Here is a 72,089-nt window from a genome sequence, read left to right on the forward strand (position 1 = left end):
TGAAGAGAGTTTGCAGTTTTATAAAGTAATTTTCTAAAAAAATTGATTTTCTGGATTTCTTAGCTCAATTTAAAAAAATATATCCGATCTCAAAAACCATTTAAGTAATCATAACATAAGTGTGAATAATTTACAGATTCGTCAGTATATGCAGTGATCAATATTATTGAAGATTTAACTGTCATTGCTTTCCAATATGTAAGATTTTAATTTAATCTCCAATTAAATATTTTCAGAGGTCTTAATTTTCTTTACATCTAGCAATTAAAAAACAGTATTACGCGAACTTTTGAAATGTTTAATTGCTTGTTTATTGTTGTGCATTATCTTAATTCAGTATTATAATAGAAAGTGTAATATGTATTCAATTTAGTTATTGAAGAAAAATGTACCAAAAAAACCTATTTTTTTAGAAATTTGTTGATATGAAGTTAAAAGTTGGCATCCCTGGTAAGAATTCAAGAATAATAGCTCTCTCATTCAGGGTACAAACACAGACACAACTCGCTCAATTTTTCTGTTTCTTCCCTGTGCTTTGTTATCCCCCTTCACCTAGCACTTTTACGCACGCAGAAGCACACGCTGCTGCACAGTGCAAATGTGCTGAGTTTGCCCATCACTACTCTAAGATAAACGACTACCTCGCCCGCCTTTCTCGCTTCTTCACTGCGAGAAACTTAAAACTTTCTCCCACTAAATCCACGGCGACCCTTTTTACAACCTGGACAAAGGAGGTCAAGCTGCCACTTCAGGTGCACGTCGACGACACACCAATACCGACGGTTAATAACCCCAGAATTCTGGGAGTCACCTTTGACAGCTTGCTCTCCTTCTCAGCGCACACAACCGCTATTGCAACGAAAGTACAGAATCGCAACAAGGTCCTCAAGTCGCTTGCCGGCAGCACTTGGGGCAAAGACAAAGAAATGTTGCTGTCGACTTTCAAAGCAATAGGCCGACCGGTTCTCAACTACGCCGCGCCTGTCTGGTCGCCTGGAACCAGTGATACGCAGTGGACGAAGCTACAGACCTGCCAGAATACTGCCATTAGGACCGCGACACGATGTCTCCTGATGTCCCCAATTCAACACCTACACGATGAGGCTAACATGCTCCCGGTTAAGGAGCACAACAAAATGCTCGGCAAGCAGTTTCTGCTAGGGTGTCACCGCAGGCCTCACCCATGCAGACACCTGCTCGAGCCCGAGCCACCTCCTAGGCACATCAGGAGACACTTCCTCAACTACGTGGACGAGATCCTGAACAAAACAGACAGACCATTCCAGGATCAGACAGTATACAGACAGACCATTAACGACATCCATCGGGAGACCCTTACCACCTTCCTAAGCTCCCGACCCCCGAATGCCGTTATCGGAGTCCAACCGCCACCCATCGCAGATGAAGAGCTCCAGCTTCCCCGAGAGTCCCGCCTAATCCTGGCGCAATTACGTTCTGGATACTGTAGCAGGTTAAACTCCTACCTATCCAGAATCGACCCCGACATACTAAACATATGTCCAGCATGTGAAGGCACCCCGCACGACACTAACCACCTTTTCACATGCACCCCTCTCCCTCTGGACCCAACCCGTCGAAACAGCCAGTTTCCTGGGCCTACCGTTAGATGAGCTAGACGAAGACGACCGGTAATTTACATAACACTGACAGGGCAAAGATACTGCTACAACAACAACAACACCCCCATAGGTCTTAGGATGGCCTCACCCGTTGCATCTAATCGAGTTAGAGTTGATTCTTTTTTGAGAATCGAATCCAGGGTTAGGCTCCAGTTCAATTTTTGAATAATCTTGCTACATAGTTTGTTCAGTGATAATGTTGTTATTGTAAGAATAAAAACATTCCCGAAACAGTAGATTCCGATAACGTAAAACCAACAGTCGTGAGAACGACGCTTACATAATAGAGTGGTGGCGTTCAGGGCTAATTTTCTGGGGCGACAGCCTTCAGACGGGAAAAACCCGCGTCATTCGGGTATGTAGAACCGACTGCCATGGGAATGACGTGACGACAAACGACGGTTGGGGTTCACAACGCTAACTAGGCCAGCGGCTGCTCATGGTCCGTAAACCCGGTTGCCGTGGGAATGATAGACATTTGATCTCGACATGTTATAATCGGGTGGAGACCAAAAAGGCGTGCCTTCCTCATGGCCATCTGGGTTTCATCGCTGTTGAAAGTAAACGATGCACTGTTTTTAACAGATAAGACGCTAACTGGAGGATACAAAATGTAATGAATTTTGTTTTTCTCGGCTGTGTGTAAAAGTTAAATGAAAATATATGTAAGTATATTAATAAATCGATAAATAACCTCTTTTGATTCGGTTAAAATGCGTTCACATATACAACAATTAGCAATACATCCACAAAATTAATCGACCGGTTCACATATGGCAGATTGCCTGCAAAATTGACAATCAGCTGTTTTGAAAGGTTTTTCTTCATAGAAATTGCTTTGGTTGAATATTTTGGAGTTTTTGCGCGATTGGCTGCTGGTAATACGTCTACTGAGGATCAAAAAATGATGGCAGCAATGTACACACATGCGAAATTCCATATAACATTTTATAATAAATAATAAAGGCCAAAGCGTCAATGGTCACACGCTTTTTTCTATAATATAACTGCATAATTAATAATATCTAACAAAAGTTTTATTAGAATTATGCCTACAAACCTCTTTTCATAGCCAGCATCCATTTAATTTAGTTTTTACTGTGGGAGAGAAGTTTTGTATGGGAAATTGGGAAAATTACGGACTGGGAGTTAAGCACGAAAAAGTAGATTATCTACTTATGTATATGTGAACGTATTATTAAATTATATTGATTAATATCGGTATTAGATGAAAATTTGCAAATTAACCAAAAAGGTGTTTTCACGCTCGAAAGCAGGCCCAAGTGTATCTTGTGTACCCTACACCGGCAAACCACATAGAGCAGCCAACTGATACTTACGATATATACTCATTGATAATGGATATGAATCTACATTATTTAAAGGAAAACAATAGAAATTTAACCTACCTTGTGACAAAAATTGGTCAATTATTTGAATAATTTTCTTCAATATTTTAATCACACACTACAAATACAACACGTTTTCGCTCCGACGACTATGTTGGTTTAACCCGTGTAGAAGCATTTGTTAGAACGAGATGACTGTCTCGGGTATTTGTTTGTTTTTATTTTTATATACTATTCAATAACGCAGCCGAAATAATCCTTTTGGAAAATTTGTCTGTAATTTTTTTATGTTGTCTTCTTGGCCACTTTGCAGTATACTTTAAACAAGTAAAAAGCAACCTTTAGTATTAGAATTCTCACTACTACAAGTAATACTCGCGCCAACCAATGATTGAACCAGAATCGCATAAAAAACCTAACTGAAATTACCAGCAAACACCGACGTCAACTGCGACAGCGGCGTCACGAAAAACGGAGACGGCCTTTGCAAGAATGACGGCGGCGGTAGAATTCGAAGTTAGTGCACTTTTTCACAACACATTATACCTTTAATTATGCATAATTTCGTTGGCATTGCATTTGAGCCGCTCGAAAAGTGTAACTTATTGTAGATGTTGTGATGTTTGCAAGTGTTTTTCGCATGCAAACATCTAAAATTTCACCACAAAGTCTTTATTTTCGCGGAGCAATGAGACGAGACGACGTCGATAGGAAAGTTTGGCCAGAGCTGCCAGTATTTAACAAACGATTGCGAATTGTACATTTTTTTTAATATCGATTTTAAGTTTTGATGAGAATCGATTAGATTCTATTAGTTCTCGGTAAATTGTCAATTCCGCTACCAGAACGTCATTTATATGTGGCCACTTAACAGCTGTGTTCCAATAAGTAAATAGTCGGCATTTGGATAAAAATTTTCCACGCAAATACTATAATAATTTGGGTTCGATTTGTGGCCCCTTCTGTTCCTCTTGTATTTCGTTATTAGTTTGGCAGCACAACCTTTTGTAATTGATATCACTGAAAGGTAAAAGTATACATAAACATGAAGATATATGAGGTACGAATGAAGTTTTTTTTGCAGACTATTACTAACAGCTATTTTCAATTCAAATTCCTGAAAATGTGTATCACTTACAGTTCTTTCATCTTCTATTAATGTTATCTTCAATGCTGTCACGTTCAAAATATCAAATGGATTACCACATATAATTTTATGTTATTGGTACCAAAAGAGTTTTCTACCAGTGCTGCCAATACCAATAAAAATTATGAGGATCGTTCCTGATCGCGACATTGAGCTGAATAACCCAAGAAAACACGCTAAATAAACCTTCTACAGGCTTTCGCAAAATGAAGTCAGGAATTACAACATTAACAACATTAAATGAAAATCCAAGGAAATTTGTTTCATAATATTTAATCTTAAGATATTGATTTCGCAAAATTGTATTTATTATTAATTTATTTTTCTTTTGCTTCTGATTTAAGTGTTGCAGGTTTTTCTTACATCGATGACCACTCATGTTCTAAGTGGATTTTTATCAAACTTGAAAACTTCACACAAATTCAAAGTTTGCATAAAATGTTTCACTGATTCGTAAAAATTAATTCACAAACCAGTTCTGCTGAAAAAAAAATTTTGTTCTTGGTAATAAAGCAAATGTAGGTATATCTGTGTGCGGCCGCCGTAGCTGAACGGGCCCATTCGGAATTCAGAGAGAACGTAGGTGCGAACCTTGGTGAAACACCCAAATTCAGAAAAAGCATTTTCTAATAGCGACCGCCCCATGGCAGGCAACGGCAAAACTCTGAGTGTATTTCTGCCATAAAAAAGCTCCTAATAAAAAAAATATCTGCCGTTCGAAATCTGCTTCAAACAGTAGGATCCTTAATTTGTGGAACAACATCAAGACGCACGCCAAAAATAGAAGGAGGAGTTTGGCCAGACACCCAAAAGGGGTGTACGCGCCAATTATATATAGGTATATACATTTAATATTTTTTACTGCTTGGAATCGAAATGTAATTGATCAAGCTACATTTACACAAACGCGAAAAATGACGAAACTTTTATCATATTCATGAAAGATATGTTCAATTTCGATTGTGCATCAGACGTTAATAAGTCAACAACACTAAGAGGCACCATCATCGATTTGCCTTTTTCAAGACACAAGACACAAAACGCACCACTTTAGCAAAACAGATTAACTTACAAATTTCATTACTGTCGCTGTCAAAAACTATGTCGACAAATTTTGTGTCAACACATGTCGATTTAATAACAATGTTGCATTAGCCGGCATTTGTTTTATATAGTTTTTACTTTGACGGTTCTCCTTACATTCGTAAAAATAATAATCGATAACACAGGGTTGTATGTAAAATGGTATGGTGATAATCTAGGATTATTTTATAATCTCATATCTCGGAAGAAAAATTTTGTATGGGTAATCTCGCTTTTTAATTACGGATTATGAGTTAAGCACGAAAAATTTATGTGAACGTATTATTAATCAATTTATGGAGCAGATAACGCAAATCTGGTTTTATTCGTAATTATTGGTATAGGTATTATTATGTAAATGGTAATTATTATATATGACTATTTAAAATGAATGTATTTGTTGGTGTCTCCAGGAACGTAAGATTTTTTTTTAATTCTTTGAAATAAACCTAATTTGTATATGTATCGCTTATTTTCTTGAAAATCGATAATCGAAGCAAATAAATCAACCCTGTTGACTAGGAATGTAAAGGAAAAGAAAATAAAAAAGTGATGTGATAAAACGAAATTTTCATTAGCACTATCAAGAAAATTTACAAAGGAGGAACTTTAAAAAATGTAAAGAAGAGAAAAATATTTTTAAAATGGAAGATCTAATACAATTTTTTGGTTGCAGATAAAGAAACTAGCGTGGGAGAATTTTTAAGTTTGTTCGAAAACCTCGATACAGGGTTTTTAACACCCATATTAACTACAATTTCCAAGGAGAGTACTCGTCACGCAGGGTGTGCTGTGCAGTTAATTTAGCAAGTAATCGTGCACGTCGGCCGTATATCAATAATTGTGTTTGAATTACTTAATAAAACAAAGCTGTCTAGTATTAACATAAATGGACGGCAATAAAGACGAAGCGCACCGCTGTATTGACATAGCTGTGCAATCATTTTCGGAAGGTAAAATCGAGAAAGCCGAGAAGTTTTTACTAAAAGCCGAAAAATTGTTTCCCACACAACGCGCTAAAGGTGAGAGAGTAACAGTTGAAAATCATGCAATCGTCGAACTCTATTATATTATATTATCTGAAAAATAATACATCAATTCCATATAAATTTTTATTATTTAACTATGAATAGAGTTACTGGCTAAAGTGAAGTCTGGCACAACCACTGGTGCAGGGAAAACCAGCAATAGTGCTAGTCTCAATCACTCAGCGTCTGGGGAAAATGCAGATAATGATGGGCCACGTAAGCGTAAAAACTCTGACTCGCGTCATGCGGAACCTGAGTATTCAAAGGATCAACTAGATGCAGTGCGTAAAGTTAAAAGGTACCTATTTTGATTTGTTGTTCTGGTTGACTCAAAACGACCGTTTTTCTTTTTTTTAGTTGCCGCAATTACTACGAGATTTTAAGTGTTTCTAAAGAAGCCACAGATTCTGAAATTAAAAAATCCTATAAAAAACTGGCATTGCTTTTGCATCCTGACAAAAATAAAGCACCCGGGGCTTCAGATGCGTTCAAAGCTGTTGGAAATGCTGCGGCGGTACTCACGGACGCTGAAAAACGTAAACAATATGATCTATATGGTATAAATGAGACGCACTCCAGTGGTCACGGTGTGCGCCGAGACACTTATGAATATGCATATGCACGCGGTTTTCAGGCCGAAGTTAGTCCTGAAGATCTTTTCAATATGTTCTTTGGTGGCGGTTTTGCTCAACAGAATGTGTACATGCGTCAACAACGACGTCGGCAACAACATCGAGATGATGGCGAAGTAAGTGTGAATTTTGAGTTCGAACAAGTTAACTTTATTTATGTGTTTATCGCTATATTATCAGCATCAATCGAATTCCTCGGCGTTGATCAATTTTTTGCCTATATTGCTATTGATTGGCCTATCGATGATATCCTCGTTCTTCATATCAGATCCAATTTACAGTTTAACGCCATCACAGTGAGTGCATCTGTTTATATTTAAAAAAGAAGGAAATGGTAAATACTTTAATTTTAATGCTCTTTTCAAAGTAAATATGCTGTAAAGCGCGAAACTAATCGTTTGAAAGTACCGTACTACGTAAAGAATAATTTCCATGCCGAGTATCAAGGTTCAGTTGGGCGTTTGGAAGAATCCGTGGAGGAGGACTTCATAGATCACCTTAAGTATTCTTGCAGTCGTGAGCGCAACTACCGTAAGTAACTTAATTTTGATCTTCATGAAATATGTTAATACTTTTTTTCTAGGCGATTCTATGTTGGCAAAAGCTCGCTCCTTTGGCGATCGCGAACTTTTCCGAAAGGCGCAAAATATAAATATGCCTTCGTGCGACAACTTACAAAATTATTTAAATACGTAGTTGGTTTTAAGCACGTAAATTTATTTGTTGTCTTCGTTATTGTTTCTATTTCTATTTACATCATAATTTTAAACGCTTTGTAGAAAAACACAAAAACAATTGAAATACGTGCGTTGCTGCATAATCAGGGTTAGTGACAAGTATACCAATCCACGAGTATAACGATATACAGGCAGGCAACTTCTGAGTAATTCTGATTGAAATTTTCTAGCAATTGCATTGAGACCCGCTCGGTGAATTGCAGGTCCTGCCCGAATACAACAACATGCAAACATTTTAAAAATGCGCGTACAAGTTAACGTCACGGTATTTTTTGGATTCTTATAAATATTTAGCACGTACGTATTTTAATAAATTTGAATCAACATATACTACATACATATATAGTATAACAAAAGTATAAAGTCGCTACTATGATATATTTAACTTGGCAGGTCAGATTGTGTTGGCAATAAATGCAATAGTAAAATATAATTTGTCGGTTTTATTGTTTACCAAGAATTGTTAGACATGATTTTAAAGAGAAGTATAAAATAATTTTGTCCTCTGAGATTCGGTTCTTCGTTACCGGAACGACCTATGGGTCGTTGGGTCCCGAGAGTTCCAGGGCACTTGGCATTGCTTCAAGCCCTTTCTGCAGAAGCTGTCTGGAGGACGAGTTGGAATCATCTCAGCTGCCCTGCTCTCGCCGGCCTGAGGTTTATACATCTGATCACTCACTTTTTCGCTACACCAGCGGATATGGCGGGTTTAAATATCACACGCCTGCTGAAATTAATCAGCAGCTTGAAGCGGTTAACACAAACGTAAATCGCCACTCGTTGGTCCTTATCCTCTGATCCAAATCCTGGATTTTTCCTCTGTATGGTATCACAACCGACAAATTTTAAAATTTTGTTCAAGTGGGCCCTTCAAAAGGGCAGTCTTTTAATCTTATCTAGGAATTACTGGGAACGAAATGGAAGATGAATTGGCCAGAAAAGGGGCAGCTTCTATATTTGTAAGCCCATAGCAGTGTCGTGGCCTAGAAAAGGGTAACTTCTATCTCTTTCAGGTAGTAGAGGAAGTCAAAGAACCGATTTAAAGGTTGCATGGAACTGGAACAACCCAGATTTCAATCCGGTCAAGGATTACAACTTCAGCGATTTTGCTAAAAAAGTACGGACATTGTTTTATGCTATTAGTATTCAGTTGAGAAACTGGTGACGACCATAATAGTTCGTTAATAATTGTAAACATACCCTTGTATGTAATTTGCATCAGAATAAACTGGGAACAACATTAAGGAATTTTTTAATTTGGCGTATTCAATTTAATTTATTTTTACAAAACATGGATTAAAGCTACCGAAAATTCCAATTTTATAAAGCGACTCATGTAGCGATTACCATAGATTTAATTGGCAATAATTGCTTCCAGCGCGGCAACTACATCGCCGCTTTGTTCCCGAAGCACTTTCTCTGCCTGAGTGCGCGTAATTAACATTTCATTCATCTAAAAAGAAAAAAATTAAATACTTTATAAATACAACACGTTTACTTACAATCAGTTCAATATCCTCTTTTTTAACATTCACCTTCTGCAGCTCTATCTCTTTAGCTACCTTGCGTTCATCTTCTTTGCTGCGCTTGTTGCCAATTTGCTCCACCGCCTATTTAAAAGATTTGAATATAATTTACATCTGGAAAAAAACACGTATTTACTTATGTTCACTTACGCTGGATATGTGCGCTGCAGAGATTTCTTTTTCCTCCGCATAATCCGTCACACGTTCCAGGTCGGCTGCACCGCCATCGTGTCGTGTTAGTTTTTTTTGCTTTTTATCTTGAACATCCTCTTCGGTGCCATTAATTTCATTTTCTGACATTTTCGTTATTAATTTTATTGAGTTAATATAAATATATAATCTTACAATAAAATGTGCGAATGGTTCGAGGAGATCACAGCTGGAAAGGGAAAGGTAAAACAGTGATGAGCATTAACATTATAATTTGTACCTAATTGAAAAAAGGTACCTAATTTCCGGCAAACATACCTCAAAACCAAGGTGAATAGAGTTCTTGGTGGCGCTATTAAAAGAACAGTTACTTTATTTTTGCGATTTTGACAAGTCTGACGTCATCTCAGTTTACAAAACAAACGAATAAAACAAACAAAAGTAGGAAAAATTACATGTTTCAGGGAATGGCTTGGTAATATTGTGATTTGTGAGATTTAAACTAATCAAACTAATGAAAACAAAGTGCCGTGTGTTAAATTGTGAAAGCACAAATCAATATAAATCCTCCAAATTCAGTTTTTTTGCGTTTCAATGCGGAAGACGTCGGGGCAAGAAAGTATGTGCTTGGTTGTTTCCATTGCTTTCGCCTATGATACAACGGTACGGTTAGTGTTAAAAAAATTCGTAGCAGTATGTATCAGCAAGTACCGGGAATGTTTAATTTAAACGAACCGCGCACGTGGGAAAAGGTCCATATTTTTTCTTATGTTGGTAGGACAGTTTGACCCACATCTGTCACTTTTTAGCGCCATCAGATCATGAGTGTCTGCCTGGCCGGTTGGAAATGTGGGCAAACAATTCTTGGATTTTGTATTCACCTGATATGGCCCCGTGCGACTTCTTTTTGCTTCCCAAGTTGAGATTTGCTTCATGGAAGGAGATTTCAGTCGATAGAGGAGATCAAAGAGAACGCGATGGGGGGCTTGGTTAAACGTTGGCTCATGTGTGTTGCTTCAGACGGGTCGATAAAATAAACTGAGACGGACGATAAAATAAACTTGCCTGAATTTTAACTCTGTTTTGTTTTATTTTTTTTTTTTCTGGCCATAGGGTCGATCAATATAGACGGAGCGGACCCAATTATTGCTTTGTAATTCTTTCTCGTCTTCCAATACATGTAACAGTAACACTATTTAGTAACCCGCATCTTGTGGCGGGTTCTATCTCGCATTGATACATTGAACTCTGTGAAAGCAATTGTAGAACGATTTAGTCTGCAATATGCACCCACCACCAACCCGACTATTTACTTGGGTTAGAGGGGGAACTTACAGCCCAACTAAAAAGGATAAAGCGCACGTTGCCCATATATACAACTTCTGTTAACTGTGTCTTAATATCAGCCAAATTTCAGTTTTGGCCCGTTTGCTCATGTTGATACTTTGCTATTTATTTATTTAGTTTTTACGGTCTTAAAACCAAATTTACACATTTATATACTTATATGCTAAGTAGTACAGTAAAAATATTCCTACACATACATGGGGACAATAAAACAAATTATAGTTTACAGTTATCAAGTTTTTACAGCATAATTTTTAGTTGAACATAGTTAATGTAATACATATTCCCACTGCTTGGAAAGGGAGGGTCTAGTTTCTATCTATAGGGAATTACGTTGCTTCATCAAATAATGACACTATATTTTTGTAGTTTTAAATATTTAATTTTTATTTAGTTCTCTACTGTAGGATACCACGTTGCTTCGTATACGCTATAAAACGGAATGAAAGAAAAATAACCGAATATCTTCAAATTCAATAGATAGGTTTCATATATAAAAAGATCAGAACAAAAGATGAAGTATTATAGTTTCTTCTCTTTTTAATCATTGTATTTTTGCTTCAGTTCGTTAACCCCACAGTGTTGCTTATTAATGTAGTTTAAGGGGGTATTCTAGTCTAGAAATTTGAAAAAATCGAAAATTTTTTTTTCAAAATTCGATAGTTTAGGTATTCAAAAATATCTCCCTAAAAGGATTTTGCAAAATTCGAATTATTTTCGAAATTACAACTATTTTAGTGACGCGACAGCTAGACTGGTTTGAGCGGACGGCGAAATTCAAACGCGTGTTTCTCGAAACTACTTCGTTCGATACGGTCGGCACGATATCTCAAGTTCTAATCAACCGATTTGCTTGAAATTTGTCATGAATATTCCTTAAATATATCTCTATCGTATGAAGCTTGAAAAACTGGAAATTTCAATTTTTTAATATGTGTAAACAATTCGAGAAAGCTTAAAAATAAGAGAAAAATCGACCTCAATTTTTTGAGTAGCCGCCATTTTATGGAAACATTTTTTTCCCCGTTTTTTCTGGTTCATACGATAATGACATTCATATTAATTAAGAATTTGTATTTTTTTTTTAGATGACCACAAGGGTAGAAATCGTGACGACGGGGACACTGCCTTTTTTCCCCCCCCTTCCACTTCAAGGACGCATAACTCCATGAAAATTCATTTTTTTTTTTCAAATTTATTTTGTGTGCTCCTAATATATGAATAATAATAATGTTAACAGAATTTTTTATTTGAGTTGGTAGCTTGTTAAAACATTTTAATCCTTTATATAACATATTTTTCTTATCAACTACTGTTCTAAACAGTGATAGTCTAAAACTATTATATACATATATTACTTTCCATGAGTATATATGAACGGGTTTCGTTTATGTATCTAAGATTATCGCTCAGATAATATGGTAACTTTCCCTGCTTTAAATTAAAAACGAACTTCACAGCGTGATAAAATATTTCCTGTCTCCCCTCCAGCCAATTCGAGTCTCTGATCAGTTCTTGTACGGGTGTATCGCATAGCTCTGTTTTGCATTTTTTGGAGCTCTCAACTTGTGTGTCGCTAACCATGAAAAAAATTAAATATATAAAATGCAGCTCAACTATTGATCTATAAACCAATCTTGTAAACCTCTTCCCTATGTACTTACATGATCTTTCCACGAGCCCGATTTTTTTCGCAATCTTATTAACTATATATTCAACGTGCTCTTCAAATTTTAACTACTATCTAATTTCTAATATTAATTTATAGTATTATTCACCTTCTTTACTGGAAGTTTTCCATTCCATAGGTACTGTTCTTGTTTTACTACTACAGCGTAAAATTTACCCATATATTCCACTGAATCCTTAATTACAGCTTCTGATAACAAGTTGCTTCCACCCAATTTTCTCTTTGATTTCCTAACAATATGGACGATATCAACTGTGCTTATTTCTTCAAATTTAAACGTAGCCTGCTTTATCAATTCATAATCAACATTTTCTATGTTAATATTTAAGCCAATAATACTATCCACAAATAATTATTTCTATATATTATTTCTATATATTTTCCCGTTGATAAGCACATCTTTGATGTTTTCTTTGATATCTGTGTTATTAACAACATTTTTTAAATATTTCCACATTAAGCGACTATCATATCTATGTGTTTCAACCTTGTGTTCCATATACTGAACCATTTTACTAACCATTTTCTTTTATCTTTTCTTTATTTCGTTGCATTCTACCCAATCTCCTGTCATGATGGCTTTTTGATAAAACGTAAACTTTTTTTATTAGTTTTGACTAATTCTCTGTCATACCATTTATTCCTCATTTTAATGTAAATTTATTTTTTAGTAGTTAACTGTTTCATTATGGACATCAGACAACTGCTAATCTGTACTTACATAACATCAGTGGTAAAACTATGCAGTTCAGCAAAGTTGCACTGTCTCAGGACATTTAAAAGGTTTTCAGGGGCTGTATCCCTCCCAGGTAGTTAACTCTGATAATCTAGCAATTGGGCTTTGTTTTTTATATTACATTGCTTGTGGGAAAATCTTCTTTGACTATAATGTAAAAAATAATTTGTGTTCGATTTCAATTATCGCATTGAATGTCTCCTTATTGTTTTTCGACCTAAAAATTAGGAAGCTATTTTGAATTTGAATTTCATTTATTAGCTCAGCTTCTTTATATTCAGCATTCATATGCGTTACCAGTATTTTTGGTTAAAGCTGATTTAATTTTTTCTTTCTGTATTTAATACAATATTTAATTTTCAAGATGGCATCAAATAAATTGGACCGCTGTATTCGCGCATATAAAGGCGCGGCAAAATGAAAATTTAGTTGTCAAACAATGCAATGACAGCTAATAATAAGGCATTGATGCCAAGAAATTCGGTAAGACAGATAACAGAAATTAGCAGTCTTCATTTGACATTTATTTTTTAACAGAAGGGGTTGGTATGGGGATGTGCCCAAGGCGAATTTATTACAGGTGACAGCAAACACATATAAGTAAAACCCTACATGTATTTGTTGTTGCGTTTGGTGCAAGCATCATGTCAAAATCAGCAAGCAAATGTAAACATACGAATGTAAACATACCAATACATACAAACAAAGCATATCATTTTGACGTAAGCCATACCTACGGCGAAAAATTCAGCTGGGTGAATGCTGTCACCTCATTAAATCCACCTGGTATGTGCCCCATTGTATTTTATACCGAATTATTTCGCCCTGTACCGTACCGCGTCTGTTTGCGCAGGCCTTTGAATGTTGAAAACATCGATATTTTTACCGATGTATCGCTACCACAACTAATTGTACTTGGAAGAATCGTTTCATAACTATTTATAGGCGCTCGTGTTCTGCAAAAGACATAGGAAAAGTGTTAAAATAATTCTTTAATTGTGTTCAATTTGTGGAAAACCTGATAAATAAAATGTTAGTACTATTATGTATTAAAAATGTAATTAAAAGTTTGCGTAATATTGCGAGATATTTTCTCTAAGTTTTGGTTAATAATCCGTCGTTTAAAGATGGCTGACATTGCTCGACGATTGTGGCGGCAACCGAAAATTGTAATATTTTATGTTATAATAGGCATTTAAATAGCGAAATTTTCAAAATCATTTTGTTTGAAGGGGGGAAAAAGGAGATAACGTGAAGAAATAGATTTGTCTAAATAAATAAAGCTGCAAACTTTGTTGTGTTGGCTCTGGCGTCATGGTGTGTGTATGCCAATTGCGTTTCCGACGCTCCCGGCGAGTAGCATCGATTAGTTGTCTGCACGTTAGACGCCACACAAAAGTAATCGGTGTATAATTAAATATGGGTATTCGCACCAACTTCACTACCTTGGCAATTTGTTAAAGGGCATTTTGTCAATGGCTTCTTCGCGTCCGTTGTAGCAATGCATTTGACTAGCGTGAGGTGTAAAACGTACCATAATGAAAGAATTGCCGAATACAAACAATAAAAAGCAGATGTTCTTGTCGTCAAAGCAAATATCATATTTCGTTGTGTATAAACAGGTTTTTGTTGGTTGTGAAATATATTATGAAATGTGCTTATAGAAGCGAAAGAGGATTTTAGTAGAATTTTTGGCTTCGAGATCAAGAAACACATTTCTGTGCTTTCCGGCATGGCGTACTGCACGTATGCGACGCCTTCCACTAAAATACTCAATATATTTTGCTGGCGGTCAAAACATTGCCGCAACGGTCCGAACTGACCTATGTGTTTCGGGGCACTTCGGATTATCTTTGCGAATTACATTTTGGTGTCTGCGTCGTTTACATGAGCAACGCATTGTTTGCAATTTTTGAAGTTTACAGTCCACGGCCAACAACGGCATTGAAAAGTGCTAAACCAAATCAAGTTGGTTGGACAGGAGCAACTTATTGAACAGCTTCGCTCGTCTCCCTATTACCTTAAATTAAGAGTTGCTCGGACAAAAGTTGGCCTGTGTGAAAGCGGGCGGCTTTAGTATAATGCTGCATGGGCAATTTTAGGCAAAGTATATTATTTATTTAATGGAGCTTGATGCAATTGTTAGAGAGAGGTTCATGAACAACCCTTAAAAAAAATAATAGTTTTCCAATTATTTGCTTTCAAAGTGCTTTCGGGAACTGCACTATAGTTTGGCACATTATAATATACAGTGAGTCAAAAAAGAATTGGCACACTCGAAAAATCAAAGTGTTTTAACTTTTCTTCTAATGAAAGTAAAAAAAATAGAAAACGGTATTTTCTAAATGAATTTATTTATTACGTATCTGACGAAAAAAAAAATTAATATCGACATAGGTTTACAAGCTCAACCTTGAAAGGTAAAATAAGACACAAATTCACATCAAAAAAGTATTGGCACCTTTTTTATGCAAGCTTATGCTTTTAGCCGCCGCCATAGCCGAATGGGTTGGTGCGTGATTACTATTCGGAATTCACAGAGAGAACGTTCGTTCGAATCTCGGTGAAACCAAAATTAATAAAAAACATACATACATACAAAAATACACAATAGCGGTCCGAGTGTATTTCTGCCATGAAAAAGCTCCTTATAAGAATATTGGAAGAAAAAAAAGTTTGAAAATATTGGTAATTTATAAACTATTGGCGATAAACATAGAAATCGGTGGGAAAAAGTCTACATACAGCTTTGGCAACTCTTAAACGAGGGAAAACCCGTTAGTTTTTTTGATTTGCTTTATCTGTCAAACATTATATATAGTATATATTATATATATAATTGGCGCATACACCCTTTTTGGGTGTTTGGCCGAGCTCCTCCTCCTATTTGTGGTGTGTGTCTTGATGTTGTTCCACAAATAGAGGGACCTACAGTTTCAAGCCGACTCCGAAGGGCAGATATTTTTATGAGGAGCTTTTTAATGGCAGAAATACACTCGGAGGTTTGCCATTGCCTGCCGAGGGGCGACCGTTATTAGAAAAATGTTTTTCTTAATTTTGGTGTTTCACCGAGATTCGAACTTACTTATCTGTCAAACAATACAATTATTAAAATTCAGAAAGCGATTTGTGAAACACGTTTTAACTTTGAAAATGGCAAATAGAAAAGAAATTCAGCAATCAGCTCGAAATTTGGTGGTTAATCTTCGAAAGGAAAACAAATCTTACGGGGAAATCGCTGAAATAGTAAAATTAAGTCGCTCTGCATCGCAAACTATTGTAAAAACTATAAAAAAACCAACATTATCGAAGTCAAGCCAAGATCTGGAAGGCTGAAGAGGCTTTCAAGACGCGATGTCAGAAGTGCCCTTAAAGAAGTCCACAAAGATCCAATAACAAGTGACTCAAAACTAGCCAAATACCTTGCAAGATGTTCGAATACTACTGTTTCATCAAGAACAGTAATAAACGTTTTCCATGATAGCGGCGAAAGTAGAACAGCACGCAAAAAGCCATTTATTTGAGCCAAGAATGTTGTTGTTGTAACAGCATAAACATTCCCCATACTTACATACGGGGAATGCTGCTGAAGTGACAGTCCTTGGCCGGATATAAATCCGGGTTGTTTCGGTAACGTAGAACCGACTGTCGTGGAAACGGTCAGCCAAGAATCATCAACTTCGCCTGGATTTTGCTAAGGCACATTTACAGAAAGGAATGGATTTTTGGAAGAAAGTTATATTTACTGATGAAAGTAAATATAATATTTTCGGGAATGACGGCCGAAACAAGGTATGACGAAAACCGAATACTGCACTTGATCCCAAAAATATTATACCTACTGTGAAACATGGTCGGGGTGGGGTAGTGTTATGGTGTGGGGAGCTATGGCGGCATCTGGAGTTGGTCGATTGGTGTTTGTTGAAGGCGTTTTGGACAGATATCAGTATAAGACAATATTGGAACAAAATCTGAAGCCATATGTGGAAAGCTTGGGCCTGGGAAACCAATGGATTTTCCAACAAGACAACGACCCCAAACATACTGCGCATATTGGTCGAGACTTATCATGCACCAAGACAGCTTAAAACACTTCCCCAGTCACCAGACTTCAATCCAATTGAGCATATTTGGGACGTTTTGGAAAAATCTGCTCGCAAATATGATATCAGAAGTCGTGAAACACTGAAAACTGCTCCAACTCGGGCATGGTCGGAAATTGCGCCCAGTATTACGTAGAATTTGGTGATGTTTATGCCACGTCATCTTCAGGCGGTTGTTGGAGCGCAGGGTGATCCTACAAAATATTAAAAATATATTGTTTTCTTCTATTTATTTAAAAGAAATCAACTATTGTATTCTCTCTACATTCAGTGTAGACTTTTTTCTCATGAATTTTTATTGGTTTTGTTATTTTTGTTATTGTTATGCGCTTGAATTAGCTTTTTGTTTCGTAAATAAACTTTGTTTTTGGTCCTTTAAATATTAATGCAAACGCTTTATTAATTTACCTTACGAATATCTTAGAAATACAAAAAAGGGTATGTAGAGTTTTTTCCTTAACTGTATCTGGCGGTAAAAATCGAATTAACTTTATTTGGTTTTTTCGGTAATGATTTTTGTGTTTTTTGCATAATAATAATTTTTTTGTAATTTGTTTAACTCTCTTATTTAATAAGAATCTTATTTAAAACATCTTAATATATAAAGAAAATTTTCGCCTGAGACGCTTAAAAAACATATTAATGTAGATATTGGAAAATGTTCGCAAAATAGTCAAATATGTATATACATAAACATAATGAAAATTAAATTTGGATTAAAAATCGATTGACAATCTGACATCTAGACATAGATGCCACACCCCTACCTTTCCGCCCACCACCCCTAAACCAGTGGGTAATTAAACATTACCCGAAAAAATTGACCAATTATTACAACTAGCTGGGGAGTAAGTTACTTTGATTAAAGGTAAATAAATTTGTATATCTCAATTAATTGTAAAAAATTCACCTGTCTGGGCATATCTTCTATTCAATCCCACACAATTTTCTATAAATATTACTTACGTTCCCTTATAAGTTCTTGATATTTTAAACTTGAACTTCAAGCGGCGCTCCGTTACCCGGTGCTTAGGCGCTTTCGTTGGATTTACAAAGCAAAATATATATAAAACTGAAGTAACGAAGCAATGAGCTCGATGTGAATTCTTTTAATGATTTTCCATGCACTGAGAGTTTTAATAAAATTTAATTTATGTTGTGTTTTTTAAGCTAATTTTAAACCTAAACAAAAATGGCCACAGATGCACAAACCAATAACGAAGATTACTCCCAAGAATACGGGGATGACGAAAACAGCCAAGAATATGATGATGAACAACAAGGAGATTATGATGATCAAGATGAAAATGATGACTACAATGACCAAAGCCAAGACCCATCAGGTGGAGGTGGTAATTCGTCTGGTAGTCCTAAGTACATACGTTTACGGGGTCTGCCTTGGTCAGCGACACATCAAGAAATTTTAGATTTTCTAAGGAATGTAAATGTGGTTAATGGTTCTAAGGGTATTCACCTCATTACCAGTCGTTGGGATGGTAAGAATACCGGCGAAGCATATGTTGAAGTACTGGGACAAGACGATGTAGAAGAAGCGCGCAAATTAAACAAAGGTTCTATGGGACATCGCTACATTGAAGGTAAGCTTGTATAGATAACTATATTTTTACTAGTACTAACTTTAGTTTATTCTAAAGTATTCACCGCCAATCCAAAAGAAGCCAAAGAAGCCATGCGAAAAACTGGTAGCCATGGCGTATCATATGTTGTGAAATTGCGTGGGCTGCCATATGCAGTTACCGAGCAGCAAGTTGAAGAATTCTTTAGTGGTGAGTACACTTTTTTTTCGTTGGAATGGATAATGCAATAGATAGAGGTTTTTATTTGATATTTCTTATATGTTTTATAAATACAAAATCAACATACCATATATTTTTCGGAAGAAAACCTACTGGGATGTTTATACAACAAAGTTGGTCTGTTAGTACAAGTGTTAATTTATTACTGGAAACAGCTGTTATGCAGCAATTCTTTTTAGTAACTCATATTTACGTATGCATACATACATATATATATATTCATTTGGTCTATTGCTATCTTGTAGTGTTGCAAGAAAAAATATCTGGTTGAGCTATAAGTCACATTTGGTAAACAATTTTGACTAAAGTAATGACAATTTAATGTAATTTATTTAGAATCGAATTTTTTTATATGGGCAGAAAGTATTTTTGTTCGTTCTCCTTAATTTGAAAAGAAAAAAAATGCAAGTTTGGTGCATCCATTACTCTTACCAATTGAATTTTTTTTACAACAGCAACAACGACGCAGTGTTACAACATTTTCATCTATAATGATGATTTTTTTTAAATAAAGTTTTTCATAGAAAAAAAAAAACAAAAATTGTAAACTATGAATTTGAAAGAATTCTTAACATTTGGTTGTTATCGTCATGGGCAGGGTTGGAAATCAAACCGGATCGGGAGGGAATACTTTTTGTTATGGACAAAAGGGGTCGTGCGACTGGGGAAGCTTTTGTTCAGTTCGAAAGCCAGGATGACACTGAACAAGCCTTGGGACGTAATCGGGAAAAGATTGGGCACAGGTGGGTTGTCATTCTATAATTTCTTTGTTTCTTAAATAATAAAATACGCTCTTCTTTATTAAATAATACACTAAATATATACAACTTTGCATTTTGTTTATGGGTGTTTTTCTACATTTTAAGTGAAAAATAATTATTTAAAGAAATTCTTTCATAATTTTTATTAGAACCGTACCGCATAGTTTGAAATAAGCTATGGAGTGTTTTCGATTAAAGTTTATTTGCTCTTCACTTAATTCTTTCTTTTTGAATAACTTAACATTTTCATCGTATCATTGAAAGCTGTATGATGAGAAGTCTTCTGCTTGTAAACTTTAGCAATATACTAGATGTAGTAATATACATATATGTTCAAGAACTGACGTTCCAATAAAATATGGAAATTTTTGTGGAATTTTGTTCAAACAAGCATTATTATTATTATCATACAGCAGTAAATAGTGAAAGTGTTATATATTTTTTTTCGTTAATTAAGGGGTTACACCACTGTACACGCGTAAAATAAACACGATTTTTAAAGAATTTTCTTGTATAGAAGGAAAGGGAAAACAATCACTCTGATTTGGGAAGTTATTACTTATATACTAAAATACAAAACTACAAAGTTTGATCGAAAAATTAAAAGAAATGGCGGGATTGGAGACATTTTTGTAATGTGGTTTCTCTTGAAGGAGCTCCGCGGCACGCAGCACAGAGGGTGCAAATTTTAATCTGGAACAAAGAAACATTTTTTTTCTTAATCTAGATAAGAATAGCTAGAGAAACGCGTAGGGGATTTAAAAAATATTTATTTTTGTGGAATTAGCAAGCATTTGAAGGAAAAAACTCTATTTTGGACTTAAAAAACGGCACTTAAATAATTATAACAATCGTTTAAATTAATCTATCGAAAATCCCCTACGCTCTTCTCATAAGAAGGTTATTATACAGACGTAGTGAAAAACCTGATTAAAAATATTTAAAATTGTTTGAATTATGCTGCGTGCCAATTTCAGAAAACGTGTTTTGAGAAAAACGCGTTTAAAGTTTGGAAATTTGGAGAAGTCGTTAGGTAACAGTCACTAACGCTTGGTTAAAAGCTTAAAATATTTATGAAATAAACTTCGGTAACGTATAAAACTTTTTGTTCTGTATTTTAAAAGGTTCAAAGAATTTTTTAAGCTTATAAAAAAAAAAATCAATTTTTGAAATTTCTACAGTGGTGTTACCCCTTAAAGTCTATAAACGAAAAATCTAAATTCGATCAATTATATGTATTAGGTTTTCTGCAATAAATTCTCTATACCAATTATGATTTTCTGTATTTTTAAAACATGTTTTTTTCCTTGTTTAAAATTTCAGCAATTTTTTTTTAACTATATCTACTTTAATTAATGTGAACGCTTTTTTTCCCACATTCATTCACATAAAATAATAATGAAAGAAAATGCTTCAAACGTTCAGAATATTATTATTATCATTCATTTAAAAAAGAAGTATTTTTTTATAAATATTTTATAATGAATTTTTAATGTTTAGATATGTATAACTAAAACAGGCAGGACAGCACAGCAAATTATGGTCAAATTAGCATCTTATAACTTATATTTAACTCTGTACAAAAAAAATATTTTAACCAAAAATAAACTAGTTTGGGCTCCGGTTGTGGGTGGGTTCTTGCTGGGTTCTTAACCGAATGCACATAAAAACGAGCTTTAAACATATACCAAAGTCTATTCAGCAAATATTTTTCAAATTTTTATGCAGCTGCTGAAAATTCATTGTATTAAAAATACTAAAATCTGACTATATTTAGGCGCTCAACATACATTTTCTACATTCAAGTAAAGCGTTTTTCAGTAAGAGCGCTTCAACTTTTTTTTTTAATAAAACACAAACGGTTTGACTTTTTTAACTAATTTTTTTTTATTATCGAGTTTGAATATATACATTTAAGTATGAAATTCGATTTCTTTTGCATGACCACCGCGTGCACGTTTTGCGAAGTCCAATCGTTGAACCCAATTTTCGACCACTCTTTTGCATAAATCGGCCGAAATTCCAGCAATTTCGCTTTCAATATTGGCTCTGAGCTCACAAATCGTCGCCGGCTTGTTACTGTAGACCAATGACTTCACATAACCCCAAAGAAAATAGTCTAGAGGCGTCAAATCATACGAGCGCGGCGGCCATTCGACCGGTCCATTTCTGGAAATAATGCGCTGATCGAACTTACTCTTCAACAAATCAATTGTAGCGTGTGCTGTGTGGCTTGTGGCCCCGTCCTGTTGAAACCACATGTCGTCTAAGTCCATACCATTCAATTGCGGCCAAAAATAATCGTTTATCATGTCGCGGTATCGATTTCCATTCACAGTAACGTGGCGATCGTTCTCGTCAACGAAAAAATATGGGCCAATTACGCCGCCGGCATGTAAACCGCACCAAACAGTGATTTTTTCGGGATGCAACGGTGCCTCATGAATCACGTGTGGATTGCTTTCTGCCCAGTAACGCATATTTTGCTTGTTGACAAAGCCATTGAGCCAAAAGTGAGCTTCATCACTGAAGATGATTTTTTGGAAAAAATCTGGATCAAGTAGCAGCAACAGAACGATTATTTTCATAAAAAATTTGCACGATTTGCAATCGTTGCTCAAGTGTGTAGCGTTCCATGATGAAATATATACTAATGGAGTTTAGAAATGACAAGCGAAAAATAAAAGATATTGCGTCGTTCGCCCTCCCTATCGGAAAAAAGTTGAAGCGCACCTATTGAAAAACGCCTTATAATTTCTTTCATAAAAATAGAACAATTTTGTTTTGTGATCAGTGGAAAATAAATTCAAATGGAGACGTTGCTTGAACTTTTCAAGTTGCTCGCGTTTTCGTTTTCTCTTTTATCGCTTTTTTATCGCACTTTTCCTTTCGTACTTCAGGTACATTGAGATCTTCCGTAGCTCGCTGGCTGAACTGAAGCGTGCTGCCAAGGGTAATGGGCGCACTGGTCCATATGATTTAAAAGATCGTGGCGGCAATCGCGGCAATGATTACGGTGGCGGTCGAAATATGCGTGGAGGTAACGGTGAGTATTTCTTCGATTAAGGCAGTTTTAAAATTTTATGTTTCTATTCTTCTGCAGATTGGGGCAACAATGGCGGTCCGTTCGGTATTGGGGCCAACAACACCCTGGGCTTCAATAACCTCCCCAGTTTCACTAATTCTGGTAATTTCGGCAATAACTTTGGGCCGAATGGCAGTGGTGGAGGCAGTGGTGCTGGTGGCTTCGGAAACGGCGGTAATGGTGGTGGCGGCTTTGGTGGTTTCGGTAATAGCGGTAACTTCGGTAATGGCAATGGCAACAACGCCAACTTTGGTAACGGTAACGGCAATGGCGGTTTCGGTGGAAATAACCGTTTCAACAATAGTGGAGGCAATTTTGGCAACGATTTTGGTGATTTTGGAAATTTTGGCAACAACCGAAACTTCAGCAATGGCGGAAATTTCGGCAATGATTTTCCTGGCGGTAATAATCGCAATGGCGGTGGCGTCGGTGGTGGTCCAAACAATGGTGGTAGCGGCGGTGGAAACTTTGGTAATTTCGGCAACTTTGGTAACTTCGGTAATAATGGCAGTGGCGCCGGCGGCGGTGCTGGTGGTGGCAATAGCAATATGAGTGGTGGCTTCAATGGTGGGAACGCTATGGGCAGTGGTAACGGTAACGGGGGCAATTTCGGTCCCATTGGTGGCGGTCGGAATGACAGCGAGTACTTCACCATACACATGCGAGGGCTGCCATATCAGTCCTATGAAAATGATGTTTTCAAGGTGAGATGAAATGGTGGCTGCACTTTTTAACGACGTTTTAATTGAATGCATCTGTTTAATTTTCACGTAACCCATTTTCTCTTACTAAAGCCACATTTTGTACTTTACAGTTCTTCGATCCAATTCGCCCAGCCAATGTACGTGTTAATTTCAACAAGAAAGGTTTGCACAGCGGCACTGCTGATGTTTTCTTTGAGACATACGAAGATGCACAACTCGCAATGAAACGACATCGCGACCAAATGGGTTCACGTTATATTGAGCTCTTCTTCGATGGCAAGACCAAAGTCGGAAATATACAGGCTGGCGGCGGAGGTGGCAACTACAATCGCCGCATTTAAAGCAACATCGCGAAACGAAGTTAACTTCTTTACATTTTATAAAATGTAATCAGGAGTAAATGTGACTCAGCTCGAAAGGAAATTGAGAAAATGTTGCAATAACTTACAAAAAATTTAATAAAAACAAGTATTCCAAGCAATGTCATCAATTTAGTTTGATCGTCGTGTCTACCGCAATCATACTACCGTAATGGCCCCAAATCTTGACATAGTTACTCCACTAACAGTTTAATTTGAAATTGGAAAAACACGGAACTATCTGCTCACTAATTTAAATAAAATATGCCGTTAAGTTATATTTTATAACTTAATATAACAGATAAAACGTAATAATCTTTATAATGCATGCTCATACATACATACATACATACATATGTACATCAATATTTTTAACTTCAAGACGCACATGACCTAGTCTTAATGGGGTGCATACACCTTTTCTTTACTTTTTGATTTATTTTTATTATAAGTTGGTATTTAAATATATAAGTAAATGCCAATTTATTTTCTTATAGTTTTCTTTATGTAAAACTGGTGTCCTAAAATTGTTAATATTTAACAAAATTCCATTTACTTATGCACTGTGGTAAAAATATTTTGCTGTTTTTTTTTCAATCTTGAGGTAGTTGTTCAAGTTACTATTTAATGCATAGTTAAGCAGAAATTGCAGAATAGAAAAACCATACGCAAATTTCTCATTGAAAAATTAAAAAGAAACAACCTTTAACCTAAACTGAAAACATAATATTTAAATGAATTGAAATTATATAAAACTGATACATTGCAGAAGTTTTAAAATAAAGTGACATTTTGAACTCTAGGAGGAAAAAAGAAAGTAAAATTGATGTTATTTTTTGATCAGAAATCAATAATAGAGTTTAGCGCGAGTTCGGCTATCCGAGGTGCAGGTTCGTACCTTAATTAGTGCGTTTAGCATCAAAAAGCCAGGAAATAACTTATTAGTGTTTAAATTAGTGAATAAAGCCAAATTATCGAGAGTCTGTGGTACACCGCAGTTGAGGTTTATTAACCTTAAATGACCGCTGACGAGATTTCTCGTGTTTCATTGCCGAAACGTAAAAGACCGACAACGAGGTTTCTCGTTTTTATCTATTCTCTAAAAAATATCTGTTCTAACGGCGATTGCTAAATATTTCAAAGTAAGGAATATGTGTGCTCTTCTGGCGCTTATTTGTACCGCGTACTGTAGGAGACCAGCTAGTAAGATATCAGTTTTCTCCATGGTAGGGGTTTTAAAGATTGGAGCATTAAATGTAGACTTTGCTGCAGTATCTACTACCTCATGGCCAGTAATTCCTACGTGCCCAGGTATCCAAAAAAGTTTGATGTGTCTGGGCTGGCAAAGCATATCCCATATGATGTTTATAGTGTCTCTCTCAGTTGCTGTTTTATATGTTTTTATGGCTTCCAAAACTGAAAGGCTGTCGGTGAAAATTACATATTTTTTCCTCTTTCTCGGGTTTTTTGCAGCAGCTTCAGCAGTAAATACAGATGCGGTTGACGACATAGTGTAATTTCATAAAGTTCGACCCTTTGTGTACTAATGCGTTTGCGGTGTTGTGTTCCACTTTTGAGGCATCTGTGTAGAGTATTTCGTAATTTTATGTTCGAAATTAAGAGAGGCGATGATTAAATATATCTAGATATAATGTTGAGAGCACGAGTGTCTTTACTAGATATGTAAGTGTGTTGATATGCGTGTAGCTTCTTCCATTTTTGCTGAAAACTGCTGAGGATTTTCGACTGGTGTTTCCGGCAGATATGTAGAATCGCTGATTTAAAATATTGGTGTTCGCATCAGCTATGTTGTTAAGACACAGATTTTGCTTGCGACGTTGTTGAATAGTATGTTGTAGTTGTTGTTGTTTCCTTTGGCCATTATATGTACATCGCCCGCGTATGTACAATGATCTAATAATTAGTTTCTGTTTTTGTATGATGCTGCTAATGCGAAGAATAAAAATTAATATGCAGTAGTGCATCGGTGCAACCGCTCTTTATAAGCAACTTGATTTGGTGCTATGAGTTTTCTGGTTTCTAAAAACCGAGATAGTCTTTTAGCAATTATTTTCTCTAGAGTTTGGGAGAGGTATGGTTAATAAAGAAGTTGGTCGGTAGCTGGACGTTTTTGTGGCGTCTTTAGACTATACTGCTTGAGTATGGGGGAGATGATGGCTTTTTTACATGCGGATGGGATAACTCTGGTTTTGAATATATTATTGTAAAGGCCAAGCATTTGCAGCTGCGTCAGGTCTGAAGTGAGCTTTTGCAGTATTTATTGCTTTTTTCAATTCGGATATAGAATTTTTGCTTACATCTTGGAAGGGTTAAAGGCGGGAGAGAAATTTACGTATGAGGGAACTATCTCAAGTGTGTGAAGAAGTGATTTGCAATATTGAATTAGAATATTTATTGAATTAAAGAATTATTGATAGTTTTGGGCTTTGGCTAATTTTGTTTCTTTCCATCTATCTGTCGTTGGATATCTTGTAACGAATGAGATTATCTTTTGTATGTTATTGTTATTGTTGTTGTCGTTGTTGTTGTTGTAGTAGTACCTTTGCTATGTCAGTGTAGCGTAATCACAGGTCGTCTTCGTCTAGCTCATCTAACGGTATGCCCAGGAAACTAGCTGTTTCGACGTTTTGGGTCCAGAGGGAGAGAGGTGTTAGATGAGTGGGTTTAATGAGGCATGTGAAAAGGTGGTTAGTGTCGTGCGGGGTGCCTTCACATGCTGGACATATGTTTAGTATGTCGGGGTCGATTCTGGATAAGTAAGAGTTTAACCTGCTACAATATCCAGAACGTAATTGTGCCAAGGTTACGCGGGACTCTCGGGGAAGTTGGAGCTCTTCGTCTGCGATTGGTGGTGGTTGGACTCCGATAACGGCATTCGGGGGTTGGGAGCTTAAGAAGGTGGTGTGAGTCTCCCAATGAATGTCGTTTATGGCCTTTCTGTGCGCTGTCCGATCCAGTAGCTGTCTGTTGGTTTTGTCTGAGATCTCGTCCGCGTAATTGAAGAGATGCCTCCTGATGTACCTGGGAGGTGGCCAGGCTCGAGCAGGTGGGTATATTCAGAAACGCATTATAATGCGCAATGTACTTTTGCAGTGTTGGCAATGCGTTCAGAAATGCAACTACGGCAGTACCGCAAATGCATCGCGTTTCAAAACGCCATTTTTGTATCAAACGTCACGCATTATTTGCAGGAAAAATTTTAATACTGCCGCTGATTACGCTAATATGATGTCTGATGAAAAGTGAGTATAAAATTAATTTTTTTAGCTTTTAATGCAAAGATATATTAAATATACGTTATTAAAACAATATTTTATTACATTTTTCTTGATTTTAGCGTTTATCTAAGTACAACGGAAGTAAAGTTGCTTCTCAGAGTCCGACTGAGCATGGAAAGTGAATTTGCTTCAGGGAGGAGGAAAAAGAGTGTTTTGTGGAATAAGGTGGCGGAAGAAATAAAAAAAGTGAATAAAGATTTGAAAAATTACTTCAAATATATCGTCAACAACTTAACTCAATAATACTTCCATTTTAGTGTAAAACGCGTTCATAAATGCAACAAATCTTTTTGCAAATCGTTAACAAATCTATCAATTGCATCACTTGTCACATTGGCAGTGTTGCCAGCGCTGCAATTACTGCGCATTTATAATGCGTTTCTGAATATACCCGGTGTCTGCATGGGTGAGGCCTGCGGTAACACACTAGCAGAAACTGCTTACTGAGCAATTTGTTATGCTCCTTAATAGGCAGCATTAGGGCCTCATCATGAAGATGTTGTACAATATAGGTGACATCAGAAGACATCCTGTGGCGGTCCTTAATGCAGTGTTTTGGCAGGTCTGAAGCTTCGTCCACTGCGAATCACTGGTTCCAGGCGACCAGACAGGCGCAGCATAGTTAAGAACCGGTCGGCCTATTGCTTTGAAAGTCGACAGCAACATTTCTTTGTCTTTGCCCCAAGTGCTGCCGGCAAGCGACTTGAGGACTTTGTTGCGATTCTGTACTCTCGTTGCAATAGCGGTTGTGTGCACGGAGAAAGAGAGCAAGCTGTCCAAGGTGGCTCCCAATATTCTGGGGTTGTTTACCGTCGGTATTGGGGTATCATCGACGTGTACCTGAAGTTGCAGCTTGACCTCCTTTGTCCAGGTGGTAAAAAGGGTCGCCGTGGATTTAATCGGAGAAAGTTTTAGGTTTCTCGCAGTGAAGAAGCGAGAAAGGCGGGCGAGGTAGACGTTTACTTTTGTGCATAGGCCATCAATGTCATTGCCCGACGCCATTATCGTACAGTCGTCGGCGTATGAGACCAGTGAAACTCCCTTTGGTGGCTGGGGGAGTTTCGAAATGTAGAAATTAAAAAGCAAGGGTGAAAGGACACCACCCTGCGGTACTCTCTGCTTTATTTTTCTCTGTTTTGACGTTTGGCAGGGGCGGTTTTGGGTTAGTTCGCGGCTTACCTGGGTGTTTATGACGGTGAGTGCCTGTAAGGAGTGGGAGTCAAGAGTCTTCACTACTGGGAAAAGGAGAGTTATCGGACGATAGGACTCTTCTTAGTTGGCGGGTTTCTCTGGCTTCAGTAGTGAGACCACTCTCCCTAATTTCCACTTATCAGGACAGATGAGAGTGGCCATAGACAGATTGAAGACCTTGGTGAGAAATTCTACTCCCAGTGGACCCAGCTTTTTCAGCATCAGCATGTTTAGTCCGTCAGGGCCAATGGCTTTAGATGTTTTCATATGTTTGATGGCCCCCTGAACCTCGTCGCTGGATAAAGCAAGCGGTGCACTGTTGTATGTCAGTTTGTGTAGCCGTCTGGTGGCACAGCGTTTGGATCTGTCGACCGGAGGATGCAGTATAAATTTCCGGCTAAAGTAGCTCGCGCATCTCTTCGGATCCGACGAAGTACGACCGCTGAAGGTGATATCCACCTTGTCGTTGTGCTTCGTCGGGTTCGACAGGGACCTTACGGTGGACCAGTGCTTGCTCACACCAGAGGTGAAGTTGCAGGACTTCAGATGCTCTACCCATTTGGTCCGCTTATGTCGGGTTACCAGTTGCCGGATCTCCGAATTGAGATCCTTTATTCGAGGATCCCCGGGATCGGCCTGGCGTAGGCGATCACGCTCATTCGCCAGAACAGCTGCTTCGGCTGGGAAATTGGGACGTATATCCCGGATCCGTCCAGCGGGTATGAAGCGAGCCGCGGCGGCTGTGATCACCTTGCAGAATGCGCGTTCGCCCGCGCGCACATCGGTGGGAATGGGTAGGGCTGCGAAGATGTCCTCAGTAAATTCCGCGAATCTGGTCCAATCAGCTTTGTTAAAGTTGATATATGACCGGTGATCCGCGGAAACAAAGTCGGCAGGTTTCTCAATCGAGATGATAATGGGCAAGTGGTCTGATGCAAGCGATAGCATAGGTCTCCAGGTTATGCTATTTATCAGGCCTGCGCTAGCAATTGTGATGTCAGGCGAGCTGCTGCAATTGCCCACTACCCTAGTGGGGGCGTCGTCGTTTACAGTGTTGAATGTCGAATCGTCTATCTGCTCTGCCACATTCCCATGGCAGCCGGTTCTACGTTACCGGAATGACTCGGGTTTTTCCCGACCAAGGGCTGCCGTCCCTGTAAACTAGCCCTGTCTAGTGTACCATATCCCACCATTATCTTTTGTATGTTGTTGTTGTTTTAGCAGTACCTTTGCCATGTCCGTGTAGCGTAATCACAGGTCGTCTTCGTCTAGCTCATCTAACGGTACGCCCAGAAAACTAGCTGTTTCGACGTTTTGGGTCCAGAAGGAGAGGGGTGTTAGATGAGTGGGTTTAATGAGGCATGTGAAAAGGTGGTTAGTGTCGTGCGGGGTGCCTTCACATGCTGGACATATGTTTAGTATGTCGTGGTCGATTCTGGATAAGTAGGAGTTTAACTTGCTACAATATCCAGAACGTAATTGTGCCAAGGTTACGCGGGACTCTCGGGGAAGTCGGAGCTCTTCGTCTGCGATTGGTGGTGGTTGGACTCCGATAACGGCATTCGGGGGTCGGGAGCTTAAGAAGGTGGTGAGAGTCTCCCGATGATCGTCGTTTATGGCCTGTCGGTACGCTGTCCGATCCAGTAGCTGTCTGTTGGCTTTGTCTGAGATCTCGTCCGCGTAATTGAGGAGATGCCTCCTGATGTACCTGGAAGATGGCCAGGCTTGAGCAGGTGTCTGCATGCGAGAGGCCTGCGGTAACACCCTAGCAGAAACTGCTTACTGAGCAATTTGTTATGCTCCTTAATAGGCAGCATTAGGGCCTCATCATGTAGATGTTGTATAGGTGACATCAGAAGACATCCTGTTGCGGTCCTTAATGCAGTGTTTTTGGCAGGTCTGAAGCTTCGTCCACTGCGAATCACTGAGAAAAGCTGGCGAGGTAGTCGCTTACCTTGGAGCATAGGCCAAATGTCATTGTCCGACGCCATTATCGTGCAGTCGTCGGCGTATGAGACCAAGGAGACTCCCTCTGGTGGCTGGGGAGTTTCGAAATATCACCCACGAATGACGACCACTCAGGTAGTTCGCGGCCCACCTCTTCAGCCCTGGAGGGAGTGTCGACTGTAAAATGTCATCTATTAGCGTAGCGTGGCTGACTGTGTCGAAAGCCTTTTTTAGATCCAACGCTACTAGGACAGTCCTCTCGCAGGGGCGATTTTGGTTAAGGCCGCGGTTTACCTGGGTGTTAATGACGGTGAGTGCCGTGGTGGTGCTATGCACTCTTCGGAAGCCATGCTGGTGTGAGGCTGGGGTCAGGTGTTTCGTAAAGAGTGGGAGTAGAAGGGCCTCAAGAGTCTTCACTAGTGGGGAAAGGAGAGTTATCGGGCAATAATACTCCCCTTTTTTGGCGGGTTTCCCAGGCTTCAGTAGTGCGACCACTCTCCCTAACTTCCACTTATCAGGAATGATGAGAGTGGCCATAGACAAGTTGAAGACCTTGATGAGATATTCTACTCCCAATGGACACAGCTTTTTCATCGACACCATGTTTAGTCCGTCAGGGCCAATGGCTTTTGATGCTTTCATTTTGTTGATGGCAATATGAGTTTTAAAGTAGCTCACGCATTTCTTCGGGTCCAACGAAATGCAACCGTTAAAGGTGATAGCCACCTTGTCGTTGTGCTTTGTCGGGTTCGATAGGGACATTATGATCAGAGCTTACTCACTCCAGTGGTGAAGTTATAAGTCTTCAAGTGCTCTCCGATAAAATTGGCTTTGTTGAAGTTAATCGAGATTATAATAGGCAAGTGGTCTGAGGCACTGAAAGTGCTCAACACAGCTACGAGTTTGGAAATTTAATGGCGAGGAGTCCAAAGGACTTTCTGAGTCCTCCGTATATTGTACTGGGGTCAAAGGATTTTCGAAATAGCACATGAAGAAATGGAGCTCCATCTTTTCTGCGCTTTCCTGAGGAATAATTTGTGCAGTTCCCTTTAACAACTGTCAGGGGGATGCCGATGCCCGGGTAGGAGATCTTTGAGGCCAATTCAGTCCCCTTTCTGGCAAGCTCATCAACAATTTCATTTCCCTCTATGTTCCTATGTCCTGGAACCCAGATTAGAGAAATGTTACCTGCACAGTCAAGAGATTTGATCTCTTCTTTACAGGAGTTTAATAGTTTCGTTCTGCACCATGGCGTCGTCCGAGCTTTGATCGCGGCTTTACTATCGGAGAAAACGTTAATATTTCCCTCGCTCCCGCGTTCCTTAGCACTAGCAGTATTCTACAGTTTAAAGGAGACATATACAAGACAAAAACCAAAGTCACAAAGGCTTCTGCTTGAAAAACACTAGCAGCATTCGGTAGTTTAAAGGAGATAGATAAATTGACTGATTTAGAGAAAACCCCTGCTGCGAGTCCCGACTCCATCCTGGAGCCGTCAGTGAAGACAGAGGTGCAAGCTTCGGTGCAGATTTTACCTTCGATCCAATCTTGTCTATTTGGAAAGATTGACCTAGCACGACCCTCAAACTCTGGATTGAGATCTGTTATAAGTTCGGAGAAATACGGCGTTAACTGTTCAAAAATGCCAACTTCCTTTAACCTGATTGCGCCTTGAGCTGCGATGGAAATGGCGTAAAATTCAATGGGAAGTAAGTGCAAAACAACATTCAGGGCAACACTGGGGCAAGTTTACAAGTTCCGGTGAGGCCAATGCATGCAGTCCTTTGCACCCTCTCCAGTTTAGTAATATTATAGCCCTTCCGAAGAGCTTCCCACCAAACCAGGCATCCATACGTTAAAATTGGTAGAACCACTGCGTTGTACATCCACAGCACGATTTGTGGCTTGAGTTCCCATTTTTTACCGAACATAGATTTACAGGAGCTCAAGACTATACTGGCCTTTTTTATCCGATTTTCAATGTGTAGCTTCCAATGGTGTTTGCTGTCAAGTATCACTCCAAGGTACCTAACTTCCGATGAGCGCGGAAGAACGTGGTTGTTTAATTTGGGAAGTCGAAAGGGTGGAGGTTTATATTTTCTTGTAAATAGCACCAGCTCCGTTTTGTCAGAGTTGACTCGGAGGCCACAAGTGGCAGCCCAGCGACTGAGCATAGCCAGTGATTTTTCCAAAATCTCAGCCATGACTGAGGGAAACGGTCCTCATAACATCAGGACCAAGTCATCGGCGTATGCTACTACCTTTGCCCCACCCTTGTTTAGCATTATCAGAATTTCGTCAGTAACAACTAGCCAAAGTAGGGACGAAAGGACACCACCCTGCGGCGTCCCCCTGTGAGCGGATCCAGTGACTTTAGCCCCTCTTACTACTTTACTTCCCTGCAGCCAAGCAGGGACGAGATCCACAGACAAATAGGTCTTTCCACCTTTAGTCTATCTAACCCAGTGACAATTGACTCCGCCCTAATGTTATTAAAAGCACCTTCTATATCTGTGAAGGCCGTCAAAGTGAATTGTTTGCCTTTCAGAGATTTTTCCACAATCCCTACGACCTCGTGTAAGGCTGATCCCGTGGATTTCCCTTTCAGGTAAGCATGTTGCGCTGGAGATATTTGTGACTCGATGTGCTCCCGGATATGATAATCAATCAAGCTTTCAAACACCTTAAGGATAAATGAGGTAAGACTAATAGGCCTAAGGTCCGTGTTCGAGTCGTGACTCCTCCTCCCTGCATTGGGTATGAAAACAACCCTCGTTTTCTTCCAGTTGGCGGGGACGTGATTAAGAGCGATATATGCCAAGTAGATTTTTTGCAGGACAGGAACCACCGAGGTACTTGTTTCCTGAAGCATCACAGGCATATCGTCAGAACCACGAGATTTAAAGGGGGAAAACTATTTATTGCCCACGTGATTCTGTCAATTGAGAGGATAGATTCCAGATTCAATAGAAAATTTTCCCGAAAGTGATTATTTACCAGGATAGTCAAAGATTCTTCTGTAGATTCAGCCCACTCCCCATCCTCCCTTTTTACAAGAGTTCTGCAAGAGTGGTCTCTCGAAAGAATCTTGCTTAGCCTGGCAGAATACTTCACGTATTCCATGGATTCGCCCTTCTAACTTTCTTTTTCAAGTCGGTCAGCGTCTTGCTCCACCAGAGAGGAAAGTCTTTCTTGCTATAAGATACTGGACAAGCCACTTTGAAAGTCGTCTGAAAGGATCGCTGCAAGTGTTCCACCTGCTTGTCCAGTTGATCAGTGGATGAGTAGAAAAAAGTTCGCCTGTTCAAATTATTATTGAAACCTCTATTGAACAGAGACCAGTCGGTTCTTTTAGGGTTCCTATGGGGAGATATGGTTTGGTGCGAAATTGATTTCGAAAAGGATCAACCTGTGATCCGAAAAGGATTTTCTCTAAGAAACCTTCCAATTATCAACCCTAATGGTAGGCGAATTAGTCGAAAGAGTGATATCAAGAATTTCCTCCCAACCGTTTGATGTTTTCGACTGGACATAGAAAAATATTATTGTGTCTGCTCTGGAAGCCCATGATCTTATACTGCCAAGCCCAGGGTTCTTGGATCAGGCAGATATCTATGTCTTTCTCCCTGAGGATGACACAGGGGTTATCGGTGGCTAAACTAGCGGGGCGAAGGTTAATATGAGCTACCCTTAACATTACTTTGGATGCTCTCCTAAGCCTGTTTTATGGCCTTCCCAAGTTCCGAGGATTTCATGGAGTTCTTGGCTTCGGATCGCAGACGGCCGTAACTTGTCGAGCTGATTAGCTACTTCCCCTATTCCGTCCAGATCGCCATCTGGAGCACCAGACGCGGGGAAGATCTTAAGTTTGGCCGTCCTGAGGTCAAAACGGAGTTTTGTGCTTCTTTTCCTCGAGGGCCTTTCCCCCAGGGACTTTTCAGAAATAAGCGACAGTTCAGTAGAGTATTTTCTGAGTTTCCTCCAACTTGATCATAGACCAGTTGTCCATAGGAACCTCAGGATTTTGAAGCTTGATACCTTGGAAGATCTTCGGACCACCCAGCTTCCCCTTCGATAGCCAAATCCGGGCTCTGGATCTTCTAGATATCTTCGAACCAGGAATGAGCTTAAATGGGAACTCTTCTCAGGCATTGCTGACCTCAGCAACGCACTTCTCCGAAAAACCCCTGGAGAACTCATCGGCACACTTGATCATCCTACAGCCACGGCAGATATCTCCCGAGTCGAAAAGAGGTACCTTTCCTTGATTTGCCATGAGATATTCGACGATCATTTCTGACAGCCGTCCCTCAATGGTACCAGAATTGGCCAGCACCTCCCTATCACTATGGGGTCTTGCCTCTAGGAGGGGAAACTTGGAGGTGATCTCTGGGCACTTCGCTATAAGCAACCCTCGCAGTCGGAACCACTGCACTTGTTTCGTATTACGAAACCAAGGCCTCATATTTGACTTTGTCCCCAGCATCGCGATCATTTGGTCTACCGCCAGTTCTTCTAGCTATTTTAGCCCGAATTAATTTGACTCTCAGGTAGCGCGCTTTAAGCAGCGACCCAGAGAATTTTTTCTTTTTCTTTTCGGCATCCCTACCAGAGGTCGCCGGGGAAGAGAATTGCGTTTGTTGAGTTATTGGCTGTAGACGGTTGGGTTTCAGCAGTGGAGTGTTATGGTAAGCACTCGACGTACTAGGCCGACCACTGCGTCCTAGTCTTCCGAGAGTGTGCCCAGCAATACAACTTGCTTATTTTATTTGATGCTAATACTTAATTAAAATCTAATTCGAGGTCGCCCAACTCAAAGGGAAGGAGTTTTGAAAATAAAAGAATAAGCAAATTAAAAAGTTTTTTGTTAGTTCGAACTTTAATACACAACTTGAAGTAGCTGAAATTGGAGATTCTTCAGTCTTCGGGTCTTTAGGTCTTCCTAAGCTCAAGCTGAAATACGACAAAATATCGATTGAGGATATTGTAAGGACTTGATTAAATGTACCCGTAATGAATTGATCTTTCTTTAAACGACCATTACTATCAAAGATATGTGATTCTTTGAATGTAAGCATGAAACTAGTCCTCACAGTGCACAGTGCGGCCGATTCCCGAAAAGCTGGCCAAAACTCAAAAAATTAAGTAATTGATTCAAAATTTCTTACTCGGGGGTTGTCGGGGTCGCAAGGTAGCAAGTGGTAGCAGCTGAATCTTGTTTTATTCAGTAACCATTACTTTTTTGAGTAACCTTTAATAGGTTTCAAAGCAGCATATGACGGCGTTGTATTACTATACAGTTTGAAAACTCAAATTTTATAAAAAAAATTGCAAAAAATGTATCTACGTATTGCTCCAGCTAAAAATTTTGTGTCGAGGTATTGATGTGTACTAAAGATTTCTCGTATTTTACTAACCTTCCGAAGATGATTCCATTTGGTTTTGTTCAATTTACTCCATTACAAAATCTTTCAAATGTGTACAACTTTCACTATTCATCGACAGTAATACGATGCTCAAACGAAGGCCACGTTGCGACTGAAAATACAGAGGATATTTAGGGTACAGGACGTTGTTATGAACGGTTTTCACTACTCAAGGCATTACTGTAGCCAACCCAAAGACAAAAAAACTCTATCTAGAAACTTTTTTTTCGACTTTTGGCCAGCTTTTTAGAGAAAGGCCATCTCAAAGTTTTTTATGCTTCAGAACTGTGCATCTGTGCATAAAGAATTTGCTCCTGCGGGAAAGTTAGGTTAAGTTGTAGCGGTTGTTCGCTGTGGGACATAGTCCATTTTGATGCTGCATGGAGAACATGCTCTGATCTCCCTGAACCTAATGTGAATTTTTCAAAAAATTAGAAGAACAATGATTTTCATAGTGCTGGTATTCTTCAACTCGTTAAAGATTTGTCTACCTAAAGTGCGAATCTTCGTATGTCGAAATGGCCAGGAGTAAATCATATTAAATTCGGTTGAAATGGCGTAGCTATTTTGTTAAGAGGCGTGTAATAGTCGTTGAACCGAAAATTCGATCTTTGGGCCAACTGTGTACGTGTACATGGGCGGACTCGCTGTTGGTAGTTGTAGGCGGGGGTGCTCAGCCCACTATTCCGGGTAACTTCGAAATATCGGGCAATATTATCGTGACCTTAACTATAACTAACTTAACTATGGCAAACTGTGTAGACATTTCTGTTCAGTAATGTTTGGCAAGTCATCATAAACCGTTTAACGCTTTCAAATTGTGGAGAAACATCATCAGCCTTTCGAAATGAGGAAGGAGCTGCCGTTACGGTGAATGGTGAGGCTACCGAACCATGCTGACTGAACTTTTGTTTCTAAAAATGAACCAGCTAAATAATGATGATATTTGGTTCCAACAACACGGCGAATCGAATGGACCATGTAGCCAAAGCGGGCATTTGCCAGAATATAATAAACAAATTCTTTCCATTTCCATTCCCGTTATTTTGTTTTATTCTATAATATTAAGTTCTCGAGCTCTTAAAAGCACCCTACATACATATAGGTATATACATTGTTTGTATATATATAGTTGTTTGCTGTTGGTGTGTTCATTGTGATTGTGAGTGAAACCTTACACTTTAATATAGGTCCCATGAAAACCTTTTGTGCATCGAAACAGAATGCTGTCGCGAAACATATGTACTTAGAATGTGCATACTTTCGAATTGTTTTTGTTTTATTATGCTATGGTAATTAACACCAATTTAGTTGGTTATATTTAGCTTATATTCTCATAACAAAGGTTTGTTTGCAAATGTCGTTAAATAAATAATAATACAATTTCGACAAATTGTAATTTAATTATACAAAATAAGGGAATCATGCCAGGCAACCTGTAATAATTATAAAGATTGATCAGGTTTTGCCAAAAACCTGAAAGGATATTTGTGAGTGAACAAAGAGAAGTTTAATGTTGTGCGGAGCTGCTCATTCCTTATATAGGGTTTTTCAATAAGAGCGCTTCAACTTTTGAACTTTTTTGAATAAAACACAAACGGTTTGACTTTTTTAACTAATTTTTTTTTTATTATCGAGTTTGAACATATACATTTAAGTATGAAATTCGGTTTCTTTTGCATGACCATCGCGTGCACGTTTTACGAAGTCCAATCGTGGAACCCAATTTTCAACCACTCTTTTGCATAAATCGGCCGAAATTCCAGCAATTTCGCGTTCAATATTGGCTCTGAGCTCACAAATCGTCGCCGGCTTGTTACTGTAGACCGATGACTTGACATAACCCCAAAACGGGACGGCTTGTTAAATGGACCGTAAAATGGCCGTAATGCTCTTAAAGTAGCAGCAACAGAACGACTATTTTCATAAAAAATTTGCACGATTTGCAATCGTTGCTCAAGGGTGTAGCGTTCCATGATGAAATGTATACTAATGAAGTTTACAAATGACAAGCGAAAAATAAAAAATATTGCGTCGTTCGCCCTCCCTATCGCAAAAAAGTTGAAGCGCACCTATTGAATAACCCTATATATACTTATACATATACAGATATGATTTGCCAGCTGATGTATATACATATATATGTATGTAATTGGCGCGTATACCCTTTTTTTGGGTGTTTGGCCCAGCTCCTCCTCCTATTTGTGATGTGCGTCTTGATGTTGTTCCACAAATGGAGGGACCTACAGTTTTAAGCCGACTCGCTTTTTATGAGGAGCTTTTTCATGGCAGAAATACACTCGGAGGTTTGTCATTGCCTACCGCTATTAGAAAAATGTTTTTCTTAATCTTGGTGTTTCACCGAGATTCGAACTGACGTTCTCTCTGTGAATTGCGAATGGTAGTCACGCACCAACCCATTCGGCTACGGCGGCCGCCATGCAAGCTGATGTGTACCACTTGTAAACATATTGTTGACTCAGAGTACTCTCACCGTATGCCACTGTCAACATTTCCAATGTGGGGTGGTTCCTATACGGTAGCCTCCCGCAGAAACTGCTTGCTGATGAGAGTACTAAGCGCCTTGACTGGAAGGAAAGATGGAGGTTCCGTGTAGATGAAGAAACGAGAAAATTTGGAGAGGTAACCTTTTAGTCTTGAACATAAGCCCTCGATGTCATTGCGGGACGACAATATCATACAATCGTTAGCATATGAGATTAAAAAAACTCCCTCTGGGGGTGGAGGAAGCTTCGAAATATAGGAGTTGAAAAGCAAGGTTCTGTCAAGCGAAGGATGCAATACAGATTACCGGCTAAAAAGGCTTGTGCATCGCTTTGGGTGAGCCGCTGGTCGCTACACACTGCCAAAAAGTTTTGAACGCACCCATTCAAATGCCTTATACTATGACATCAAAAGTGCTGCCCCAAGAATATACCGCTGTTATGTACGGTTATGTTTGGTAATTTCATTCTAATTTGCGATCTGATTTGGCTATTGGGAACAACGGGAAGGTAAATTGATCAGATGGGCGGCAGCGGATGTTGGGCAAAGAAGGCTTTGACTGCAATATATATTCGACCAACTATGAAAAACGGCGGGGGGTCGTTGATGCTGCGGGATTGTAGGAGTTGGAATGGAGTCGAAAAGTGCAACAGAATCGAGGGGCAAAACGTCCGCATAAAAACTTTGCACCACAATCTATGTATTTAAGAGTATTGTAGTTGTAGTTGTTGTTCAAACTGTAGTTTTTAGCAATGAAATTCTAAAATATCTTTGAATACGTATTATATTTCTGGCTGAAGCCCACCGTCAACCAACTGAATGGACCTTATCAGTTTGGCTTCAGACCTGGAAAGTCTACCATCGACCAAATATTCACAATACGCCAAATCTTGGTCCCAGGAAAGTAGAATTGGCACACACCATCTTTTCGTCGACTTCAAAGCTGCATTCGACAGTACGGAAAGGAGTTACCTGTATGCCGCGATGTCTGAATTTGGTATCCCCGCAAAACTAATACGGCTATGTAAGATGACGTTGCTCAACACCAGCAGCGCCGTCAGAATTGGGAAGGACCTCTCCGAGCCGTTTGATACCAAACGAGGTTTCAGACAGGGTGACTCGCTGTCGTGTGACTTCTTTAACCTGATGTTGGAGAGCATCGTACGAGTCGCAGAACTTAATCGCTCAGGCACAATATTTTATAAGAGCGTACAATTGTTGGCGTATGCCGATGATATCGATATCATCTGCCTTAACAATCGCGCTGTTAGTTCTGCCTTCTCCAAACTGGATAAAGAGGCAAAGCGAATGGATTTGGTGGTGAACGAGGACAAAGCGAAGTACCTCCTGTCTTCAAACAAACAGTCGGCGCACTCGCGTATCGGCACCCACGTCACTGTAGACAGTTATAATTTCGAGGTTGTAAAAGACTTCGTTTATTTAGGAACCAGCATTAACACCGATAACAATGTCAGTCTTGAAATCGAACGTAGAATCTCTCTTGCCAACAAGTGCTACTTTGGACTAAGTAGGCAACTGAGCAGTAAAGTCCTCTCTCGACGAACAAAACTAACACTCTACAAGACTCTCATCCGATGAGAGACACGATGACAACATCCGAGGAAGCGACGCTTGGAGTGTTCGAGAGTGTTGCACGTTGGCAACGGCGAATATCGCAGACGATGGAACGATGAGCTGTATGAGCTTTACGACGACATAGACATGGCGCAGCGAATAAAGATCCAGCGGCTACGTTGGCTGGGTCATGTCGTCCGAATGGATATAAACGCTCCGGCTTTGAAAGTATTCGATGCGGTACCAGCTGGTGGTAGCAGAGGAAGAGGAAGGCCTCCACTGCGTTGGAAAGATCAGGTGGAGAAGGACTTGGCTTCACTTGGTGTGTCCAATTGGCGCCGGTTAGCACGAAAAAGAAACGACTGGCGCGCTTTGTTAAGTTCGGCCAAAATCGCGTAAGCGGTTATAGCGCCAATTAAGAAGAAGAAGAAGTTCCGGAAGCGATATTATCTGTGGCTGAGATATTTTTTGTGACACTAGCATAGGAGCTAAGCCGTTAAGAAAGAGGTAAGCTCTTTTTATTTTTGCGGCGCGCTTCGCCGGTGCTGCATTTCTCTAGGGTTTTCATCTTGAGGATTTCCCTGGTTTGGATATATTTGGTGCAGTTCCTGTCCAAAGATGGGTGCTCTTCGGCGCAACTGGCGCATTGAGTATGGATACACTTGTCAGGATTGTGAGGTGGAAGGTTGCAATTATCACGTGTTGGGTTACTATTGCACTTTTTTTGGGTATGCCCCAACTTTTGGTAGTTTCTGCAACGCATTGGACTTGGTATATAAGGTTAAACCTTGACTTTGTACCATGCGACTTCCACGGCGTCAGGAAGTTGGAAGAGATCATAGGTTAGAACAATTTGCCCAGTATAAATAGTTTAACCCTCGATTTGGGGGGTAAATTTGTAGACACCCGTAACATGTTGATCCTTTATTTCTCCGACAATTTCGTCTTCCGCAACGTGCTTTAGAAAAGGCGAGTAGATTACACCTTTCACCGAATTCAATGTCTCATGTAACTTAACATTAAGGGGACATAGGTTAGGAAAAGATTTAGCTTTTAGGAACTTATCTGCGATTCGAGCGTTGCGGGTTAAGACGAGAAAGTTACCGTCGCGGAGTTGTAAGATTTAGTTTTTTAATGACAAGTGGGCTCAGCTCAGAAGGAGGGTTAGTATTGTCAGCATATGTGCTGTGGGGTACTTTTTAGGGGGTTCGGGGAAAATGTCTTGATTTAGGTTATGTTTCTTTTTCTTCCTTGTGGGGTTATCCAGAAAGTATGCTAATGCTGAAAAGCGATTCGGTGACTTATCTGGAGGTCCCGGCACCATTATTGTGTTTATTCGTGATTTTTATATAAACGTTATAAATGGTGTCTAATGTCAAAATGAAAACAAAAAACCAAAGGCGGGAATAAGCACAAAGTAAATGATGCGATTACCGAAAAATTAACAAATGTATGTCACGAACTAGTCACTGAGAAAAGAACCGACGTCTGAACGTTTGAATGATAATCGGCTACTGTGTATGGCAATATGATACACAAGAAAATGTCAAGAGTCCAAGAAATTTATAGTCTAAATAAGTATATAGCCCAAGTTTTTCTAAAGATATTAAAAATAAATTTTCGCCAATAATGATAGAGCTTTACGAAGCACTGTCGTAAAAGTTTGTTGCTTAAGTCTTTCATTTGCAACGCAGATACTTACTGACTTAATAACACCCATTTCCCATCTAATTGATGAAGATACATATACTAATGATATAAAATGAGATACTTACATAATTTTTCAATTTTTTGCGTTTGCCGTGGCAAGAAGGTGTGTGTGTAGATGGTAGTGCTAGTGGTAGAAGGCTGTAGTATCGATCAAACAATTTAAAGTTTACTCTCGTTGTCAAGGTGACATTTCACATATTGTTTGTTCCATTCAATTGTGAGTTTCAGGGCGTTAACAATGGAAGTCAACAAAGAAAATTTACATTTTACAGTTTTTCTTTGATAAAAGCGAAAATGCAAGCCAGGCCACTAAAATTGTGAATGGTGATTATGGTGCTGATCCTGTAACAGCTAATTACGTGCAACTTTGAATTCGTCGGTTCCGTTCAGGTGTTTTGATGTTAAAGAAAATGTGTGCATCGCTCAGGAGCTAAAGATCGGCCATATAAAAGTTTTCAACCATTTGCGCAAAAATTTTACGCAAAAATAATAGATTTTTTTTTTACAAATTATATATATAATTTCTTGTATTGGCAGTATCTATTGCTTTCGCCTACTTTTCCTCTTCACAAACAAGTAATTTCTCTTCCTTTTGTTTGTATATTATCGATGTAACGTCGCAGCGGCCGCCGTAGCCGAATGGGTTGGTGCTTGACTACCATTCGAAATTCACAGAGAGAACGTAGGTTCGAATCTCGGTGAAACACCAAAATTAAGAAAAACATTTTTCTACGAGCGGTCGTCCCTCGGCAGGCAATGACAAACCTCCGATTGAATTTCTGCCATGAAAAAGCTCCTCATAAAAATATCTGCCTTTCTAAGTCGGCTTGAAACTGTAGGTACCTCCATTTGTGGAACAACATCAAGACGCACACCACAAATAGGAGGAGGAACTCGGCTAAACACCCAAAAAGGGTGTACGCGCCAATTATATATATATATATAACGTCGCAGCGAATTCGGAAGACACAATAATTCTTGCAGTGTGCCCATACAGTCAATTACGTAAAAACACACATTTTTTATAAATATTGTTACGTTTTTTTCCAATAAAATGTCTCTTAAATAAATAAAAACTTCTCTAAGTTCGATCACTGGATTGCGAAGTAAAATTCACAAACTAATGAGAACACCATTTGCTTGATTTATTGAATTTGAATTCTTAATCACCTTACTTTACGTTTACACGTTCGCACGCTTAACTTAAGATTGATTACTATGGGCACATGCACCTCTGCTTACATGCATGTGCTTAATAACTGCCGTAATTTCTAGATGTGTTAACTAGTATCTTCTGGCAACTTCTGTCTTGCCATCGGGTGTCAAGGCGAATTCATGTTTTTGTTCTAGTATTTGATTCCCTCGGTATTGCCAGCGGTTTTGCGAAGTTTGGTAATTTGTTACAATATATGTACGTATAATTTGCGTAAGTAGTTGAGTATAGCTATTCAGAAAAAGGGATTTTATGGCCCATATAAAGGGTGACTTTTTAGCTATTTATTATCGTTTTAAACAGTTGGTTTAAACAGCTGACGCACGTTTCGTGTTTTGTTTCACTGTCAAACATCTTTAGTTTGGTCTATAATTTAACCATGAATCGTCTTAAAAACGAACAACGCTTGCATATCATTTAATTTTATTATAAAAATGCTTATTCTGTTAAGAAAGTTTAAGATCCACTTTTTTATCGAAAAATTGTGTTCAGCGACGAGGATCATTTTTTGATCAATGGGTACATAAATAAGCAGAATTGTCGATTTTGGAGTGAAGATCAGCCAGAAGAATTGCAAGAGCTACCAATGTATCCAGAAAAGGTCCCAGTTTGGTGCGGTTTATGGGCTGGAGGTATCATTGAACCGTACTTCTTCAAAGATGGTACGAATCGTACCGTAGCTGATGCTTTCCATTTCAATTCAACCGGGCTATTCGGGTCATGTTCTTCGATTTCGATGTAACTCAAATATGTTGCTCTCTGGTCAAAATGAGACACGTATTTTCTTGTTCGCCCGAAAAATTTTTTTTCAAGAGTTATCGGCAATTTTGTTTTTCGGCTAAAAATCGATTTTTCTTAATTATATAAGAAATTTTTTTTTTGAAATGCCCATAACTTAGTCAAAAATCAACCGATTTTAATAATTCTGGGTTCAAAATGATCGCCATTACTTACACGAACGACTTCATGTAGAAACAATTGCAAAAAAGTAGTTGAAAATTTTTTATTTAGCAAAAAAAAAAAATGAAATTTTTTCGAAATTCAATATTTCAGAAAGTGTATTTTTTTTTTTATAACTTTTTTCAAATCAAGAGGACACCCCAAACTTCAATTAAGCTGAATACCCAGTAGCTAAAATGAGTTGTTTTTGAATAATGAATTTTTGAGTAAAAAACCTGTTTCGCACTTTTTGTTTTTTGCAAAATAAAAAATATTCAACTACTTTTTTGCAATTGTTTCTACATGAAATCGCTCGTGCAAGTAATGACGATCATATTGAACCCAAAATTATTAAACTCAGTTCATTTTTGACTAAGTTATGAGCATTTCAAAAAAAAAAATTCTTATATAATGAAAAAAAATCGATTTTGAGCCGAAGAACAAAATTGCCGATAAATCTTGAAAAAAAAATTTTTCGGGCGAGCAAAAAAATACATGTCTCAGTATTTTGACCAGAGAGCAACATATTTGAGTTACATCGAAATCGAAAAACATGACTCGAATAGCCCGGCTGAGTTGAAATGGAAAGCATCTATATTAGAATTTTTTTTTAAATGCCCATAACTTAGTCGAAAACGAACCGATTTTAATGATTTTGGGTTCAAAATGATCGTCATTACTTACACAAGCGACTTCATGTAGAAACAATTGCAAAAAAGTAGTTGAAAATTTTTTATTTTGCAAAAAAACTAAAAGTGTGAAACAGGTTTTTTACTCAAAAATTCATTACTCAAAAACAACTCATTTTAGCTACTGGGCATTCAGCTTAATTGAAGTTTGGGGTGTCCTCTTGATTTGAAAAAAGTTATAAAAAAAAAAATACACTTTCTGAAATATTGAATTTCGAAAAAATTTCAATTTTTTTTTTTTGCTAAATAAAAAATTTTCAACTACTTTTTTGCAATTTTTTCTACATGAAGTCGTTCGTGTAAGTAATGAAGATCATTTTGAACCCAGAATTATTAAAATCGGTTAATTTTTGACTAAGTTATGGGCATTTCAAAAAAAAGTTTTCTTATATAATTAAGAAAAATAGATTTTTAGCCGAAAAACAAAATTGCCGATAACTCTTGAAAAAAAATTTTTCGGGCGAACAAGAAAATACGTGTCTCATTTTGACCAGAGAGCAACATATTTGAGTTACATCGAAATCGAAGAACATGACCCGAATAGCCCGGTTGAATTGAAATGGAAAGCATCAACTGTGAATGGTAAGCGCTACAGTGAAATGATATCCAACTTTTTTTTGCCCAAAATGCAAGAGCTTGGCTTGCATGACACGTGGTTTCAGCAAGACGGTGGCACATGCCACACAGTACGCGTAACAATGGACTTGTTCAGAGGCGAGTTCGGTGAACATTTTATTTCACGTTCGGAGCCTGTCAATTGGTCACCCAGATCGTGCGATATAACGCCCTTAGATTATTTTTTGGGGGGGCTATGTTAAAGCTCATGTCTATTCAGACAAGCTTGCTTCAATTAACGCATTGGAAGACAACATTAAAGTATTTATATGTGAGATATCGGCCGAAACATTAGAAAGAGTATGCCATAATTGGACAAAGCGGATGGACCATTTGAAGCGCAGTCGGGGTCAACATTTGCATGAAATAATCTTCAAACATTAAATTATATGGACTGTACTATCGATTTAAATAAAAATTTCATGCTTTTTTTTTGAATTTTACATGTGTCTTTTTTGAAAAACTTTCCTATATCTCTTAAAAAATCATCATTTATTAAAAAGCATGGGAATTAGAACGTATATGAACAATACATTCGCCTGGATATAAGAAATGGATTTACCTATATCGGAATTGCAGTTTTATTATGTAACTTAAAATTAAGGAAGGATTGAATTTATTTTTCGTAACATACAGTATTTTGTATACAGTCAGTAATATATTAGTACGAGTATATAGTAAGTAAGTATACACCGGACACGTTTTCAATTTTCCCCCAATCGATTCCTTGAAACAACCTAAGTTATAAAAAAATTGTGTTTTATTTACATGAATGAAATACAAAAATCATATTTAATCCAAATAATGACAAAATTTTAAAAAAGAACAAAATTATAGCTTTTTATATTAAACTTTATAAAAATTCATGTCTCAAAAGTAAGTATAGGTACAGTTCATCATATTATTAATTTGTGAAATCAAAAACATAATTAAAATCAAATCCTAGTATTTGGATGAATAACCATTAGACTTTACAATCGCTTTAGGTCGTGATGGCATTGATTTCACCAAGTTTTCAGTTACAGCTGGCCGTATTTTACTCCATTCCTCTTGAAGGACGTTTTTCAGTTGTTCCTTATTTTTAATCGGATGTTTACGTGTTTGTCGCTTTAAATGTTCCCATAAATGTTCTATTGGGTTGGTATCCGCGGACTGTGGCGGTGTTTTCAACTGTTTTCGCACAATGTATAACAGCCACTCTTGTACAATGTTGGATGTGTGCTTGAGGTAATTATCCTGCTGGAAGATAAACGTTCCTCCAAGGCCTAATTTCGTAGCGCTTTCTTTTAAATTATTTTTCAAAATATTTAAGTAACCATATCAGTCCAAAATATTTTCGATAAATGCCAAGTTTCCAACCCTGTTCGCAGCCATACATCCCCAAACCATCACAGAGCCCCCTCCACGCTTAACGTTTGGTCATATTTTTCATGATCTTTTGCGAATGAAATCCGTTTACTCCGATTGACACTGCTCACGAAGGGCTTTTCCCTAACATTGCGCCCATGATAACCAGCAATATTCAAAACCTGGCGAATAGTTTGGGTGCTAAATTGTTTTCCAGTCTCATTTTCAACTTCAGATTTCAATTTGGGGGCACTTATTTTGGGGTTTGTCCTGATTTTCCGTACGACTAAGCTTTTTTCTCTGGGACTTAAGAGCGGCGGACGCCCACAACGCTCTTTATTAATGGTGCTCCCCGCACTTTTATATTTATTCATAATTTTAAACTGTAGCAAAACTCCTATCTATCAAGCGACCGATTTCTCGCAATGATTTATGTTCCTTGTGATATTTTATAATCAGTTTTTTTAAATCATCAGAAAGCTCTTTTCCTCTTGGTGCCATTACTAAAAATGTAGCAAAAATTAATATACTACAAAATGAACTTCCCTAAACTTTTATACTCACTTTGATTATTTCCTTTTAATAGTTTTAACTTTTTTAATCAATACGTAAAAATAAATGTTATGCTAACTGACCAATCGTTTGCTGAAACTTTTGTGACGTAAATTTCGCTGGCATCAAAGACAACGTAAAGCGTGGATAACGGTACTTAAAATTTACTGCTAAATACAGTACACAATTACCATGTGTAAAATATTTTGATTGCATATTAAATCAGGCTCCTGTATACTTATTTATGTTACTAACTGTATCTGAAATATGTAAATGATTACCCTTGTTTAAATTATGAATTTCCAATATAAACCATACAGAGTGTGTCAACAATATCTGAAGGTGATTTTGTGCGTTTTTATAAATTAGCGGACCGTTGGATTATTTTCTGCATTGACAGTTCAGCCAGAAATCTCCGAGGAGGAATATTTTCGGTGTATTAGTCCCCCTTTGCTACCTGGACGAACGAGATCAAACTGCAGTTACAGGTGAAAGTCGATGACATACCAATACCGACCGTTAACAACCCTAAAATTCTGGGTGTCCCCTTCGACAGTTTGCTGTCCTTCTCGGCGCATACAATGCAATTGCTACTAAGGTCCAAAACCGCAACAAGGTCCTCAAATCGCCAGCCAGCAGCACTTGGGGCAAAGGCAAAGGAATATTACTCGTGATGATTAAAGCAATGGGCCGGTCGGTTCTAACTTACGCTCCGCCCATTTGGCCGCCTGGTACTAGTGATTCGCAATGGACAGAACTTCAGACCTGTCAAAATACTGCTATCAGGAAATGCCCCTAGCTGTCTCTCCTGCAAAACGTTCACAATGAGGTTAATGAGCACAGTACAATGCGCAGCAAAGAATTTCTGCTAGAGTGCTACCACAGGAATTACCCCTGCAGACACTTGATAGAACTTGATCAACTTCCCAGGCAGTGAGGAGGCATCTCTTCAATCCAGGACCAAATACTATTGTAATTACTGGATCGGACAGTATATAAGTATTGTTATACACTAACCGACAATCATCGGGAGTCTCTTACCACCTTCTTAACCCTCCGATGTTCGGTGCCTTATGATGCGGTAAGTGCATCATAAGGGTCTGCCCAGACCCATACAAATAATGTAAGAAATACGGTTTTAAAAATAATTTTATTTATTTATTTGAACGGATTAGTATTAATTACGAAGAGCAATTGGGTTTACAACTATATAGTTGCATGGAATGTTCATTAAGACATATGGGACGATTACATTTGCTGCAGTTATAACGAGTTTTACGTCGCTTTTTCGAAGAAGAAGCAGCACAATGGTAGCACGATGACCGTGTTGAAGCATCTTGAGCATATGATTGTTGCTGTGCTGCATCTGATGTCGATGGACAAGATTCCGGTACCTAAAAGTAGCGAAATAATTTATTTTAAATTAGTAAATATGAATACATGCATACACATATCTTTATACGCGGAGATATATGTAGGTGTTTATATAATTCATACTCACCTTGATATTGAAAAGATTCATTGCCTGTCTTATATGAGCAAACCTCCATACTAATGGGTTAGTCGCCCGTTTCGTCATATGTGGGATAACTAGCTGCCGTGCCAATTCAATGATAAATGAGCGCCTCTTATCGCTCTACTTTGCCGGATTCAGCTCGTCATAGATGATGAATGAGGCCAAACCGGCAATATCAAGCATATTATAAAACTTTGCCAGTGGCCAACGGTTTGTCGAGCGTTTGCACGAATAGCCAGTCAACATTTGATCCATTGTATCTACCCCGCTTTAAATTTATTGTAGTCCAAAATTTGATCTGGCTTGAATCCTTTCAATGGATCGGTGCTTTGACGGTAATGGGCAGTGGATAACATAATTACTGGCTTTTTCGGCTTTACCATATACGAGCACAGAGCGATATTATTATTGTGATAACAAAATAAAGTGGGGTTAAGCAATTCATGCGGAATGAAGGTCTTATTTTTTCTTACGGTACCGACGAAAGCCACACTACGAGCCATCAACATTTTTGCCAAGTTGTATGTTGGAAAAAAATTGTCTGCATAAACAGTCCTACCGCTGTTCATATAATTTTCCATCAATTTCATGACGACCCGTTCACCTTGATTCGTTTCTCGCTGGCCACCTGGTGGTTTTCCGGTATAAATTATACCTTTCAAAGGGTAGTTTGAAACAGAGTCACAAATCCACCACACTTTCATGCCATATTTTGCCGGCTTACTCGGAATATATTGGGTGAATCGAGTGCGCCCACGATATGGAAATAACTGTTCATCGACGGTTACATGACAATCCGGAGTGTATGCTTTCTCTAAATTGGCCATCAGCATGAGCCATACATCGTCCAGGGCAGCAGATTTAGCTTATTGTAACTGGCCCACAATTCTTTCGCTGGCTGAGAATTCGAGTGGAATACACCAGCAATAAGTAGCATACCAAAGAAAAGCATACATTTCGTCTTCGTTAGTCATTACCCAAGAACGCTGTTTATTACTGGGATGCTTTTCATTCCATAGACGAGGATTTGAATTCCACATCTTACAATCTTTCGACCTGTATATAAGGCCCTGGGTAATAGATGTGCTGCATGATTCCATTGTGGTTGAAGCTTGAAGGGCGATAGGTTCTCTATACAAGTCCTCAATATCATCATGGTTTTCATCCAGAACAGCCTCTAACTCGATTTCCTGTTCTATATCTGATGCTTCACCGAAGTCATCTTCAGCTGGAAAATATTCATCATCTTCTACGTCGCCACTTGTTTCAAATGGATCGGACTCTTGTTCAATTTGTGCCTGAAGTCGCTGACGTTCTTCCGGACTCACATTTGCTGCACTTAGCTCACGAAGCAAACGCGTCATCACATCAACTTCATCCATATTTACTTGTTCCATTTTATTTAAAAAAACACTTCCCACTAATTAAAAAACACGTGTTCACTTTAATTTTCAAATGTCAACTAAAAAATTATCTCTGCCGCTACCTCCGCTAACAGTTTAGTTGTTTACACCTAACGGTTAACCAATTTACATGAGAAGCTTATATGGGTCTGCACAGACCCATGTGAGCTTAATTAACGAAATTAGTTTAAAATTATTATTTTTACAACAAATATAGCAAAAATCTTAATTTTGCTACTTCATTGTGTTTAGCACACTACATTTTAGGAAGTCATGGACTAAGAAGCCTCAGATATTAAAAATAAGAGATCTACATACATTTAAAGATCGAATGGGTCTGGCCAGACCCATATGAACATCGGAGGGTTAAACTCTCGACCCCCGAATTTCGTTATCGGAGTCCAACTACCATTCAGACGACGAATTTCAGCTATCTCGTGAAATCCGAGTTACTTTGACTCAATTACGTTCTGAATATTGTAGCAGGTTAAACTCCTCCTTGTCCAGAATCGACCCCGACATACTCAATCTACGTTTGGCATGCGAAGGTATTCTACTGGATACTAACGCCCTATTCACATACCCTCTCAAACCCACTCATCTAACACCCCTCTCCCTCGTCCCACCCCGTAGAAACAGCACAAATTATACTATGATCGGTGACTATACAGCACTGGCAGTTCCCTCAACAGTTCCATTAATTCAGAATACCATACCAATCACTTTCCAAAATTCTGGTATTATGCGGTACATTTGAATTTGAATCGGGAATGATAAATTTGTATTTTTATTTAACAGATTATGTCTAACAGATATTGAACTACTAAAACTCTTTACTGCACCGGAACATTTTGGATGCATAATATATTATTTTTGACATGGTACTTTACCCATAATGCTTACATCTCGCTGTGGTACAACTCTACCTACCTATTTTGTTTTTTTTTCAGTTTTTCGATTAGCATGTCAAACACGTTAGTGCAGCTAGTCAGGTGAGCTACAGCACTCGGTCAGTCGCTTAATGGGTTTGCCTGATCATGTGAGCGTGGTGATTGCAGCCGTGAGGCACGTGTGCTTCGTTGCATTTCAATTAAAAATGTGCACTTAAGTACACGATTACATACATACGTTTCGCACTACTACGTAATTATGTGTACTGTTTTTTTAATTTTCTTTATTTATTGAATCTTTCCTGTATAAGAAGCTAACAATAAGTATTATGTTTCCTTGCCAGTGCTAAGAAACTAAATATATGTTCAATGATTAATAAATTATGATTAAATAAATTAAAAGTGAATAAATGGATGGAGCTAGAAAGGACGGGTTTTCAGTCTTCGATGCTTCTTAGCTGGGAGCCGGAAGGGATTATTTTCCAGTTTCCCTTAAAGCTTCCGTTATCCCTCATGCTGGTTGTGCAATTTTTTTTTCGGGTGTGGTAGATGTGGTTATGCGGGGAGCATACTGGTGATTTTCGAATATCAACGCACCCATGCGAATTCGTGCGAGTTTTAAACATAAGCTTACAGACTTTACACTTGTTATTACCTTTTTGTTATTGTTTTCATAAAACGTTTTGTTTCAAATAATAAGCGAAATATTTTACAACAAAAAAATAATAAAATAAAACAAAAAATGTACTACTAAATATTTTATTGGAGTATTTATTAAACTCTCTCGCTTCAATACCATTTGAAGGCTATTGTCGTATACGTGTGCTACGTGTCATGAGGGGCAAAATTTATTGCCACTTTTAATTGAATAATTTAAAAATTATTCAAAATATTCTGAAAATTAAATTAACGCTGATTTGGTTTGATTCATTGGAATTGTTCGTCTACAAATATTACAATTCTTCGAATGGGTCTTATTCAAATGAAAGGGCTTATGATTTTAAAGATTATTAGGCAGTACACAGTCCTCTGAAAGGTGTACAAAATTTATAAAAATCACATACATACATACTTCATAAGACCAATAGAAGTACTGATGAATGCCTTTGGGCGATTAATGTGTAACCAAACCTTAATGCGGTTTTCGAGAAAGCAGAAGGAGAAAGCATTGGACATCATGCAGAGCAACTGCGCCAGAGAGTACGGAATTCAAACTAAGAGGGCCCACTCGCCATCGATCTCGCTGGGAACAACACAACATTTAATACTTGATAAGATAGAAATGCTGCAAAAAAATGTTCTCTTATTATAAAAAAAAACAATTATACTGTCCCATCTATATTATTTATCGAAGATACAGTTGAAATAGCTATTTTTCCAAAACGTTAGACATTACAGAGCTATGATATCCTAATTTTTTAGGGCTTTGAACAATATTTGGTTTAGCAGGAGAGCGCATCATGCCACGCAGCCTAACAAATAAACCTGGATTTCAAACCGTAACTTGCGTAGCTAAAATGTTTGAGGTTTGCTCTTCAACTTGAAGATATTTTTTCTTTCTACCTACTCATCATCACAGCACCTCACTCAAACCCAGTTTCCTCAATAAACCAAGGATGCAGTGGGGTTGGGCTGAGCAGATGTGGCCACACCAGGCCGAGATGCTCTACTTCTCGTTTTGGCATCACATTCGAGAAGAAGGTGTGTTGGAGTTGTAAAAACGATGACAAGCAATAATATCGCCTAAATAAAGCGGCACGATGCTAAAGCTATCTCGACGGTAATCGCAAGGGTAATTATGGGGTCTAAATTGCTAGTCCAGTGTGTATGCATAACAGGAGTCATGCATACATGTCCGGAGGTTATTCTAGAACTCACACCTCTTCACATTCAGATCCAAGCTAGGAGGGTTGCCCTTAGAATAACCAAATCTATCATTGGCTCAGGCGTTTATCAAAATCGAAGTAAGTTTGGTAACCTTGTTGAACTAATCCCGACGATCTCAATGCCCAATGCTACTGAAGTTCAGTTAAGTCAAATGCTAAGAGACTGAACTGGGTAATAAAAAGACTTAGGAAGGGGTTTGGGATAACACAAGATAAACCAGAACATGATAACATGATACACACAAATATAACAACAAAATCATAGTTATCCTTATTGATAGGTCATTCAGCAATCAAGGCTCTCAACTCTTTCCAGGTTACATCAAAAATTGTGCTAGAATATCTTGATTAACTGAATAACCTAAGCCAGAACAAACAGGTACCATGCCCAGAACCATTTTGTGGCATAGGCTTCTCCTTCCTTCTTATTCAGGAAGGGAAAATCTACCGGGTCCATTGCAATTAAAATCAATGATAGGTAGCTTTAACCTAAATCGATTTAAAGATTGTATGGAATTAAACAGCCGCCGTAGCCATTCGGAATTCACAGAGGAACGTTGGTTCGAATCTCGGTCTAATAGCGGTCGCCCCTCGGCAGTCAATGGCAAGCCTCCGAGTGTATTTCTGCCACAGAAAGTTCCACATAAAAATATCTGCCGTTCGGAGTCAGCTTGAAACTGTAGGTCCCTCCGTTTGTGGAACAACATCAAGACGCACACCACAAATAGGAGGAGGAGCTCGGCCCAAAAAGGATATATATATATATAGAGGTATATATGGAATTAAACAAAAACAGTTGTGGAATCATCACAGGAATTCTAACAGGGCATTGTAAATTGAGTCATCATAGTACTAACCTGGGAATATACTCCAATAGAATTTGCGGATTCTGTAGGGAGGAAAATGAAACTGCGAGACATGTGCAGGCATCGTGCCATGGGACAAACACCTGGGCAACCATATTTTACCAGGAGAGGAAACAAAACCCAAATACTCCAATTTATTGAAGAAGTAGGGTTCGGAGAAAAACTCGGAATCCATGAAGGGGGCTCGGTAGATTTTTCAGGTCGCCGTTCTGAATTCTCTCATAATACTTATAATAATAAAAAAGAGTTACTTATAACTGAAAACTTCAAAAATTAACAATCCACTTTTATAAGTCTGTCAATAAAATCCTCAATTTATACATTAATGCAGAAAAATTTATAATAACATAATTTGTATCGTTGTTTGCTATTTTACTCGTACGTAACTAAACTGCCAGCAGTCAACACACTAAGCTCCGTCAATTGAGAGCACGCTAGCCGTATAAAATATTGCTTAAGTGAAAACTGTAAAAGCAAAAAAAAAAAACAAAAGTGAAAGAGTTGTAAATATTTTATTGACATTTGATTTCAGTTTACTGATAAGCAGAAATGGGGATTTGCTCCCATCGAAATTGATTTGCGCCACCACGCGTGATATGCTTATGTACGTAAACCTGTGGATAGCTCAAACATATTTTCAAATGACGAGTCAACTAATTATGGAATATTATATAATAATAATTTTAAATCTGAAATTCGTTCGCTGACAATAGCAATAATATTCGAGTATTGAGCAATTTCCGTATACTCATATCTCCATATAAAACGCTTGGATGCTGTCGCATAGAGTTCGCCAATGGCCAGAACCAATTACAATTGCTACACTTGCTATTGCTGTTGCTATTCGTGCTGCCGAGTAGCTGTTAATGCTTTCATTGTGATTTCACGAATGTTGTAATGTTTGCGAATTATAAGTGATTTTACTTTATGGGCAATTGTCCTTTGGATGACAAGTTATAAGTGCACTCGTATGTAAGTATATGAAGCGGCCAATCTCTTGATATTCATACTTACATACTCGTAGTTATCGTTGCCCTGAGTTCATATACATTCTCATATTTATATTCCATTAACGTAATTATGGAAACAAACACAATTGGCTGTGCGTTTCAATCAATACGATTTCTGTTAGCACGCAAATACTAGGTTGTTTAATAATTTTTACTAGTTTACTAACTTACATTTGCTTTTGTTATGTTGCACGCATGTGAAGTTTCATTTTAGTTTGCCAATTCATTCTCTGCGTACAAGCCATTTAGTATCGATGTGTCACAGTATTTTCTGCAGTGGAAAAAATCAAGTATTGTGCAGTAAATGAATTTTGAAGTGAAAACTTCTTTAGAATCGTTGGGAGTGATTTGAGAAAAAGTGAAACGAAAAAAGCGACACTCTTGGCTACGAATATTACATATACACGTAGCGACGAACTAAATAACTTTTAGGCCAGCGCCGACAGCATGGCGCGATAGCCGAGCGGCTAGCAATGTGAGCTTCCGATCCAAAATCCTTGGTTGTAGTCACAAGAAAAAAATTTTTTTTATACAGTTATTTTATTTTTTTATTTTATGATATGTTTATGAGGAGCTTTTTTTCATGGCAGAAATACACTCGGTGTTTTGCCATTGCCTGCTGAGGGGTGAGCGCTATTAGAAAAATAGTTTTCCTTAATTTTGGTGTTTTCACCGAGATTCGAACTGACGTTCTCTCTGTGAATTCTGAATAGTAGTCACGCACCAAATGAGGAAAAATATATGAATAAAGTTTGCTTACTGTTTACACATTTTCCAAAGGTGACGGAGAACCAAAAAAAAAGTCGATTTTCAAACAAATACGAGTGCATATGTGTAATTGTGTTAGAGTTTCGGTCACGCCCCAGCAAAACCTGCGTGCATATGTGTTTGTAACATTCAAAAAAATGTAATTGTGTTAGAGTTTCGGTCACGCAGGTTTTGCTGGGGACGCTCATAATAGCAACCGCGTGTGTATTTTTATATTCGTAAATATTTTCATTTTTAAATATTTACCGCAATTATGCCGAAAAATAATGCAGAAAAGTGTCGTGAATATCGACAGAAAAAAATCAATAAATAGCATCACGGAATTCATTCACGAAAATTTAATAAAGTATACACCAGAAGTATCGCGGATACTTAGAAAAGATTACAATAAAGTTCCAATGATTTTAAGTGGCGATTTTAACGTAAATTTTGCATTGGACACAGCGGTTCCTTTAATTGACGTTCTCAATACAACATTCAATTTAAAAATGTGTAACAATCGCACTGAATCGACAACACGATCAAAAACAACCATTGACGCGGTATTTCAAAGACATGTTGACAACATCGAAACCAAAGCATTTGTATCATATTTTAGCTATCATAAGCCACTCGTATCATTTGTTGAAATTGAAAACATTGAGGATGAATAATAATAAAATGAAGAAAATAAAATATGAACTTTATAGCAATATTATAATGAACCTATAATTATCTTGCTCCTAATGCTGCTTTCGTCTTATTCTCTCTCAGTTTGTTTTACGGAAGGTTTCACTTCTATCGCGTCTAACCGTTAGACTGGTGTTTTTTTTTATTTTTGAAAGCTTTAAAAGCAAAGGAAACTTATGAACGAGTGTTGAGGAAGTGTATAAGGACTTTTCGCCATTTATTAGTATAGGTTGCTGAATTTAAAGTTGGTCGTACAAGTCTTAAAGACGATCCTGTGCATAATGGGGCCGCATTGGCTATTAATGGAACAAAAACACATTCGAATGCGACTTTCACAGCAACATTTAGAGCATTTTCGAGAGTGGATAAGACTTGGGTCTATAATTATGATCTTGAATCAAAGCAAGGGCCTAAAGAGTGGTGTGAGCCTGGTTTTCCGGCTCGGAAACGAGTTCGTGTTCAGAAATCTGCCAAAAAGGTGTTAGCATTTGTTTTTGTGGATTACTTGTAAACTGGCAAAACAAAAAAATACCCAAAAAAACAAGTGTATTGATGCTCAGGGAGACTATACTTAATAATAAAGTGCATTTCAAACCATAAAATTGCGGTTTTCTTATCGAACCGCAAAATTTATTGATCAACCTAGTAAGTGGCTGAAAAGGGACAAAACATCTATTTTATATATCTGCATAACGATTTATTTAAACACAGTTTCACATTACGATTATGGTTGATTGGATATTTACATTTTTGAATTTGTTAAACACGCTTTCATATAGAGAAATTAATTTCATCTTTACATATGAAAGATTTTTATTTATTTATTTATTTCGATATTGCACGACTATTTGGCACATGCCAGCGGCCTGTCGCAACAATGCCTTATGTATTGCGAGTGTTAACTTATCAAACAAACATCTACACAGTATGTATACGAGTTCCATCATAAAAGTAACACGTGCGAAATATTGGACTTGATATGTAGATTTTGATAATATTTAAATTTGGTACGTACCCATGAATTCAATAGCTATCTAAAATTGCGTTAGTTAGGCTTCTATCGCTACACGGCCCTGTCAAAGGTCACGGAATCGATCTGGATAACTAAGCTTATAAATCAAATTTTGACATAAAAATATAAGTTATGTAGTATATACCTACGTATAAGTGTTTTCCAATCACAATTGATTGATTAAGACTCTTTTACTGTAACATAAAATAATATATAAATAGTAGTCTTTATATCTGATTTTATCTCTAAAACTGGAACCAATCTGACAAAATGGAGGAAGCTAGAAGATCTCACTTAAGAAGATCACAATTAAGTGATTAAGGGGGCCAACTTTAAAAACTACACCAAATAGACTCATGTTCATGTTGCAGATTTAAATATGCGTGGGGTTTCCGAGAAAAAATATGGAAATTTTGCTTGTTGTACCATATTTAGCTCGACAACACTTTTAATTTGTTTTCCAAAATGTAGGGATTGGAATGAGTAAAAAAAAAAGTTCATGTTAACACTTTTGTTTTCAAAGCGTTCCTCTCTGCCGGTAAAACCAGTCGTTTAAAACCTTTTTAAATCCTTACTGTCATAGTTGTTGAGCTAGCGAATTTATTTTTGGCAAGCACTTTAGAAAACGAAAATATGAAAATATGGTCCTAAATGGTAAAACATTTTGTTTAAATATGAATCGCAATGACAAATATACTACTATATTTCTACTTTGTAGAAACTTTTCATAAAAACCATCTACTCTTTTTTCTTGACCTCACTTTCGACTGCGTCCGAATTCTTTAACATCAGCCTCATCTGGGTTCCTGGTCACAGCGACATTGCTGGAAACTGTGAGGCGGATGAGCTGGCCAGACAAGGGACATGCGAGGTGATTTCCCCGCGAAGGGAGAGAATTGGGATCCCCCTGACTACCTGCGGTCTGCTCCTGGAAAGATGGGCATCGCACCAACTCAGCGAGCGCTGGGCAAGTACACAAACGTGTAGGGTCGCGAAATCCTTCTGGCCACGTGTGGACCGCAGGCGCTCGGGCGAGCTTCTGAGGCTGACAAAATATCAGCTCTCAAATCTCGTGGGTTTTCTCACAGGACACAATGCGCGAGGAATGCATGCTGTGAGACTTGGAATCACCTCGAGTCCTTTTTGCGCTGGATGTATGGAGGATGAGGTGGAATCATCTCAGCACCTTCTCCTTAGTTGCCCTGGTCTGGCGGGGCTAAGATCTAGGCATCTTGGCTCCTACTTCTTTGTCACGCCTGCTGATATAGCTGGCGCTGACATTAAAAATCTGATGAATTTCATCAGCAGCATAAAGCGGTTGACGCAAACATAGTCATCGTTCGTAATCCGCACGCTCCCAACTATCCCAGCACCACCTCTCCCCGCCCTCTCCCTGTATCCCATCGGTCTTTCTCTCCCGCTTCACCCCTCCATAATGGCATCACAAAGGACGAATCCTTCTTCGTCCAAGTGTGCCCATTCCCTGGGCAACCATATCAACCTAACCTAACCTACTCTTTTTTGCCCCACCAAATCCATAGATTAAATTGTAAGTGAAATTAAAGTTTAATTGTAAATTATTGCAAATTTTTCTTATCTTAGTTTTGTAGAACTATGTCTTTACGATATCTAATGTAAACAAACAATAAGTGGTTTTCAAATTATGGATGTCGAGTGATTTACATATGTATTAAGTATACAATTACATATGCTTCGATGATAAATCAACGTTTACTCATTCAGCTTATCACGATTTAGATGTTGATTTGCATTATACATATAACATATATAAAATACAAGTGACAGAAAAAAGTGGGAAGCAGAAAAATCTCACAATAATTACTGTTCATATGTATGTACGCAAGAATGTGCAGGTGCATTAGTTTCATTGTACCTGAGCTAAGCCACTAAAAATTAGTTTGAGGTGCTAAAGCATGCCATGCACGAGTTTTGGAAATCAGTGCGGAAACATGTGTATGTATATTTCGCTATTGTTGACAGTGATAATTACGTAAATTATGATTATTGTGGGTTTGAACTATAAATGTCACTGTCACTCGATTAAAATTATAGATGGAAGCTTCCTATATTTTTTTATCACCTCCGCAATTACTTAATAATTTACAACTTAAGTAAACTTTGTAATATACATACTATACATATGCACAAAAGTGAATGTATAAATATATAGTATATATAATACTATCTCATATAAATTGATTTGTATTTTCAACTATTTCCTTAGAACTTCAGTTCATTCATTTTGATGTGGATTGCTTGTGCCCATTTACACAGGGAAACATTTGGAAGGGAAGCATTTTGTTCAGGGGTGAAGGAGGGCCGCGTAAGAGAGAAGGGAATTTGACTCCTGTACTGGCGACACGCATTGCACTTCTTATACGTATTTCCAATCTTAAAGCAATTTTTGACAGTTGCTTCATTTGTTTTCTTCTTTTGTGGAAGAAAGTTCCAAGTTATGTGTTGGTTTTCAATTAAACGGTAGATAACAACGATGACAAACATCCGAACGCTGCTTGGGAAATGCACGATTATTTTTGCTAGTAAAGTAGGTATAATTTAAAATAGTTATGGGTCATGTTTATGTTGAGTTCTAATTTTTCCCCGCATTTCTAAATACTCAAGTTAATTTTAAGTTAATTATTTACATATGAAGTATTTTTAATTTAATTTTTTTTATTCAAGTATAAGAATTTATAAATATATTTCAATAAAAAAAACAAGAAATTATTTATTATTTAACCAGTTTGCATTCCTCATTGAAATATTTAAGAAACTGTTGACGAACGTTTTCCGCTTTCCGGTGTCTCCCTTCCAGATGTCTCCGTGTGTAAATCCGGTGCTTGCTCTTTCTCACTAGAAAACGTATCTCAGCTGAATGAGAATAATCTACTTAAGTTTGTAAAACTTTGAGAAAAATACTGCAAACTTATTTATGTACATAACATATATTCAAAGTGTGCTTTGTACTGTTTAATTCGTGTTTTTGTTGAAAAGATAGCTGCTAGTATAACTGAGACTGTGTTTTTAAACAGAATACGTCGAAGTTCGTCTTCTCACTTTAGCTACTCAGAGAATACTTGGGGCTCTAGGTTTGCGTTATAAGCTGCTTAAACCACTTGCAAAATAATCGTTTGCTGGCCATTCTGAATGTCAGTCAAAAAAATTCCGCGGTTTCAAAAATATTCTGGACCGTAATCTAATGTTTCTTTTCATAGATTTGAGTGTTTTCTGCTAGATATATTCAGGGAGACATATCTTTCAAAACATATGTACATATATTGAATCGGATCATTATACAAGGTTTTAAAGGTATTGTTATGCTTTGAAATGGTTTTCTGACAGACTTATGTTTATCGAAGATGGTGGGTGTTACAACGTTCCAAAGTGGAAGTAAGCAAGAGAAAATTCGATGATTGCCTCAGAATCATTACGATCCAAATGACCATTTAGCTAAAAAAATTATTGCTTTTTAAGGACCCAGTAGTTTATTAATTGTTGGGCTGGGCTGTTCCATGGATATGTCAAACGAATTTGGGTACATGCATGGATGGGATGGTCACTAAACATCCCACTCCCCAAACCGGAATAGCATGTGTCCACAGGACCTGCTTGCAGTCAGGACTAACATACTATATTCCAGCATTGCACCTCGCTCAAAGTTGTCCGCCACGGAAAGCCCCACACTCGCTGGTACCAAAATTATGGACCAAACAAATATAGAAAAAGTAAAGAAGCATGTAGTTTTACAAACCGCATTTAAGCTTGCATATCTAGCGGAGTTATATTTCCAGGATTCCAAGAACCAACTCTTAAAAAATGTGCCAAGTTACCTGATAAATTTACAGAAACTATGATCCGTAAAGTGACAGACTCACGGAAGGAAAATGCAAGGCAGCTAGGCTCCAAGGATCCATCAACATTCAAGAAGTCTATTTCAAAGCCAAGCAGGAGTGCTAGACAGACAAGCTCTCAGCTTTGGGGAGACCAGAAATATGACTGGTCTGAGTGGCACAGATACCAAATGGTATCTATGCTATCTGAAAGGAGGCTTAAAGTCAGAAATCGTGAAGCAGAAGATGCGGGTCCGCGCCAAATATATTTCAGAGGCAAGGAAACGCGGTGCTGCCCGCATGGAAATGAGAGAATCGGAGGTGTGGACAGTGAATTCGATCCGTTGAGGCAACTCGACATAGGTGAAATGGTGAAGAAGTTGTAAAAACGATGACAAGCAATAATATCGCCTAAATAAAGCGGCACGATGCTAAAGCTATCTCGGCGGCAATCGCAAGGGTAATTATGGGGTCTAAATAGAGTATAGTGCTAGTCCAAGAACGATGGGGTCTTCAGTGTGTATGCATAACAGGAGTCATGCATACATGTCCTATTGCATCAACGGAGGTTATTCTAGAACTCACACCTCTTCATATTCAGATTCAAGCTGTGAGGGTTGTCCTTAGAATAACCAAATCTATCATTGGCTCAGGCGTTTATCAAAATCGAAGTAAGTTTGGTAACCTTGTTGAACTAATCCCGACGATCTCAATGCCCAATGCTACTGAAGTTCAGTTAAGTCAAATGCTAAGAGACTGAACTGGGTAATAAAAATACTTAGGAAGGGGTTTGGGATAACACAAGATAAACCAGAACATGATAACATGATACACGCAAATATAACAACAAAATCATAGTTATCCTTATTGATAAGTCATTCAGCAATCAAGGCTCTCAACTCTTTCCAGGTTACATCAAAAATTGTGCTAGAATATCTTGATTAACTGAATAACCTAAGCCAGAACAAACAGGTACCATACCCAGAACCATTTTGTGGCATAGGCTTCTCCTTCCTTCTTATTCAGCGAGGGAAAATCTACCGGGTCCATTGCAATTAAAATCAATGATAGGTAGCTTTAACCTAAATCGATTTAAAGATTGTATGGAATTGAACAGCCGCCGTAGCCGAATGGGTTGGTGCGTGACTACCATTCGGAATGCACAGAGGAACGTAGGTTCGAATCTCAGTCTAATAGCGGTCGCCTCTTAGTGTATTTCTGCCATAAGAAAGCTCCTCATAAAAATATCTGCCGTTCGGAGTCGGCTTGAAACTGTAGGCCCCTCCATTTGTGGAACAACATCAAGACGCACGCCACAAATAGGAGGAGGAACTCGGCTAAACACCCAAAAAGGGTATACGCGCCAATTATATATATGTATATAGATATATATATGTATGGAATTAAACAGCTGTGGAATCATCACAGGAATTCTAACAGGGCATTGTAAATTGAATCATCATATTACTAACCTGGGAATATACTTCAATAGAATTTGCGGATTCTGTAGGGAGGAAAATGAAACTGCGAAACATGTGCAGGCATCGTGCCATGGGACAAACAGCTGGGCAACTATATTTTACCAGGGGAGGAAATACAACTCAAATACTCCAATTTATTGAAGAAGTAGAGTTCGGAGAAAAACTCGGAGTCCATGAAGGGGGCTCGGTAGATTTTTCAGGTCGCCGTTCTGAATTCTCCCATAATACTTATAATAATAAAAAAGAGTTACTTATAACTGAAAACTTCAAAAATTAACAATCCACTTTTATAAGTCTGTCAATAAAATCTTCAATTTATACATTAATGCAGAAAAATTTATAATAACATAATTCGTATCATTGTTTGCTATATTACTCGCACGTAACTAAACTGCCAGCTGTCAACACACTAAGCTCCGTCAATTGAGAACATGCTAGCCGTAAAAAATATTGCTTAAGTGAGAGCTGTAAAAGCAATAAAAAAAAAAAACACAAAAGTGAAAGAGTTGTAAATATTTGATTGACATTTGATTTCATTTTGCTGATAAGCAGAAATAGGGATTTGCTCCCATCGAAATTGATTTGCGCCACCACGCGCGATATGCTTATGTATGTACATACGTAAACCCTTTGATAGCTCAAACATATTTTCAAATGACGAGTCAACTAATTATGGCAATATTATATAATAATAATTTTAACTTTCTTTGTAAAAATTGCTTTTAAATATGCATACACATTAATTTTTTCAAGCAAATACATATGTATATTATTGATAACTAAATCGTTTGCACCGTCGTATATGGTAGTCAATTTTGACATTTTTTTTTCGACAAAAAATTATCGCATGCTCGGTCCCGTTCAATTGTAGAGCAACCTGTCTGCTTTGATGGAATTGTTTTGCAGTTAACTGTGGTTATCAGTTAGGATTTCCTTTCAAAGTGGCATTTTATGTATGCCGTATGAGTAATCTATTCTGAACTATTTTACACGATATGATTTATGCCGATTTCCAAATCATTTTATAGCTTCTCAGCCGTTCAGTGATTTAGAAATAAAACCAACTTAGAACTGCAAGTCAAGATTTAGCCATCCAAAGCAAAATTATGCAAGGAACTCTTGCTGCTACGTCATAGGGGAGTTATACCTGCTTATTCCACACATATTCTTACGTTCTTCCAATCATTCGTTTCCAACACAATCTCATTTTTTGCCAGCCTCTGTTACTTACGGTTACTTATTGTATACATTACCAGGTTTATCCCTTAGGTATGGTGAAAAACAAAATTGTGAGAGAGTCATCGGGGACTCGGCAGCGTAGTTCTGCGGCTTCCTCTGCGTTGAAAAGATCAGGTGGAGGAAGACTTGGCTTCCCTAGGTGTGCCCAACTGGCGCCGCTTGTTAAATTTGGCCTAAATCGCGTAAGCGGTTATCGCCCCAATCAAGAAGAAGAGAATCCGAGTAACTGCCACAGGTGCAGTGTCGACTGTAGCGGCGATTTCGATCAAATGACAACGGCAATGAGCAATTGGTCGTTAATGACACTTTTGTTAGTCGAGTCTCCAGTCGCCCTTACGTAGAGAACGTTTGAATCGATGTAACCATTATAACGAACGCTTCTTAGTATCCACACCGGTGTGCGAACATTTCCAGGAGTGCGTGCTTCCTAGGTCAAAGGTTTTATTGAAGAAAAGGATCGGTTTCGGTATTACAAAACAAGAATATAGAAATTAATGGCAACAAAACAATTCAAGTCAATTACTCGAACAGAAAGGTAACCATAGACTCATTAAAAATCGGAAACTCTGACGCGATTGCTGATACGAAAGATAAAAACTTAGGCATTACAATTGACTCTAATCTAAACTGGAAGAACCATATAATAAAAAAAAGAAATGAAATTAAAAATCGGTTTCGACAACTGTACTGGCTGCTAGGACCTCTGTCAAAGCTCGCACTGCAAAACAAAACCTTAATTTAAAAAACGACAATTGCGCCAATTTGGAAGTATGGTATAGGCACAGCTTCTAAATCCAATTTGACAATATTGCAACATGCCCAGTCGAAGATACTTAGGACAATAACAAATGCACCATGGCACCATATATACCACACGCTGACATTCACCGCGACTTATACATCGACACAGTTGAAGCAATACAAATTGCGAGCAGCAGACACATAAGCAGACTTCTGACGCACACAAATCCGACGATGAGGAAGCTTCCTGCTGAAGAAAAATTCAATAAGAAGAGACTGAAATGAGAAACCCAAACAGACCTCTTGTAATAATATATAATAATAAGAAACACGCTTATGCAATTATCTAAATTATTATAGTAAATACTTTACAAATGAACTACATATTTCTTACAGTATCACTTAACTATGCAAATATCTTTCAAACAAATTACTTATTGTTAATATAGACAGGTGTAATATTTTTTGGAAGCAATAAAAAAAAAAGTTTGGTTACCACGTCCCGTCTTACAGTGCCCACTGCTTGCTCATGGATTTGAAATCTCTTGCGAACAATTTCCGCCTGTACTTTAGGTGACTCCGCCTAATATCAATATTATAGGTTTTTAAAGATAGCATATAGATTTAATAATAAAAAAAAAATTTCGTACTACTTTGATTGCTGATTTATAGCTTGATATATGCTTCTTGTCCACATATAATACTTTGGTGGTGGACATGAAATCCAAACATTGATGATGATTCAACTGATCATGCTAAGTTCATACACGGTAATGTGCTTAAAAGTCCAAAGCACTATTTGTACATATCTACACATATACATATATACATGCATACATACATATGTACACTGAGTATTAGGCCGGGTCGATTTGGGGGAGGCAAAAAAATCGCCCATTGCTCTGTGAAAATCATATTCTAGGGATCAAAATAAGAAACTTTGCCGAAGGAACCATACTTTGAAAACGAATTCTGATGTCCCCCAATTTGGGTCGAACTTTTTAGTTTCTTTTCTCATGTACAGGCCAAAAATGGTGATATTTTGAAATGGTTGTATGGGGAACCCCCCGGGGGAGTTCCAGGGGGTGTGCCACTGGCATGGGTGGATCGGCCGCCCAAAGTTAGTAGCGGTCGGTCATGCATTTGGACTCGATTGGAGCACTCTAAATGGGTCAAAGTGGGATTTTTCATTCGACCCAAATTGGGGGACATCAGAATTTGTTTTAGAGATATGGTTCCTTCGGCAAAGTTTCTTATTTTGATCCCTAGAATACGATTTTCACAGAGCAATGAGCGATTTTTAAATCGACCCGCCCTACTGAGTATCTATCACTGCGTCGTCATTGTCATATCGAGGTGTATTCCATAGTTGACGACCAGAGATTGATTCGTTACACTTAAAGCAAGCATAAAGCGTGTACAAGCGATAAGCGAGCAAGCCAAACGACTAAGTCGACGGCGCAGTTGCGATTATACGTACATATGTTCGTACAAATGCGCTTTCGGCCAATTAGTTGAACAATCAGTTATTCGGTTGGTACGCGCCAGTTGTTGTCAAGCGTGAACGTTAGTGGAGGGAGAGGTGTGTGAATAAGTGTAACTACAACAGCTGTGTTTAAAAAGTTTTTTTTTGGGGTTTTTTATTTAAGTATTGTCAGCTAATTAATGAAGCCAATTGTTATAAACTTACCTAATTACTGAATAATAGCAAAAAAATACTGTTAATATATATAGATAATAAATGAAAATAAAATAATAACCAAATCGAAAAATAAATACATATAATTCTATAGAGCTCACCAAGTGCCGACCTTTTGCTTTGCATTAAGTGAATAGTTAAAAGTGAGAGAGATTATTGTAAAATCGCGAAAGCTTAATTATGCTTTTTTAACTCCGAAGTTTAAAAAAATTTTATTTTTTATGTAATGCAATACTGCAATTTAAGCACAATGTTAAATTATAATAAGACGGTGATGCCATTTGGCAGACTTAAAGTATCAATCATTATTGAAATAATGCTAAAATTAATTAAAGATTTTTTTATTAAAAAAATCGGCGACAAGCAAAGGCAAATTTACAATAATAAGGATAGAAGTATTGAAATACAAAAATTAAACTTCGGAAAAGTAGAAATAAAATATAATAAAAATGTTTAAATGGTGTTTACAAGGCGAATCTATTAAAGGTAAATCAATACACCAGTTTATTTGTTTTTTTCTTTCGCTGTGTACATTCGGATGTTTGTTGTTGATCTAATAGGTCTATTTATAAGTTCGTGCGGTTTTACAATAGATGGCGTAACTTGATTATTATTCCATCGATCCACATTTCCAAACATTCATTGGAGAGCTACTGTCGTAAGGCACAAACGTCAGTATAAGTTTTTTATTTGAAGCGTAAACAACAATATTTTTACCACACTTGAAAATGTCGAATTTCGTGCCAAATAATGTGTTTTTGCGGGGAATTCTTCTTCATTATTTTAATATGAAGAAAAAAGCAGCCGAAAGTCATCGTATCTTGGTGGAAGTTTATGGTGAGCATGCTCTATCTGAGCGAACGTGCCAGGAGTGGTTTGCACGCTTTAAAAGTGGTGATTTTGGCTTGGAAGACGAAGAACGCGAGGGTGCGCCGCCAAAGTTCATGGATACCGAATTGGAGGAATTGCTCGATCAAGATCCGGCTCAAACGCAAGAAGAGGTTGCAAAAACTTTGGGAGTTGATCAATCAACCATTTCCAAACGTTTAAAAGCCATGGGAATGATCCGAAAGGTAGGCCATTGGGTGCCGTATGAATTGAAGCCAAGAGACGTTGAACGCCGTTTTATGGCATGCGAACAACTGCTTCAACGGCACAAAAGAAAGGGTTTTTTGCATCGAATTGTGACTGGCGATGAAAAGTGGGTCCATTACGACAATCCAAAACGTCGGGCAACGTATGGATACCCTGGCCATGCTTCAACATCGACGTCGGCGCAGAATATTCATGGCCTGAAGGTTATGCTGTGTATCTGGTGGGACCAGCTGGGTGTTGTGTATTATGAGCTACTGAAACCGAATGAAACGATTACGGGGGATGTCTACCGACGACAATTGATGCGTTTGAGCCGAGCACTGCGAGAAAAACGGCCGCAATACGCCGATAGACACGACAAAGTTATTTTGCAACATGACAATGCTCGGCCACATGTTGCACAAGTGGTCAAAACATACTTAGAAACGCTCAAATGGGATGTCCTACCCCACCCGCCGTATAGTCCAGACCTTGCGCCATCCGATTACTATCTCTTCCGATCGATGCAACATGGCCTGGCTGACCAGCACTTCCGTAATTACGATGAAGTCAAAAAATGGATCGATTCGTGGATTGCGGCAAAACCGACCGAATTTTTCACAAAGGGAATCCGTGAATTGCCAGAAAGATGGGAAAAAGTAGTAGTAAGCGATGGACAATATTTTGAATATTAAATTTGTAACCATTTTACGTCAATAAAGTTTCAAATTTCGAAAAAAAACCGCACGAACTTATTCATAGTCCTATTAGTGCCACTACTTTTAATGATTTGTGTTGATTTTTTAGCTCACACAAATGTTGCTGAGATTTTGTTTAAGAACTTTTCAAGAATTAGTTTTATTTCAGCTTGGTCAGTTGTTTCTGTTGGACATCATTCCTTTGTGCCAGGTGACGCTGTTAGACACCATTGTTTTGTCTTCAAGCGTTGCGAGAATTTCTACAATCAGAATAGACTTTTTAGGAATATTTTATAGCCAGAAAATTGCAAAAGAACTTCGGCTTATAAGAATTTGCCCAAAATGCAATCAACTTGAGAATGTCTGCAAGGTAGAGGAAATGTGTGTGATGAAAGTATGATAGAACCTACTGAACCGTCAGCTGTAAAAATGAACCTCTGCGATTTAATTATTTTGGCAACCTTTGAAGAACATCTCAACCAAAACTAATGAAATTGTGTAAGATTCACCGGGTCTGAGTACTGACTGAATATTCGTACATTGATTTGAGCATCTTGATGTTTCTCCACAAATGGAGGTAGCTGCAGTTTTATGCTGACTTCGAGCGGCGGGTGTTTTCCACAAGAAACTTTTTCACGGCAGAAATATACTGGGATGTTTTTCAGTTCCTCCCGAGGGGCGATCGCTGGATTGTGATAACAGCAATATAATTTTTTTGTATACTCTGGGCTCGAAATAAAACGGTAATTTTTTCACTTTGTATGGCGACTGTTCGAATTTCAAAAAGAAGAAATTTTAATTTTGATTTATTTCGTTTCCTTGCCAATAAAATAAAAATCAAAAATTATTAGAGTACAAAAAAAGATATAAATTTTAAATAAATATTGTTAAGGAGAGTAAGAGAGTAAAGAGTAATTAATATTTCATAGAAAACAATTAAAAAAAGAGTAATCATTAGTACTGAGAAAAATATTATTATAATCTAATTTTAATTTTTAACTCGTAACGAAAACACATATCTATATTTATATAAATAACAAATTGTATTTTCAAATTATATATAAATAAATATATAATTGGCGCGTACACCCTTTTTGGATGTTTGGCCGAGCTCCTCCTCCTATTTGTGGTGTGCGTCTTGATGTTGTTCCTCAAATGGGGGGACCTTCATTTTCAAGCCGACTCCGAACGGCAGATATTTTTATGAGGAGCTTTTTCAAGGCAGAAATACACTCGGAGGTTTGCCATTGCCTGCCGAGGTGCGACCGCTATTAGAAAAATGTTTTTCTTAATTTTGGTGTTTCACCGCCCATTCGGCTACGGCGGCCGCAAATTTTCAAATTAATTCAATTCAGTAGGAGCATAAAACTCTCTTCTCAAAGTGGAGAATCTGCAAGTACTTCATCATCGTTTACCGAAACATGTACTTTTTGATTCCTAGTTTGCTAAGTGAGGTTTTCTAAATAAATAGTATATAAAGGGTGACGCAAAATTAATCTGGTGGCGCAAAATTGACCATTCAATTTTTTACTAAAAAAAAAATTATTTTGAATGACGGAAATCTTTATTTTGACCCTTACGTGCTCCATTGCTTGTCTGTTTGTATGCTGCAGCTGTCTAGCTCACAAGTGTCATCGTGCCGTAGGACGATATTTGCAAATATTATATTGTAAATCTTTCTATTTATAATTGATTAATTTTGGGCCACCTGTGATGAGTATGTTTAACTTAACTCAACATAACTTAAAAAGGCCTTTATAAAAAATCCGAGCAACAACATTTAACGTTTAAAGCATTTCAGTGTGCATAAAAAAAACCGTGTAGGATATATAAACCGCAATCAGCTGTTTCAATAATAACTCATACTCGGCGAGTGAATTGGTTATCACTCGTTGAAAAAATAATTTTTGATTTTTTAGCACTTGTTTTTACCGACTACTCGTTTTTTTTCTCTTTTGAATAATTGTGAATAAAAGTAGTGATTTAAGTTGGTTCTTGCACTTATTTATTGTTTTTACAGCTTTTCGGTTTTCATTAGTTGTATAAAGGTTAGGTGTAGTCAGAATTAAATTTATTTTTGCATTTTCTTAAAGTATAATATCTTAAAAATTTTGTGTGAAAATTTGAAGTGAATCCGACAAATACTTTTCGAGTTATTCAACAATTAACAAAGGGCGCTCCGGAGCGTTTTTCTCAAAATTATGTTTTTTGAACTGGCAATGTATGGATAATGGATTTTTTTTTATTTCGATTTGTTTAACAATTAATTGTCGATTTTTATCTCGAAAAAATGAAAAAAATATTTCCTGAGGCCACTTTATTGTTAATTTTGAAAAAAAGAAAAAGATCAAGCACAAGATTATCTATTAATAAAACTAATGCCGATTGCTTTAGATGAATCTCCAAGGACTTGTGATGATCACCGCAAGGTACTTCTGGAGAAACGAGTTCCACACAAATAGCGATAACTTTTAAAATTATTAATTCTTTTTTTAGAATTTTGCTAAAATCAAGTCGATCATGTGTATTAATGCTATTTTTTTATTGGTATGGTAAAATAAAGCATTGACTAGCAAATCAAAATTATTGAAAATCACAATTTTTCGGGCCGCTGACTACGCTGACTTTGCAATCAGTGGCGACGTATTTTATTATTAGTCATAAAGTGTCTCGCATGCTCTTGAAAGGTGTTTGGCCAAACTTTTCATTCAATATGCCTATGCTGTGCGTCCTCATGCTATCTGACAAAAAGAGACTCAACGGCCTTATGCCGCTTACGAATAGCGCTCTTAGCTTTGAGATTGTTTGTCGTGGGGTGACTGCTGTTAGAAACATTTTTTTTATATTTAAAGTCTGCAGAGATAATTGAGTCCAAAACATATTGCGTATATCACACTAATACACTAGGTCACGGCGTGTTGTTATTATCATTACTGCATATAATATACATACATATGTATGAGTATATGTATACAGTGCACACTCGATAATAATAACATTTAAGCGTTATTAGTCTTGCCATAAACTCTGTGACAAATTTTACAATGCATACGGCGAGAACATATTCGCAGAAAAAAGTTCCGTTATTTTTGCTTTTGCTCGTATGCATTCCACTCATAAATTATACTCAGTTTCGTTAACAATGGAGTGGTGAGCTAAGGCAAATCGCATTGCAGTGATTGCATTTCATAAGTGTGGAAAAAGTGTAAGTGAGATTAACGAAGTGCTGAAAAACTTAATATTTCGAGAATGTTTGTTTACCACGCGATCAATCGTTTTTCCCAAACGTCTGAAGTGGCAAACAGAAAAAGAGTGGTCGTCCTCGTGTGGTTCGAGCCAGTGCGGCCATAAAAAATATTCGAGAAAGTTCGCACAATATTCGTACAGAAAGCAGAAAATCATGTCCAGGAAAATGAATGTATTGATCAGATACATGTTAAGACTTATTAGAGATGAGCTCTACATGAAAACTTTCCGGCGCTCAGCTGGTCATCTTTTGACAACGCGTTTTGAAAAAATTTGACTCGACAGATGCAAGTAGCTTCTTCGGTGGCACGCGGTCAACGGCCTTGAAACTATTCTTTTCACAGATGAGAAAATGCTCACTGTTGAAAAAGTTTTTAATAAGCAAAACGACGAAATCTATGCTAGAACTTCTAAAGACGTAAGAAAATGCTGTTCTAAAGGTTCGGTGTTGTCACTATCTAGCCTCCGTAATAGTTTCGTGCCTGTGTCTTGTAAAGTCGTTACATCTCTTCATTTCTGCGAAAAAGAGGCTAAGACCGGGGCAAAAATGTACAAGGAGGTTGTTTTAGAAGACGTGGTTAAGCAGTTGAGTAGTACACTCTTCAATGGAGAGCGTCGGATCTTTCAGCACATAAGGCAAAAGCCACCCAGCAGTGGCTAAAAAACAATATTCCTGGGTTCATAGTTGCAGATGATTAGCTGTCTGTAAGTCCAGATCAGAATCCATTGGACTACAGTTTGTGATCAGAATTGGAGAACATGGTCTCTCGCAGGTCTTACAGAAATTTGGAGAGTCCCAAACAATGTTTGCTTTGAGCAGCGACGTCAATATCCATGGAAATATTTGAAGGCTTGTGTAAAATCAAATGGTGCCCATTTCGAATGAAAATTTAAGTTTTTGTTTTTAATATTTACATGATAAAATAAAACTAACTTCATTAAAAAAAATTATAATTTCATATCTATAACGGACTTAACTTGTAACATAACTTATGGCAGGACAAACATGTAGCATCAACAACATGATGGATCAATGTTGCTTTATGACTTAGATTTTTCATCACTAAAAAATTATGTTGTGCACAACAAGAAAAATTTCACTCGCACAGTTTTATTAGCATTAAACTTTATTAGACGA

At 37.8% G+C, this 72,089-nt stretch overlaps 3 protein-coding genes across 4 annotated transcripts; 2 read left to right on the forward strand and 1 right to left on the reverse strand.

Moving 5' to 3' along the window:
• The first annotated feature begins 5,731 nt into the window (after positions 1–5,731).
• On the forward strand, positions 5,732–8,049 carry LOC128871844 (dnaJ homolog subfamily B member 12). Its single transcript, XM_054113945.1, has 7 exons — positions 5,732–5,837; positions 5,896–6,241; positions 6,353–6,545; positions 6,605–6,995; positions 7,060–7,175; positions 7,247–7,410; positions 7,463–8,049. Exons 2-7 carry the CDS (start codon positions 6,109–6,111, stop codon positions 7,573–7,575), a joined length of 1,110 nt encoding a protein of 369 aa, XP_053969920.1. The 5' UTR covers positions 5,732–5,837; positions 5,896–6,108; the 3' UTR covers positions 7,576–8,049.
• An 812-nt stretch (positions 8,050–8,861) lies between these two features.
• LOC128871845 (huntingtin-interacting protein K) lies at positions 8,862–9,540 on the reverse strand. Its single transcript, XM_054113946.1, has 3 exons — positions 9,293–9,540; positions 9,119–9,226; positions 8,862–9,069 (listed from the first exon to the last, which is right to left on the reverse strand). Exons 1-3 carry the CDS (start codon positions 9,440–9,442, stop codon positions 8,971–8,973), a joined length of 357 nt encoding a protein of 118 aa, XP_053969921.1. The 5' UTR covers positions 9,443–9,540; the 3' UTR covers positions 8,862–8,970.
• Positions 9,541–13,968: 4,428 nt separating this feature from the next.
• LOC128871846 (heterogeneous nuclear ribonucleoprotein H) lies at positions 13,969–24,471 on the forward strand. Of its 2 annotated transcripts, none has more exons than XM_054113949.1 (7): positions 13,969–14,097; positions 18,339–18,766; positions 18,824–18,955; positions 19,584–19,728; positions 22,647–22,792; positions 22,850–23,535; positions 23,646–24,471. In XM_054113949.1, exons 2-7 carry the CDS (start codon positions 18,361–18,363, stop codon positions 23,874–23,876), a joined length of 1,746 nt encoding a protein of 581 aa, XP_053969924.1. In that variant the 5' UTR covers positions 13,969–14,097; positions 18,339–18,360; the 3' UTR covers positions 23,877–24,471. The 2 variants fall into 2 exon arrangements, with proteins under 2 accessions (XP_053969924.1, XP_053969925.1); XM_054113950.1 differs by having other exon boundaries at positions 22,647–22,786.
• Positions 24,472–72,089: the final 47,618 nt, after the last annotated feature.

Source organism: Anastrepha ludens, chromosome 2 (genome assembly GCF_028408465.1).
Source record: "Anastrepha ludens isolate Willacy chromosome 2, idAnaLude1.1, whole genome shotgun sequence".
Lineage (NCBI taxonomy): Eukaryota > Metazoa > Arthropoda > Insecta > Diptera > Tephritidae > Anastrepha > Anastrepha ludens.

Coding starts and splice junctions, on each gene's coding strand:
- LOC128871845 (XM_054113946.1), bottom strand. CDS start 9,442: ATGTCAGAAAATGAAATTAATGGCACCGAAGAGGATGTTCAAGATAAA. Junction 9,227..9,292: donor CTGCAGCGCACATATCCAGC/GTAAGTGAACAT, acceptor TCTTTTAAATAG/GCGGTGGAGCAAATTGGCAA. Junction 9,070..9,118: donor AAGAGGATATTGAACTGATT/GTAAGTAAACGT, acceptor TTTTCTTTTTAG/ATGAATGAAATGTTAATTAC.
- LOC128871846 (XM_054113949.1), top strand. CDS start 18,361: ATGGCCACAGATGCACAAACCAATAACGAAGATTACTCCCAAGAATAC. Junction 18,767..18,823: donor GGGACATCGCTACATTGAAG/GTAAGCTTGTAT, acceptor TTTATTCTAAAG/TATTCACCGCCAATCCAAAA. Junction 18,956..19,583: donor AGTTGAAGAATTCTTTAGTG/GTGAGTACACTT, acceptor CGTCATGGGCAG/GGTTGGAAATCAAACCGGAT.
- LOC128871844 (XM_054113945.1), top strand. CDS start 6,109: ATGGACGGCAATAAAGACGAAGCGCACCGCTGTATTGACATAGCTGTG. Junction 6,242..6,352: donor TCCCACACAACGCGCTAAAG/GTGAGAGAGTAA, acceptor AACTATGAATAG/AGTTACTGGCTAAAGTGAAG. Junction 6,996..7,059: donor AACATCGAGATGATGGCGAA/GTAAGTGTGAAT, acceptor CTATATTATCAG/CATCAATCGAATTCCTCGGC.